At 48.8% G+C, this 70,695-nt stretch overlaps 2 protein-coding genes across 2 annotated transcripts; one reads left to right on the top strand and one right to left on the bottom strand.

The window, feature by feature from the left end:
* Positions 1-14,716: 14,716 nt before the first annotated feature.
* RRP12 (ribosomal RNA processing 12 homolog) lies at positions 14,717-44,542 on the bottom strand. The gene is made up of 34 exons (XM_049645497.1): positions 44,285-44,542; positions 43,492-43,721; positions 41,384-41,467; positions 40,120-40,196; positions 39,265-39,370; positions 38,928-39,044; positions 37,625-37,763; positions 37,403-37,530; positions 36,422-36,520; positions 35,680-35,771; positions 33,922-34,033; positions 33,585-33,682; positions 32,227-32,341; positions 30,127-30,269; positions 29,769-29,890; positions 28,813-28,877; positions 28,561-28,723; positions 27,967-28,121; positions 27,636-27,703; positions 26,979-27,072; positions 26,235-26,393; positions 26,021-26,101; positions 25,697-25,802; positions 25,398-25,505; positions 24,754-24,911; positions 23,073-23,164; positions 22,723-22,884; positions 22,410-22,585; positions 22,043-22,177; positions 19,284-19,333; positions 17,753-17,825; positions 15,945-16,012; positions 15,567-15,649; positions 14,717-15,230 (listed from the first exon to the last, which is right to left on the bottom strand). Exons 1-34 carry the CDS (start codon positions 44,421-44,423, stop codon positions 15,128-15,130), a joined length of 3,900 nt encoding a protein of 1,299 aa, XP_049501454.1. The 5' UTR covers positions 44,424-44,542; the 3' UTR covers positions 14,717-15,127.
* A 17,376-nt stretch (positions 44,543-61,918) lies between these two features.
* PGAM1 (phosphoglycerate mutase 1) lies at positions 61,919-68,639 on the top strand. Its single transcript, XM_049645498.1, has 4 exons — positions 61,919-62,191; positions 65,605-65,879; positions 66,663-66,843; positions 67,588-68,639. The coding sequence occupies exons 1-4, from the start codon at positions 62,053-62,055 to the stop codon at positions 67,755-67,757; spliced, it is 765 nt and encodes a 254-aa protein (XP_049501455.1). The 5' UTR covers positions 61,919-62,052; the 3' UTR covers positions 67,758-68,639.
* Positions 68,640-70,695: the final 2,056 nt, after the last annotated feature.

The following is a 70,695-nucleotide window of genomic DNA, read 5'->3' on the forward strand; positions in this document are numbered from 1 at the left end:
GAGCTCCCTGGAGACATTGCTGGTCTCACCCACAGAACTAGTGACCTCATTTGGAAAAACATAAACTCCACCCACCTAACTGCCCATTGGAAATGGAGGCTTGAGGGTATTATCTAAATTCATTCTTAGCTGCTGCAGACCTACATTCCTAGGCCCAGTGAGCTCTCTGTGGCCTCCAGCTTCCCTGTGTCATCCAGACTACCTTCAGCAGAGGGCACCGGGTTGGGGGTTAGTGACGTGGGCTCTAGTCCCTGGTTCTTCCAGTATCTGGATGCTGGGAACAGCAGTCCCTGCTCTGGGCCTCAGTGTCCCCATTTGCAAAGCAAGGGATTTGAACTCAATTCCTGAAGCCTCCCCTGTCTAGGAGGCTGGGTGAACAGCTTGGCTGTGAGCCAGGCTTGTAATTTCCAGTGCTTCCTCATATTCCTTTTACAAAATTAGGATGGCCAGAGGCTAGTCCCAAAAAAGCTGACGAGAGGACAGGCAGACTTCTTTGTGCTTTTTACCCTTTTTCCTACTCTGTAAAATAGACATAATGAAAACATCTAACTCGGGATCTATTCTTGTTTTTCTTTTTTTGTTTGTTTTTGTTTTTGTTTTTAGTTTATTCATTTTTTGAGAGTAAGCAACTGGGGGAGGGGCAGAGAAAGAGGGAGAGAGAGAATCCCAAGCAGGCTCCAGACTGTCAGCACAGAGCCCAATGCAGGGCTTGAACCCACAAACCATGAGATCATGACCTGAGCTGAAATCAAGAGTCTGACACTTAACTGACTGAGCCACCCAGGCGCCTCTCAGGATCTGTTCTAAGCAGGGAAGGAAGAGTCAGCTGAAACCTGGTGATCACCTTCCCAGCCCCAAGTAAACGATGGCCACTCCCTCATAATCCAGACCCACTGAACACACACCTATAGATACCTGTTAGCCTGGATTTGGGGTTCATTCTTTTCTCTCTTCTACTGTGTGGTTTTAATATTTTCTTCTCTAGCAGTCCTGCTGTATATTTGGCTTTTATTACATAAATTCGTGGACGTAGATGGGCTATACACCTAAATAAATAAAAACTGCTGTCTCCCCAAAAGAACATACAAAACTTGCAAAGTTAGATAGGAGTTTAGCTAATGATACCTAACATTTATTTGTAGTTAATATATGCCATGTGCTGAGCTTAATGCTTTACAGATGTTTTACTTGATCCTTAAAACCAATGTATGAGTTAGATATTATCTCCGAGGATATGACCTCTGGGGAATAGAGAAGTAGGCTAACCAGTCAAGTTAGGATAACCAGCTCACAGGCAGGAGACTGGATTGACTGATTGACTTATATATTTATGTATGTATTTATTTTTAATTAATTTATTTTGAGAGAGAGAGAGAGAGAGTATACGAGCAGGGGAGGGGCAGAGAGAGAGAGAGAGAAAATCCCAAGCAGGCACCGCACTATTCCTGCCCGATGCAGGGATCAAACTCACAAACTGTGAGATCATGACCTGGGCCAAAATCAAGAGTCAGATGCTCAACTGACTGAGCCACCCAAGCACCCCCCCAAACTGGACTTAGATGACCAGTTATCACAATGTGCCTGGACCTTTCCTGGTTTTAGCATCGGAAGTCCCGTGTCCTGGGAAACCCCCCTAGTCCCAGGCAAACCAGGGCAGTCAGTCACCCTGACTCAGGGGTTCTCAGCATATTGCCTCAGGGGACATTCTGCAGTGGTCGTTTTTACAACAATGGCAGTTAGTATTACTAGTATTACGATCACTACCATGTATGACTTTGTAGCCGCTCCCTCCCCTTAGCACCATACTATCCCCAAGAAAGTATTATTTGCTCTGCCAAACCATTTCCCAGGCTCACAGGAGGAGGAAAGGGGTTGATTTAAGAGTACCCAGGGTGAAAGGTGCCTACGTTTCACTTTTAACCAGAACCTACTTTTCTGGCAATGTCGGGTTCCCTGGAAACTCCTGGTTTGAAAATCAGCTGACCCGTTTCTCTGGGTTCCGAGGACGGGGATGGGTGTTTTATTTATTTATTTTTTAAAGCTTATTTATTTATTTATTTAGAGAGAGAGAGCACGCACATGAGCAAAGGACGGGCGAGAGAGAGAGAGAGAGAGAGAGAGAGAGAGAGAGAGAATCCCAAGCAGGCTCTGTGCTATCAGAGCAGATGGGCTGGGTGTTTTAAAATGTTACCTGGGATATTGGTTTTATACAGGTGTAGTGAAACCAACAGATCAGTAATCTACAACCACTGAAATGATAGCTGCTCACAGTTCCCAAGAGGTCAGGGCTTGCTGGACGCCACACAGCCTTTAGCCAGGAGAACGCTGGCTGCACAGGGAGAGTGCAGAGAAGGAACGAATCAATGAGTAGCTCCCCTGAGCTGCTGCTGCTTAGTGTTTAGTGCTGTCCTCTAAACCCGGGTCCTTCAAGGGGATGTTCCCTTTCTCCTTTCTGAATAATGAGAGTACATTGCAAATAAAACCGTTTTAAAACATGGTTGATTAGTGGTTTCCACACAAAGGAAAAATCGTCTAAAAGCTAAACAGTCCAACACAAGTGTCAGGTAGGAACTTCGGGGGCCAAGAGTCCTTACGTGGTGGCCACTGCCCTGTAGAAGTGGCTCCAAGCCTCAGAAAAATTAAACAGAATTACCAGATGATCCAGCAATTCCAATTCTGGGTACATGCCCCAAATCAAAAAAAGCCTAAAGCAGGGACCCAAATAGATATTTGCATACCCGTGTTCACAACAACATTATTCTAATCGCCAAAGGGTGGAGGCAACCCAAATGCCCATCGGCAGATAAATGGATAAGCAGATGTGGTGTGTACGTGCCATGGAATATTAGCCAGCCTTAAAAAGGAAGGCAAGTCTGACACATGCTATAACATGGATGGAATCTGAGGACGGTATGCTAAGTGAAGTAAGCCAGTCATAAAAGAACAAATGTAGCATGATGCCACTTATGTGAGATATGTAGGGCAGGCGAATTCATGGAGACGGAAAGTGGAATGATGGCCTCCAGGGGCTGGAGGGAGCGGGGCATGGGGAGTTATCGTATAATGGGTGTGTGGTTTCAGTTTGGGATGCAAAGGTTCTGGAGGTGGATGGTGGTGACGGGTGCACACCAAAGTGAGTGTACGTCATGCCACTGACCTTGTTAAGACGGTAAATGTTATGTTATGCATATTCTACCACAATGAAAAAAAGGAGTGCCCGTTGCCTGGAGTAATAATAGCAATAAGAACAACAATAATAATAAGTGTTGGCATGGATGCGGAGAGATTAGAGCCCTTATACACTGATGGTGGGAATGCAAAACCGTGGAACTGCTTTGGAAAAGAGTTTGGCCAGTTCCTTAAAAAGTGGAGCATGGGGGTGCCTGGGTGGCTCAGTCGGTTAAGCAGCCGACTTCGGCTCAGGTCATGATCTCGCGGTCCGTGAGTTCGAGCCCCACATCTGGCTCTGTGCTGACAGCTCAGAGCCTGGAGCCTGTTTCAGATTCTGTGTCTCCCTCTCTCTGACCCTCCCCCGTTCATGCTCTGTCTCTCTCTGTCTAAAAAAAAAATAAACGTTTAAAAAAAAAATTAAAAAAAAAAAAAAAAAAAGGTGGAGCATGAAGTTAGCGTATGACCCAGCAAGTCCAGGACCCAAGAGGACTGAAAGCATGCATTCACACAAAAACTTGTACACCAGTGTTCCCAGCAGCATTATCTCTTATAGCCCCAAAGCGGAAACAACCCAAATGCCTACCAGCTGATGAGTGAACAAACAGAATGCGGTATAGGCACACGTGGAATGTCATCCAGCCATAAAAGGGAATGAAGCACTGACACATGGTACAACATGGATGAACCTTGAGAATAGGACGCTCAGTGAAAGAAGCCAGACAAAAAGGCCACATCTGTGGTTCAATTTATAGGAAATGCCCAGAATTAGGCAAATCCATAAAGACAGAAAGTAGATTGCAGGGGATGGGGGGGAGGGGAAGCAGGGCATGGGGAATGACTGCTTAACGGGTACAGGTTTCCTATTTAAGGTGATGGAAATTTGTGGAATTAGATAGTGGGGATGGTTGTGCAACATTGTGAATATACTAAAAAAACACTAGATTGTATACTTTATAAAGGCGAGTTTTATGGTATGTGAATTATACCTCAATAAAGCTGTTATAAAAAAAGATATCACTAAGAAAATAAAATACCAAAAAATTAATTAATTAAAACTTGGGCAAAAGATCTGAGTGGACCTTTCACTAAAGATACACAAATGGCCAATAAGTACACAAAAAGATGCTTGATGTCATTAGTCACTAGGAAAATGCAACCTAAAACCACAGTGAGATTCCAGTATACACCCACTAGAAGGCTATTAAAAAAAGACAGACAATGCCAACTGTTGGCAAGGATATGGAAAGACAGGAGTCCTCAGACACGCTGGTGGGAATGTAAAATAGCTACTCTGCAAAACAGTTCGAATAGTTAGGCAGTTCCTTCCTTCCTTCCTTCCTTTTTTCCTTCCTTCCTTCCTTCCTTCCTTCCTTCCTTCCTTCCTTCCTCCCTTCCTCCCTCCCTCCCTCCCTCTCTCTCTCTCTTTCTTTCTTAAAGTGAACTGTACACCCAACATGGGGCTTGAACTCACGACCTAGAGATCAAGCGACACATGTTCTTCCGAATGAGCCAGCCAGGTGCCCCTGTTTGTCAGTTCCTTAAAAGATTAAACATAAACCTAGCATATGACCAAGGAATTCCACTCCTAAAACTCTACTCAAGACATAGAGGGACATATGTGCACACAAATACTTGGGTGTTAATGCTCTTTGCAGCATTAGTCATAACTCCAAACTGGAAACAATCCATATGACTATCAACTGGTGGGGAAAGAAACAAAATGTGTGTATAGTCATACTAGGAATACTTGGCAGTAATAAACAGAAATGGAATACTGACGCATGCCACACATGAACAAATCTCAAAAATGCTGTGAAAGACGTCGGAAGCAAAAGGCTACCTATTATAGAATTTCATTTACGTGAAATATCCAGAAAAGGACAATTTACAGAGACAGAAAAAAGACCAGTGATCGCGCGGGGCTGTGCAAGGGAACAGAGAGTAACACCAAAGGGGCATGAGAGAACTTTTTGGGGTGATGGCAACGTTCCCAAATTAGAGGTGGGTAATGGTGGCACAATCTATAAATTTACTAAAAACCATAGAACTGTACACTTAAAATGGGTAAATTTTATGGCGTATAAATCATATATCAATAAAGCTGTTGAAATTACCCTAAGGGAATTTAGTGGTTCAATAAAAGAGAATTCCAGAGCTGTGGTATCAGTTTGGTAGTCCCTAGCCACACCGGGCAATTGAATACTCGAAATATAGGTCGTCCAAATTGAGATGGGTTGAGTGTACACACAGGACTTCATACTTAGCATAAATAACAGGATGTAAGATATTTTATTAATAGTATATTAGTATATGTTAAAATGATACTCTTTTGGGTGTTAGGTTAAATAAAAGATATTATTAAAATTAATTTCACTTTTTTTTTAACTTTTTTTGTAATGTTTATTTTTGAGAGAGAGAGTGTGAGCAGGGGAGGGGCAGAGAGAGAGGGAGACAGAATCTGAAACAGGCTCCAGGCTCTGAGCTGTCAGCACAGAGCCCGACGCAGGGTTCAAACTCATTAACCATGAGATCGTGACCTGAGCCGAAGTCAGACGCTTAACCGCTTAACCGACTGAGCCACTCAGGAGCCATCCACTTCTTACTTTTTAACATGGTCACTACATAAGTTACATAAATGACTTGCATTATATTTCTGTCGGACACTGCTGCCCTAGAGGCAGGTCTAACTTCAGATGAATTTTGATTTAGCAGCTTACCAATGTTACCGAAGACCTGATTTCTTTCCATTTCTCTGTTTGGTCTTGTGTGGGGCGGGTTTCATCCTGTAGCCAGCAGCTCCCAGAGGGACATGCTTCCTCATCCAAGAGTATGGTTCTGTGTATCAGCATTTTTCAAAAGGGCTGGAATTCACCCATTGGACTGCCTTACATTCTCACCCCTGAATCAATCCTGGGGACAAGAAGAGAGACTAGGTGGCTAATTCACGTGCCCCACTCTTAGAGCTGGTCAGCCTCTCCAGTACCCCTTTATTACCAGAACTGAAATCAAGAGTGTTGGGAAGCGAAAAGTATGGAATGGATGCTGGAGAAGCAACCAAGAGATGTTCCCCATCAAAAAGGGGTCACAACTAATAACAACAGAGTGTGACGAGTGAGATCATAGAGGTGTAAACAGATTGCCTGTGGTATGTTCTTGTTGTTTATTGTTTCGACATTTTCTCTCATACTTTACTATCTCCTAGTATGCCCGGTTATTTTTAATTGAATACCGGATATTGTATTTGAAAACTTAGTGGTAGAAATCATTTGGAACTAGGATGATGTTGCCATGTTTGTTTCTGCAAAATTCCCGGGGACACTAGCAATCCAGAAACACCTAAATCCAAGTCCTGGCCTCAAGATTCCCTGGACCACCCAGACGACCTGACAGTAGTTTGCAAGCACGTGTGACATGCTTTAGATGTACACCTACACCTAGGTTGTCGCCCATTAGGGTCCCAGACGAAGGTGTGCATGTGTAATTTATTTGGGTTTCCACTCTTGGTGGTTCCCAAACTCCAACTTCTGTTTCCTTAATCCCATGAAACCACCAAAAGACCATTTCAGCCTTAAAACAGACTCTTCCTACTTTGCACCACTGCCCACCCACCCCAGCCTAAGTTCCCCTTTTGCTGGGCTTTCCTCTCAAGGTCCTGTCTACTCTTAGGGCGTGGTTGACTAAGTCTTCACTCTCCAGCTAGCTCTTTGTTGCTTTTGAGTTTGTCTCTTTAAATGTTTCATCCTTTTTTTTTTTTTAACGTTTTTATTTTTTGAGAGACAGAGAAAGAAAGAGTGTGAGTGGGGGAGGGACAGAGAGAGAGGGAGACAGAATCCAAAGCAGGCTCCAGGCTCTGAGCTGTCAGCACAGAGCCTGACATGGGGCTCGAACTCACCAACTGTGAGATCATGATCTGAGCCGAAGTCGGATGCTTGCCGACTGAGCCACCCAGGTGCCCCCATCCTACTTTTTTAGGTCAGTGTCAGAGAGCAGTTTGGGCTGAGCTGCCGATTCCCAGAACTCACCAATGACCTTCATGTTACCAAATCCAGTACTTGTCATCTTACCTGACCTCTCAGTAGATCTGATAAAGCTGATAACTCTCTTTTCTTGAAACGTTATCTTTACTTAGTTCTCCAGAAGGCCATTTTTTTGTTTTGTCTTGTTGGTTTGTTTTTTCTGCCTCACTGGCTGTTCTTCCTTATCTATCTGCTTTTAATGTTGGGGTATCCCAAGCTCAGGCGTTGGAAATGTTCTCTTCTCTTTCTGCACTCACCCACTTGTTGATATCCCAGTCTATTTGCTTGAAACACACACACGTGCACACATAACTCTCAAGTGTATACACCCATGCAGGAACCCTCCTGAGTTCCAGATTCCTATCACCAGCTGGTCCATCTCCATTTGGATGTCTAAGAGCCATCTCAAACTCAGGATGTCTAAAACTGAACTCCTGCCTTTCCTGCCCCCAAATGCTCCATTTGCAGTTTTCCCCATCTCAGATGATGGCCTCTCCAGGTCATGTAACCCCCTACATTCACAATCATCCAATGGCTCCCCTTTCCATTGGGAGGAAAAGTTAAAGTCTTCACAGTAGTCTATAAGGGACCACCTGGCTCAGTCAGAAGAGCATACGACTCTTGATCTCAGGGTCATTAATTTGAGTCCCACGTTGAGTGTAGAGATTGCTTAAAAGAAATAAAATCCTTAAAAAAAAAAAAAAAAGTCCTCACAGGGATGCCTGGGTGGCTCAGTCGGTTAAGCATCTGACTCTTGGTTTTGGCTCAGGTCATGATCTCATGGTTTGTGAGTTCAAGCCCCATGTCAGGCTCTGAGCTGACAGCACATGCCTACCTCAGGGCCTTTGTACTTGCTGTTTCCTCCATCTTGAGGAGTTATATAAAGTCTCAATTCCTCAAGTCTTTAAACACCGTCTCTGATTGCCCAATTGAAAGTTGAAACCATCCTCTCTTCCATCCAGTACTCCCTATCCCCTTTTCTGCTTTATAATTCTCTAGAACCCTTATCACTAACATGCTAAAATTCCATATTTATTTTGTTTGATCCTCCCACGAAAACTGGAGTTCTGTTGTTTTGTTCTTTCGTGTATCTGAAGTGCCTTGGACAGTGCAATGCCTGACATGATGGGCACTGAATGAAAGGGGACCAATGACTGAACTTTGTCCAGCCTTTGTGGTCCAGTAAACAAGAGGCCCGGCTTCTTTCTCCCAAAGCTGAAGACCCCTCCACTAACAGCACTGAACTTCAGGTTGCAGTTTTCATACCATGTACAGCCACTTCCCACCATCTCCGCCACGGCCCCACCACCCACCACCCCACCACATGCACCATCCCTTGTTGGATTGTAGCAGCAGCTTCCCAGTGGGCCTCCTGTGTCCTCTTGCCCTGTTCCAATCTATGACTCATGTGGCAGCCAGTGATCTTAAAAAAAAAAAAAAAAAAAAAAGCAAGTCAGTTCAGGCATTACCCCTCCCTCCCCTCCAACACCCGTTTGAGTTGGGCTAATTCAAGACCCTGTGAAACACCACCAGCAGCCGCTTCTCTAGCCTTTAGCTGTCCCACTCTCCACCTTGCTCCTCTGGTCCAGCAACCCTGGCTTCCTGCCAATTCTTTGGTTTTTGTTTGTTTTGTTTTTAAAGATTTTATTTATTATTTATTTATTTTAAATATCCTTTTCATGTTTATTTATTTTTGAGAAAGAGAGTGCTAGCAGTGGGGGGGGGGGGCGGGGGCAGAGAGGGCGACACAGAATCTGAAGCAGGCTCCAGGCTCTGAGCTGTCAGCACAGAGCCCGACACAGGGCTCGAACTCACGTACCGTGAGATCATGACCTGAGCCGAAGTCAGATGCTTAACCGACTGAGCCACCCAGTGCCCCTTTAAAGATTTTGTTCTTAAGTACTCTCTCCACCCAACGTAGGGCTCCAACTCACAGCCCCGGAGATCAAGATTTGCACGCTCTACCGACTGACCCAGCCAGGCGCCCCTCCTGCTAGTTCTTTGAAGGGGCCAAACTCTTCTTGGCTCCAGGGCCTCTGCATGTGCTATTCGTTTGTCTGGAGCAGGAGCCAAAAGTAGGTGAGAGATTTAGCCACACCACCACCCATCCACACACACAATCTAAGTGAAACAGTAAGCCTGGTAGGCAGCAGAACTTCCAGACAGGTCCTGGCCTAAACCCACCTTCCAACCATATTGTTGCCCTTAGGTCCGGGACCTAGAAATTTCGGAGCCTGGATCATTGAGGCAAATGAGTTAACCTAAAGCCTGCTCACGCTTCAGGTCTTAGACGAACATCATTTACTCCAAGAGTGCCCCCCCACCATGTCCTCCTCATCCAAATTAGGTCCATTCAAGGCATCCACAAAGCACTATTCCAATCACATGTTTTATTTATTCTTTATTTTACCCGTTCCCTCCTCATAAACTTTATGAAGGCAAAGATCCTGTCTGCCTGGCTTATTACTGTATCCCATCTCACAAAATGCCTTTCTGAAGGAAGTCCTTTGCTCAGAACAAAGGCACAATGCAAGTGTGTGTGTGTGTTTGTGTGTGTGTGTAGAGAAGCAGAGACAGGGAGGGAGGGAGAGCTGAGGAAGTGGACAAGGAATAGGGTAGAAGAAAACGGCAGAAAGGAAGAAAGGCAAGACGTACAGAGCAGCTCCACAGTCTGCTGAAAGGGGAAGAGGAAGGAGAGGAAAGAGAGGAAGGAATATCCAGCAAGCAGCCCTGCCCTGCCTTGCCCTGCCCCTGGTGGCTGTCAAGAAAGTCAGTCCTGGTACAACTCCACCCTCCTCTTGCCAAGTACAAAGAAGCCTGTTCTGTAATTGGTTTTAATCCCAGAGCGGCAGAGCTTTGGGGAGTAAAGAGCCCACAAGGTGATGAAGGGAAAGGAAACAGACTCCGGTGTCCCAACTGCAGGCGGTGTTTTGAAATGCACAGCTAAGCCTGCTTGCAACACTGTTCTCCCCGGGGGCTAAGCTATGAAGGTGCAGCAGCATGGGCTTGAACTCTGGAGGCCTAATAACTACCTTTTCTGCTGACTTAACGCTGCCTTTGGGTTCTCAGCTGTGACGGATCATGAAAATGACAGCGGTTAATCATCACGCCACCGTTGTGGGGATGGAGAGATAGTACACGTGGTTGCATTTGGTGGTAATCTGGACCTGCGGAGATTTAAACCTGGCGGGTGTGGATCAGGTATGCTTGTGCCCCGTGTGTGAAGTCCTGAGGGAGAGGATCCACGTGGCCCCTGTGATAGTCCTCGTGTGGGCAGGGAAGGACTTTCTTCAGAATAAATACTAGATGTCAGTTTTGCTGGCTGATTATTTGTGTTCTGGAGGTATACCCCACCTGCTGGAAAGGTTAAGGAAGGCAATTTTCGATAAGTGTTATCACACAGGGACCCAATCATTATGCACAGCCGTGTAAAATCTCAGGTAACACTGCACCTCGTCATTTTTATGAGCTTATTTACAACTGAGGGCTGGTCCCAAGCAATCAGCTGTGTATGTATTTCAGGCTCAGAGGCCTCAAGTCCAAGATCTATGGCACAGCAACAGTTCTGGTTCAAAGCAAGACTCTTGAAGAGCTTGTAAAAACAGGAGGGGCCAGAAGGAGGTCCAGGCTATTCCTGGCACCATCCCGCAAACCCATCTATCTGTCATCAATGCCTCAGGTCTTCTGTGAAACTCTGCCCTAAAATCCTATCAGCTCTGTAATAGCTACCTTTGGGTCTACAGGGTAACATCCCTGGAATCTGGAAATCAAGCTGCCCTCTAGAAGTTAAACCCTTCAAGTCTACACACGACAGACAGACAGGATTAGTTATCTACACAAGGCCCCAGAGAGAACAGGATGTCTCCCTGGTGACAGCCAGAAGAGTTGGGTTTGGAAATTCAATCCAGGCATGCCTGCATGTGAAGGAACCCGGAGCTGAAGGAAATCTCAGAAAAGCTTCTGAACAGCAGGCAAGTGGCTCTGAAGAGTCTAGAGGACACGACAGAGGATCTGGCACTAACCTGAATAGAGGGGGACCCGACGGGCAGGTCTATCCTACAGGCAAAACAGAACACTGTCCTACGTCAGAGACGTTGCCAATTACCACTCCCATGATTCCCTGTGCCCTGTCCCATGCTCACTAAAGCCTCTGATTCTGACTTCCTGTGCAGGGGACTGTGTGCTGAGCAGTCACCACGCGCCAGTCTCAAGCCCCTTTAGCAGTTACATTTCTCATTACACGTTAATAAATCACAATTTCGCCTAGGCCTGTTGTGAGTCACTTTCTTCCTCTCTGAACACAACGAACTCTGATTTTAGACTTGCACAGCTGATATCCAGACCTCAGCCCAGGAAGGAGTATGCAGCCTGAGCTTGCCACCATACCCACCCCACCCCCCAGCATTCTCAATCAATATTTACCGATTATTGACCTCAAAATCCTGTTCTAGGCACTTCCACGACCGATCAATGGGACTTGGAATGGGAGAACACCTTCTGCCACTGTAGCCCTGGCCCCGGATGACGTGGCCAGCCTCTCTAACAGCTTGATAAATGTTTCTGACAGCAGAAGCTATAGTAAGCATGATTTCAGGAAATGGCAAGCCAGCTTATGGTGCCCCAAATCAGGGTTATTTTCTGGAGTACAGTCATCTGTCTATTTACACTAATGTATAGCAAAAATAGAACAAAGAACAGTCATCATGTCACTTTCTAAATATTGCTCTGCACATGATCCAGCATCTAGTGATGGCATTAAGTCCCTGTGTACGTCAAAGAACAACATACTTAGTGACTCACAGATTCTTTGTAAATAAACTGACCTACGTTCACTGGTGGATGTTTAAACCGGGCATTTGAAAACGTTTATGAAGTGTTTATATTGGTAGGGTAAAAAGTTTGTGATAGTCAAGTGCAAATTTAGAATGTATACTTGTATTTAAAAACTCTGGTTTTTTGGGGCACCTGGGTGGCTCAGTCGGTTAAGTGTCCGACTTCGGCTCAGGTCATGATCTCACGGTCCGTGGGTTAGAGCCCCGCGTGGGACTCTGTGCTGACAGCTCAGAGCCTGGAGCCTGCTTTGGATTCTGTTCCTCCCTCTCTCTCTGACCCTCCCCCGTTCATGCTCTCTGTCTCAAAAATAAACACTTAAAAAAAAAAAAAGAAAAACACTGTTTTTGTATTTAAAAAAGCCTTGCACATAAAAAAACAGGAATGAAATGTACAGTTGATATAGCTGACCCTTGAACAATGTGGGGATTGGGGCACTGACCCCCCTTCAGTTCAAAATCCACATATAACTTTTGACTCCCTCAAAACTCAACTACTAATAGCCTACTGTTGACCAGAAGCCTTACCGATAACACATATTTGGTATATATATTATATACTGTGTTCTTACAATAAGGCTAGAGGAAATACCATTCATAACATCATGAGGAAGAGAAAATACATTTATAGTACTGTGCTGTAGTTATCAAAAACAACCCATGTGTAAGTGGACCCATGCAATTCAAATCTGTGTTGTTTCAGAGTCAGATGTACAAAGATTAACAGTGAGAATTTGGTGGAAGGAGTCTAGCTCTTGCTTTTATTTGTCTGTTTTTTTTTTTTCCCAAATGCTCTGTGATTCTTTAGTACTTTTATAGTGAAGTAGAGAATACCTTCTAATTTCCTAAGTTACCCTGTGATGGAACGTAAGCAACAATGAAGAGAGAAAACAGAGACTACTTGGACACCGGAGGTAATTTTCTCACATGTTGCAAACGACGCCGGAAAACAGGATGAAGCATGTGGACTGAGGTGGGCTTGCAAATGAGACAGTGGAGGTAAGATGACAGCCACCATCAGGCCAGCTGCCTCGATCCCAGGAAGCTGCACTTCCCAGGAAGGGGTGAGGTTGGTGTGATCGGACCCACCTGTGTGCAGAGGCGTCAGGATGGGGGCCATGAATGGACCGCCTTTGTAGATCCCCAACACTGCCCACGTCCTCAGCCAACACCAGGGTGGCTGTTTCAGTGCGGCCAGGCAGGGCATGCTCTGTCTCCCATTTCTGAGAAGGAATCGAAGGTGGACCCCAGAAAAGAAAGCTGGAATAAGTCTGATTCTGACCTGCCAAAAGCGTAATAAAATTAAAGTAGTGCATCTGGACCTTGGTGGAGACCCTCAGATTTTCTAGTGGTCCTGAAATTGAATGAGCCTTGCATTGATAAATACTCCTGATTCTCCTTCATCACCCCCACTGTGGGGACAAAAGCAGCACTGACTTTCACAACAAATGTTTCCAGCACCTTAGGTCTCTGGGACAGATCAATTCTTGCCTCTGCTTCGAGGTAATGTGCATCCGAATTCTACTTCCAAAAGAGTATGGAATTCACCACATCACCAAGACCAGTCTTTCTGGGTCACCTGCCCTAGCTCTACCTTTGGAAGAAAACAAAAGTCCTTGGAAAGCATACTATAGTAAGCACAACCGGCTCCTCCTACTTCATGGAGTGTCCTACTGCATGTGGCTAATTTCCTGAGAAAGGAAATAGGAAAGGGCTAGGATAGGCCTGATTTGTCCATAAGAGTAACCATGGGGATTAAGGTTAGACCACCTTCCTGGCTCTCCAGGCCCAGACTTTGTGAACAAGGCATGTAAAGAGTGCCACCTCTGGGTGAAGTGTGGTTCCTCTCCACTTCTTCGTTCCAGATTCAGTGGGAGGAAATGCTCGAATTTGGGGGTCAATGGATCAAGTCAAGACTAGAGCTCCCTTGGAGGATGAACGGAACTGTACACAGGGCCTCCTGGGAGCATTATCAGAGCCAAGGGCATGAAACTAGAATGGAAACTATTGAGCATGTGTGCTGGAGGGGGTGGGGTGTCTCATGTCAAATGGGGAGAATTTGAGATGAGAAAAACTATGGATCAAATGCCAGGGGACAATTCTTCCTACTGGGGATGGGGGACTAGCCCTGGGGTTCCTTGCTTCTTGATGCCTGTTGGGAAAGCACACACAGGGGTACCATGGCCGATAAAGTGACCTCAGGAGCAATGCTCCAGACCAACAAAGCTGGATGGTGAGAATCATGCTGCTCTTTCCACAGCTTGTCTATTTGTCTGGGAAAAACAGGATGTGATGATCAGGGAGGTGGGTGACCAGGCTGCACTCGGCACTCAGAGGGGCTCAGTGAACCAATGAACTTCAGTGAATCAACGAACAAAGCTGCCGAGGAAACCTGTGCCTAGGGGCAACCTGGGGCAGCCTCTGCTTCCTTCCTATTCTGTCTCTACAGACCAGCCCCAGAGCATTCACTGCCCCTCCTGCCCCTCCAAATGTCACTTTCTGACTGAGACAGTAAGTGAAGTCAGGGAAACCTCCTGACATAGGTGGGCAAGTTCTAAGGCCTGACCTAGGGCTACCTGCTATGCCTTAGACTGGATGCTGGGACTGGAAAAGAAGAGGTCAAGCCACTGCTGCCAGTAACTGGACACAGTTCTTGTCCATGGAGGGGCAGGTGATAAAACACAGTGTTTCTAGGGAAAATGCATGGCAGTCCATGTTTATTCTACATCTGATCACAGCAAATCTTCCACACCCAGACCACAGCCAGGCTAAGTGCCATGTGGCTATAAGCGGTTAGAAGAAACAGGAAACCGTCTGCTCTGGTGCGCATGGCTGCTCTGGGCAGAAAGCACAGCTGCCTCATTGGCCGATTCACAAGCAGCGAGGCCACATTCCCATCTCCAGGCCTTAGGGACATCTCTAAAGGGCGGCTCCTATTTGGAGCTTCCAAAATCCTGGGTGCCTCTCTGGAAGCCAAGCCCTGTCCAGCAAGTCATTCCGAGTCCAGGCTCTGCCAGAACCTTCAGTATCTGGAACTGATGTCAAAGCAGCTTGGAAGCTGCAGAGAGACCTTACACTGGGTCCCAGGGCAGCTCTGGGGGCCTCGAGGCTTTAGGGCCGATGATCCTTTCTGCGGAGTTTGTGTCCCACCTGGGACCCTCGCTGGGCAGCTTTCACCAGGCCTTTGAACTGGCCCTGCAGCTTCACCTTCTTCCTGCAGGAACAAGGAACAGAGGGTCACATCTCCCTGAAGACAGGTGGTCTCTCTTCCCATAATGCTGACCAATGGCTCCCCCAGCATTAGCGGGAACTGGGGAGAAAGGGTGCTGCCTGGGCACAGGTGCTGTCCTACTTACGAGAGCAGTTCAAGTCAATAACGCATGTGGGCACCAACTACATGAAGGTGCACATTAGAAAGCAAAAATTAAAAAAACCTGGAAGACACTGGAGCAATTAAGTTGAGAGTTTACTGAGAATAAGGCCCTCCCCTCTTTGGAGCACTGAGCTCCCCACCCCCACTGCCCCAGCCAGACCCAGCACAATACTGTACCTTCGGTTGAGCTTGGTTCTGTTGAGGGGGATGTAGGCGTAGGGGTCGAGCCGACCTTTCTTCTTCACGTCACCCTTTGCTTTCTGCTCAGCCAGAGAGAGAGAGTCAACTAGGAGTACAGGGTTCCCCTTCCTCCCTGCCCCTGACTTAACAGACCCCATGTCCTCCCCTTCACTCTGTGCCCTGGTGGCACCAAAGGGCTCCTGTAGTTCAGGAATGCCAACCAACAAAGGCATGGACTTTAAATGCTAACAAGACCTCAGTGTGCCCCTCGGTGTGGCCTGAGTCTGGCTCCACAAAGGTGGCTCTCCAGAAGGGTGATGGGCACAGCTACCCTCATCCTTTCCCAGAGGCTCTGTCCCTACCCATGGCTCTTACCTTGGCCTTGTATTCGGCCCCAGGTATAGCCTTCTTGGCCACAGGGCGATGGATACCAGAGCCTCCGGCTAGAGGGGGAACACAGAGACCATGAATCAGGCAAAGCCAGGGCAGCTTCCTCCTGGGAGAAGGCAGTGGGTACCTTGTCTTTACAGAGCCTCCAGGGAGCAGAGAAATCAAGGCTAGCAATGGCTCTGTCCCCTATCAACCAAGGACAAAGACCTTCCCCAAGAAGGGACTGTCTAGTGGCTTAACAGTTAAGACCAGTGGGCTCCTCAGGCTGACTTGAAGCCACACAGACCTACGAATGACCTCTGAGGACATACACCTTCTCCACTAACATGAACCACCCCAGTCTCCAAAGCTAAATCTGTTCCGTTTGTCCTAGGAGAAAAGAACACAGGCTTTGAAGTCAGACAGACCCAGGTTCGACTCCCTGATTTACCACTACCAGCTCTAACCTCAGCAAGTCTCTTAATTTCTGGATCTTTTAAGTTTGTCTATAAAATGAGGTACTTCGGGCTTGATCTCATTCAGGCTTCACAACAACACTGGGAAAGAAAGGCAGCTCCTGTCCCATTGTACAGACACGAAAACTGTGGTTACAGAAATCCAGGTGCTTCCAAGGTCACTTGTTATTTCCAGTCCGGATTTCAATACACTCACGGATGACTCAAGAGGACTCTTTTTAGATGAGCCAGATGAATCCCACTTTTTTTTTTTTTTTTTTTACAGATGAGAAACTAGAACCTCAGAGAAGCAGCAGGACTGGGCCAAGTTAGCCACAGAGCTAAGAGCCGGCAGTCTTGAACCCAGGCCTCCTCCACATCATCTGGTTTTGCACCACACCACCTCAAAGCAGAGCAGGTAAACTAGGCCCTGGCCCATGGGGCCACAGAGTGGGGAGCCGTGAAGCTCTCCAGTTGGGTTAGGATGCCTTAAGGCTCTGAGAACATACCTGCTGCTGGGAATGGAGACCGTGCTTCTTTTTTTTTTAATTTTTGAGAGCACGCGTGCATACGACGTGTGAGCAGGGGAGAGGGGCAGAGGGGCAGAGGGAGAGAGAATCTCAAGCAGGCTCCACACTCAGCACGGAGCCTGATACAGGGCTCGATCCCACGACCCTGGGATCACGACCTGAGCTGAAATCAAGAGTCGGATGTTTAACCGACTGAGCTGCCCAGGAGCCCCTGGGATTGGGGACTTTCTACAGGAGCCCCTGTACCTCCAGATATATAGCAGGGGTTCTGCTACAGGGGCTGCCCTCAGGGGAAGGAGGCAGAGGTGAGTAACAGAGGCCTCCCCTGGCATTTGGCAGCCACACTGGTGTCTTTAGCAGCTGCCGCAGGAAAAGGAACAGCTTAGGGGACCAGAGACAAATGTATAGGGGAATCCCCCGGGCAGACCCATCACTGACCCTCCCAGCTGCCACCCTCAACACAGGCTGAAGTGATCTCCCAAACCTTGCCTGACTCAGGGCTGGATAAGAGAGACAGACACCTCCCAGGAAAACAAGGGGTGGGCTGCAAGCCTCACGGAAGGCCTAAGTGGGTGGGACAGAGATGGGGCTCAGGGGCTCCCTAGAAGGGCTGGGGGTTCCATGCACAGATCCCCCCAGACTCTTCTTCATCCCAAACATTCTCAGCCCCCAGACCAGTCTTGGGAGACAGATCAGCCAATCTTTGTTGGTGCTGACTTGACTACAATCGGGCCATGCCATGCAAACTTGTGGTTCTGCCTGCCACTGCCCTGTCTAATGCAGGGGACAGGGAACACAGTGTCCCAAGAGGGAAGAGTGGAAGTCTCACCTTGGTACTGAGGGGGCATCTCCAGCTCCTCATCGTCAGCCTCTTTCTGATGCTTGAGCTTCTGATGTTTCTTCTATAACGTGGTGCACAAAATTCATTAACAAGGGTACACGATCATCGTTAATGTTCATAGTAAAAGCAACTGCAAACTATGCTAGCAGGAAAGGTCCTCTGCCAAGCACTCAATCCCCCACTTTCAGATGGGAACACCAAGGCTGAGAGAGGGTAAAGAACTATCCAAGATCACACAACTAGGCTGTGCAGAAGTAAGTTCCAGCCCAGGCTGTGACCACGATCTCATCTGCCTGCTTCACACAGAACTCCTGTCCCAGGGCAACAAGTACCTGTCTGGGAACCCCGACCTCAGCTTAGCTGGTGCAACGCTCCTACTCAGAGGAGGCTTCCTGCATCAGAGGCCTCTCAGACCCCCGGCTACCCTCTGACCCCATAACTATCTGATCTTTTATGTCTGATTTTCACCCAGGAATTCTACGTGGGTGCAATGCTCTGATAACCGGGTACCTCTTTGGCCCTGGTGGGAAGATGGGCATTTGGCCAGGGATAGGGCTTTGTGAATAGGACATTCACGAAAGCAGTAACTGGGGGAAAGATCATCAGGAACTATACTTGTGCACTTGCCGTGTCCAATCTCATCAAGCCAACCCAGTAATTCCACAAGATTCACAGGTGAGGAGCTGAGTTTGAAAGGTTAGGCTGACGCCGAAATGGGACCCCAGTACCTGCACCTGCACTGCTAATTTTGTATCCCCGCCTATGCAGCTGTCCCCCAATGGGGACACCCAGGAAGGCTGGATGGGCTGGCCAGGCCCCGAGAGGACACAGAGGAAAGACGTTGCTCCTAGACGCCCTCAGAAGTGCTGTTCACTAGGCTCGGGAAGGACGGTGAGGGGTCGGGCCCACATCACCCTGCTGGTTCAGGTGGGGCAGGTGAGAAGCTGCACTCCACCCTGGGAGATACCAAGGTTAAATTCTTGGGCTCAGGAGGCTGGAAGGCCATGGTTTAAATCCCATCTGCATGTAACAACCCCTGTGAACTTGGGCAGGATAAGCCTCCTCTGGAAACGGGGATAGAGTTCCCTCTCTTGTGAGGATTAGGTGAGATGATGCACGGGCCCCTTGGCACTCCTCAACGGCTCCCTGCAGGAACCTGCCCTTGGAACACATAGGCCAGCTGTTGCCTTTGCAGCCTGCCCAGCACATGCCCTCGGTAGAGACACACAGGGCTCGGTCTCTCTTCCTTCAGCTGGACAACTCCACCAACACGGAAGCATCAGGTGCCTTGGGCCCCCTCCCACGCCCCACAGAGCAGTCGGCCATTACATTGTGCCCTGTACATGCACACCACATCCTCTGGACCATCTGTTATGCACAGCTTCAAGGCGCTCCTGTGCATTCAGGAAGCAGGGCAGGTGGGGGTGGGTGGGAGGTGGGCGGGGGAGAGATGGCTGAGAGCTGTCAGCCCAAGGCTTTGCCCTGAGGGCCCAGCACCCCCATCAGAGGAAGTACTCACACTCCTGACACCCGTGTCTTCCATCAGGTCAGCCATCTCTTCATCCTCCCCTGGAACCAAAAGAAAGTCCTGTGAGCACATAGGGAGCACCCCTGACTTCCCAAAGCCCACGCAAATTTCACCTTGCCTCCCCCTGGCTCAGCAGGCTGACGGAGCTGACAACTCCAGAAAACTTGCATCTTTCTGTGGGAGACAAGACCCCTGAACACTGACTGCAACTTTATCTTTCCCATCCCAGGCCCCAGGGACAACAGCCCCTCAAGGAAGTCGTATTCCTACTCCTGAGACAAATACAGCTTTTTTTAAGACCCTAAGAAAGCCCTGGTTTTCCTGGGGAGTCATGCGCGCCCCAGCCCCACATACATTCTGCTTGGCCAAGAGGACAGCCTCATTTTCCTACTTGAGAATCCTTTTTGTTTTTTCGCTATACATGCTGAGCTCTGTGTGGGGATGAGCCAAAGAAGTACGAATCAAGAAAATGCACAGGCAACCAAAATAAAAATAGATCAAAAAGACTATCTCAAAATTTTAAAACTTCTGTGCATCAGGGGACACATCAACGGACTGAAAATGTACTCTACAGAATGCATGAGAGAATGGTTTTTCAAACCATACAGATAAAGGATTACACAGACTAGCAGACTACGTAAAGACCACCCACAAACTCAACAACACAAAAGAAACATCTCAATAAAAAAATGGGCAAAGTGCTTGCGTAGACAAAGGGAATTCTGAGACACGCTACAACATGGGTGAATCTTGCAGATATTATGCTGAGTAAAACACGCTAGTCACAGACAAATACTGAAATCATTTCATTTACGTGAGGTACCTAGATGCATATTCAAATTCAAATTATTACAGACAGATTCTGGAATGATGGTTGTCAGGGTCTGGGGTGGGGGCAATAGTTGTCTTTTAACAGGTAGAGACTTTCAGTTTAAGAGGCGAAAAGAGTTCCGGAGGTTGGCTGTACAACAATGTAAACGTACTTACCACTAGTCCACTGCAGGCTTAAAGGTGGTTAATGTGGTAAGTTTTACATTATGTGTACTTTGCACCACAATTTATTTTTTTATTTTTTTAAATTTTTTTTAATCTTTATTTATTTTTGAGAGAGAGAGACAGTGTGTGAGCAGGGAGGAGCAGAGAGAGAGGGAGACACTGAATCAGAAACAGGCTCCAGGCTCTGAGCTGTCAGGACAGAGCCCAAAGCGGGGCTCGAACTCATGAACTGTGAGATCACGACCTGAGCCGAAGTCGGACGCTTAACCAACTGAGCCACCTAGGCGCCCCCACCACAATTTCTTTAAAAAGCTATCGGTATACGTATTTTTAAAAGTACGAAACAAACCAGTTGGAGGGAAGACAAACTCAAGCGAAGTCAATCAACTAGTAAATAATGCCACGAGACAACATGGGACTAAGAGCCACAGCCTGGGCAGTGGCCAAGCTTGCTGGGAGCGCTGGGGGACAGGGCCGGAAAGCTGGGGGCCAAGGAAAGGCCACATAAAAACACTTGGGCTGGATCCTTAAGAGCAGAGAGGCAGATGGGGTGCCTGGGTGGCTTAGTTGGTTAAGTATCCGACTTCGGCTCAGATTGTGATCTCACAGTTCATGAGTTCAAGCCCCACGATGAGCTCTGTGCTGACAGCTCAGAGCCTGGAGTCTTTCGGATTCTGTGTCTCCCTCTCTCTCTGCCCCTCCCCCACTTGTGCTCTTTCAAAAATAAATAAACGTTAAGGAAAAAAAAAAAAAGTGGAGAGGCAGAAAGAGGGGGAGAGGTGTTCTCAGCACCAAGGACATACGGGCCAAGAAGGGAGCAAGAGCCTGGAAAGTACAAAGTGGCGAGAGGGGACAGTGGTGTGACCAGATCAGGAAACAGTGTAGTCACCGTTACACCAAGCATGTACTTGACTGTTCTGGCTACCCATTTCATCTACAACCATCTGAAGTAGGTATTGGTATTAAGCCCATTTGGCGTGAGGAAATTAAGGCACAGAGAGGTTAATAATTGTCCACAGTCACACAGCCGGTAAGCTGGGTGCAGGGGATGCAGTGAGAATATTGGTTAGGAGGTTGTAGTGAGTCAAGAGCCCAAGGATCATGGCAGTGGGAACAAAAAAAAAAAAAAAAAAAAAGAGGAAGGCAGATCAATTTTAAAGACTGAAGCTTTTTGATCTAACAGATGACACGGGGGAGAGGAAGCAGGAAAAATTAAACAGGACTCGGAGACTTCACACCAGAGTGGCTCCTGGACAACAGGAGATCATGCAGTCAGGAAGGGGGCTGCCACCCCTAAACCTCTTAAGTCTGGCTCTACCTCTAAATGAGCTTCATGGTCTCAGTGAAGTTTATATTGCAAAAAAAAAAAAAAAAAAGAAAGAAAGAAAAAAAAAAGAAAAGGAGAAGAGGGAGAAGGAAAGATACAGAACAGTGGCCAAAAAAGTGCATCACACACAGTCAAGAGGAAGTATAGCGTTTTGAAAGTTCTGTTTGAATTATGTATGTATCGTATAGGTGGCTAGATTGCAATGTAAAGCTTTCTCAATGTGGTCAAAAAAGTTTGAGAAATTCAAAATGTTTGAGGAAGTTGTCTTAGATACAAGCCCCTCGTTATCTGTATTTATCTACACTTCCCCAACCAGTGGTCACGGAATGAATGAGCAAATAAACAAATGAGTGAATGAACGACCGAGTGAGTGCAACACTGCCCACTCCAGAAGCAGCTGTGCCCCTAGAATGGATGGTGGTCCCACCTTTAGTGCCTTCCTCTTCCTCCATCTTGGTTGTGGCAGCATCGTCCTCCTCCTCCCGGATGATCAGGCGGCCATCGGCACTCACCTTGAAGCCGTGGTCCTTCTTCTTGCCCCGGCCGGGCCCAGGCTGGGTAGCTGGTGTGGCAGAGTCGAGCAGTGAGGAGGCGGAAGGCCAGACTAACCCACCCACAGCCCCATCCAAACCAACAAGCCCAGGTCTGTGCCCCAGATGGGTGTCTGCAGCGCACTGATGTGCACACATGGCAGTGAGAGGTGCCCAGTGGGCTCTGTGGAAATCACCCTAACCCCTGACCTTGGCAAGGCAAGCGTATTTTCTCGACTCATGTGCCAGCCACTTTTTGCCTACCTAGGACTCGCTGGGCCACCTTAGGGTCCAGGAAGTTGAGGGGCTCATCCCCGCCACCCTCCTTCAGCCACGCCTGGCTTCTCTGTCGGGCCAGCTTCCGGTGCTCCTTGGCCTGGCCCCTTTCCTCCTCCTCCTCAGCATCCTCATCCTCCGAGTCGGCCAAAATCTCCTCGATACTAAGTGCAGAGAAGTCCCAAGTCAGGGTGTTCCCAGGAGAGGCAGGCGTATCTGGGCATGATCCGGGCAGGCTGCAGGTCGAGGGAGACCAGGTCCCCAGGACCTGGGACCCCCAGGACCCCACCACAGGCCTCACCTGTCACCCTTGCCCTGGGCAGGTTCCTCTCCTTCCTCCTCCTCCTCTTCCACAGCAGCCTGGTTCAGAGCACGGTGCCTCTTGGCTCGGGCCTCGGCTTTCCGAATGTTTACCAGGACTTTGTGGTACTCCTCGGGCAGCAGCCCCTTTACCAGCTCAAACCTGAGGGATGAGGGGCTGGTGAGGCGCACTGGCCAGGGAGTGCTACCCAGAGGAGGGTTCAGCCACAGCCCTTCCAGCCACAGGAAAGGGACTCAGTCCCCCAGCCCAGCTCCTTCTCTGCAGGCTCTCTGCTAGGATGGGAAGCCCCTCAACTCCTCCCCTGCTCCCCCTCAATCCAGAGCACAGACCCAAACTTGCGGATGAACTTGGTGAACAGGTTCCGAAGCTTCATGCGGAAGTGCCGCCGCATGTCGTCCGAGAGCTTCCCAATGGCTTCCATCTGGCGGGCAGAGCACCAAGGTTTCGGGGGTGCCCTCCACCCTGTCTGCCCTCTCACTACGGTACAGACCAAGTACACAGGACCCACAAGGCCCAGCTAAGGGGTGAGGGTCAGAGCAGCCCAGCCACCCCTTGGTCCAATCATGTTTCCACAACCTGGGCAGCTCTCCACCTTTCCCCTAAACCCTCCTTCATGACAATCCACGACCATCCTACCAAGGTTACAGCTTTAGAGACTTCTGAAAGTGGCAGGCACCTAACCTGCATTACCTCACTTAACCCTTAGAACCCCATGAGGCAGACACTATCATCATTTCTTACAGATGAAGAAACTGAGGCACAGAGAGTTAAGTGGCTGCTACATGGTCAGAGGCAGCAGTCGGCCCAGCTCCAGGTCCAGGTCTATCTAATTCCATGGCCCATACTTTGTCCTAACACCACCAGGTTTCTCTTGAGCCCTGCATTGGTCTCGGGCCAGACTATTCTCACACCTTCATCAGGCCTGGCTGGGGCCTATGTGTGGGTGGCAGATCTCACTATCTGCAGTGTCTCTAGATGGGGCTGGAGGCGCAGGGCCCCATCGATCCTTTAAAAGGCCTTTATAAAGGTGTCTGGGAGGCTCAGTCTAAGGTTAAGCCTCTGACTCTTGATTTCAGCTCAGGTCTTGTCTTGTGGTTCGTGGGATCAAGCCCTTCTTTGGCCTCTGCCCTGACAGCACAGAACCTGGTTGGGATTCTCTCTCTCCCTCTCTCCCAAAATAAATAAATATTAAAAAAAAAAAAAAAAAAAAGGAAAGGAAAGGAAAGGAAAGGAAAGGAAGGCTCTTATCAATTCTTGGAACCCTAGGACAGACTACTCCTCTATCACTTCTCATCTTTGGATCTTTGGTCCCCAGCTGGGCTGCAGGCAGGGGAGGGCACAGGCAAGCGACCTTGACCCAAGCCCAGATACGAAGACAAAAGGCAAGAGGAACCCAGAGGTCTGATGTGACCCAACCCAGCTGAAGTGAAAAACCAATACGGTGGAGGTAGCGGGCAGACAGTCTGGAGGACAGACCCAGCAGGCGACACACCCTGTGCCCAGCTGAGGGCTCTTCAGGCCCTTCTGCAGCCCAGCAGGGGTGTCCAGAGGAGCTTCCTCAAACCCAGAAGGTCAAAATGCAAGAGGTGAAAAAGAAAGCAAGATGTGGCCCTGCTGGGGGAGAGCCCCGAGGGTCAGTCCTGAGCTTTGGGTTCTGGTCCCAGGACCACTCTCACCAACACTGTGACCTGGGGAAATCTCTGGCCTCAGTTTCTCCATCTGTAAAACAAAGGGTGGCCCTGCCCACAGACCCTTGCCCCGCAGAGCCCTTGCTTCTGTGGAGGGGAAGAGGGGTCACAAGAGGCAGCCTGGGCACCATGCACCTTCTTCACCCCCACCGGGTGGGCATCACCCTACCGGTCCTTTCCAGAGCTCCTGCATGACCTTCTGTGAGACAAGACAGCGTACAGCTAGACAAATGTTTGGAACCTGCTGGCCTCAGTGCTCATGGGTCCATGCTGGCAGGCCAGAGGCCATGTTGCCACCCGCCGGGGCCAGGGGGCCACTTACCACCAGCTGCACATGCTTGGCCAGGTGTGCCACATCCATGACAACTACCGCCACCTTGATGAAGCCCAGCGCCGATTTGACCACATCACGGGTACGGGAAGCCAGGAGCAGGCACACATTCTCCAGCAGCTGCTCTACTGTGTTGGTTCCCATGAGACCTGGGGTCACCAAAGGGCCACCGTCAGAGACACCAAAACCCCATCCAGACGCAACACCCCTGCCCGGTCACATGCAGAGGAGCTAACATCTGTGGGACTTCTGTGTGTCCAGCACGGTCCTAGTCACTCTCCCTAGAGTATAGCCATCCTGTGAGAAGGTAGTTTTTTCCCCCCACTTTAGAGATAAGAAATGGAAGTTCTAAAAGGTTCATAAACTTGCTCAAGGTCTGGCACGGTTGGTAAGAGGCGGAACCAGGACTGACACCTGGGCATGAGACTCGAGCTCCTCCGATCCACCCTGACAGTGGCATGCAGGTGGGCAGGGAAGATGACACGGGCAGCGGAGGAGACAAGAGGCAGCCAGGCTTGCTTTTGGTTCTTCTTCCCTCCCCCGAGGAAGGAAGGTGGTAGCTCTCCCATTCTGGTAGTGACCCTGTCCTGACCTTCTGGGCATCCTCCTACCCCAAGGGTTCCCCAGGCATTCACCTTTAAACTCAAACAGGAGGTGGGTCAGGGCCAGGATGCTGCAACTGACCATGGTCACAGCGCCCACGAGGCCAGGGTACACCAGGACCAGGTAGCGTTGCAGGGCCTCTGGAAGGCGAGATAAGGATAATCACATCCGGGCAGAGCACTCTGCATGCTGCATGCCGGGCCCCTCAGGGAAGGGATTCTGGCCAGAGAGGAGCAGCCTGCCCAGGTCCGCAGCCAGTGGTTTGGAGGGGTGCCTCCCAGAGGCCCGTGAGCCAAGCACCCATCCCGGCCCTGGGTCATCCACGCCTTACCTTCTTTGTTTGGGCCAAATCGGAGGAAAGCATGGCCCATCTCCACCAGCAGAGCAAAAGCATTCTTCCGAGCACCCACCGACACCTCCTTGGTACACAGGATCACCTGCCCAGACAACCCCTTGAGCATGCGCTCTGGAGCCGGCCACCATGGGCTTGGTTGGTGGCCTGAAGCAGAAAGGGGCGGGGGGGGCACCCAAGCTCACAGGCGGAGAACTGAGGCCACCCCAACCCCAATACTGTTCTCCCCTGATCTTGACAGGTCTTCAGAAGCCAACTCCAAGGAACTCCTCAAAACACACACACCCCTCCTGCACCCCTCACCTCCGGGACAAGGGTAGCGATGAACTCCTCATGCTCAGCTGAGAGTTTCTTCACGATATGTATGAGGCACTTTAAACGGGGCTGCGGGGCAGGGGGGAACAAAAGTCAGGACCCCTCAATCCCACCTGTGCCCCCAAAGGCCCCTCTAAGGTGGTCCTCTCCTGGCGTCGCCCGTCGTCCTGTGGGCAGAGCGCGGCTGCCCTGGAGGCCTCACCCTCTTGGCAGGCGAGGTAGTGCTCCGCAGCGAGTCCAGCAGGGTCTTCTTCAGATCGTCCAGGTGGCTCTCCACGAAGTGGGCCCCAGGGCCCTGGGGGCTCGCACACACCTCCTCCAGCACTCGGTAGGCCTTCTTCTGTATCCCATGGGCCTTGCTCTGGGAGGGTGTATGGTGGTCAGGGATGGGTGAGCAAGGGAGGTTGGGGGTCCCGACCCACCCCGTCCACACACACACATATACACGCCACTGTGCAACTACAGTCACAGAGCAGCCACCATTAACTGTGACCAGCACTGGGGAAATTCAGAACCCGAGCCCACCTCTGGAGCTCAAGAGGTCTGAGGAGAGGGCTGGCTGAGCATGGACGGTGAGAGGCTGTGGGTCAGGCAGAGGACGCTGCAAGGACGGAAGCCACCCCAGCCCTCTAATCCGTTCCACTCACTGGCCTCAAGTAATGCTCATCCAGCAGGGAGAACTTGCAGTGCCCAGAATGTACCAAGGCCCGTGTGCCCACTCGCCTTTCCAGCTGCAGCGCTCTCTTCTCCCCTTCTTGCCCTAACTCCTTGCTATTGCAAAGGAGCTGTTATTCCCCCTAGGACACCTCTCCTGAGCTGAGGTGGCCCTGCCCTGGACTTCTGTATCTGCCTGCATGGTCCAGACGAGAAGACGGGTCCTGCCTTTCCAAAGAGCCCCCGCTTCCCCCAAGTGTGGTCATGTGCAACTCCAGCCTGCACGTCTCACCTCTAGGTAGGGCCGGATGGTAGAGTACAGCTTGCTGATGGCAGCTTCCTCCGCGTGAGGAGCCAAGGCCACAACCAGGTCCAAGACAGACAATCTGCTCAGGGCAAGAGACGAAGGATGGGTTTAGAAGGGCTGGAGAAGGGCACAGACTATCAGTGTCTTACACCTACTGGGAGCAGAGGCGGTGGGAGAAGTCAGAGTGAGGACGAAAAGGGGTCCTGAAGGAGCCCGTGAGCAATCACCACAGCTCGCACCGAATCAGCACCCGTAAGGTACCAGATGCTGTTCCAGGTGCTTTATGTGTCTTAAAGTCTTCAGTCCTCACGGCAACCCTGTTGGAGATACTATTATCATGGTCAATTCGCAGATGAGGACACAGAGGGCACGGAGTAGGTAAGTAACCTGTCCAAGGTCACTTAGCTTCTAAGCAGTGGAGCTGGGATTTGAACCTGGGCAATGTGTCACCAGGGTCCTTATCCTTCCCTAGAAGGCTATACTGCTCCTTCAGGTAGGAGGAGCCAGATAGGTCTCACGGCAGAGCTGGGACATTCAATAACTCAAGACTTTCCTAAATAATTCCAGAGAGAATCTACAGGGCTTCTGCTAGACATACTCTCTGGCTCCCTGGGCTGCCTCAACTCAAGTGGGGCATTTTACCTGGTGAAGTCAGAGCTAGCAGAGTCCAGCACCTTCTCACTGGCTTTTTCCAGGAAGCTGTTCACCAACTGGCACCCCCAAGGGGATGAAGAGGAGGCAGGGGGTGAAGAGAGAAATAAAGAGCAGGAGCAGGTCACAGAACTGCATTCTCTTCTCTTCTCCAACCCTGCCCCCCTCCACTCAGAAGCCTTGACCCAGCCACCGCTGGTATCTGGTGGCCTGTCTCGCAGGTGGCAGAGGCCCAAGCGAGCCCTGTGGGTGAGGCCCTTTCACCACCCCCATCCCAGCCCTCACTCACCCGACAGCTCCTCCCTCTCCTCCACCAGCTCACCTGAGGGTCTGTAATGGTGAGGTACGTTTTCACAGTTTCCAACACGGCCCGGCGAGGGGCTGGGGTGTCCCCGGCTGCCACAGGCTGCCCATACAGGTTGAAGAGGATTGGCAGAAAGTTCTTGGCAAAACGGCTCACCTCCGCACGGTCAGCCTCTGGCAGGAGGACCAAAGTTTGCATGCAAGTAGCAGGAGTCAAGTCTGCCCCAAAGGGGCTGCTGAGGCTACAGCCTAGAGGCATCCTTTTGGAGGACCCGTGACAGGACCTACGGATTTGGGGATTCTCCAGGACAAAAGGTCCCACCATGCTCTATGTTCCTCCATAGCTCCTCTGTCCTGTGCGTCAGCCAAGAGCCAGCTACCCACTAAAGCCCTTAACGCCAACTGGACAACACCCAGCAGATGTCAGCACAGTGGCAGTAGAAGGAAAAGGGACAGCTTTCAGCGTGTTACTAACTCTTTGGGTCCCCAGCAGAAGCCCCAGGTCCTTGCAGAGGATTCGCTATGGCTCAGGCAGTGGGGTAGAGGAGGCCAGGGGACCCGGGCCATTGCAACCATTCCCCTACTAGCCCCAAACCCCAGAGCCCATACATACCCCCCTCACAGCCCTTGGTGATGAGGGTGCGCAGGGCCTGGCACACAGTGACCCTCAGGTCTGGGCGCTCACTGATGGCCGTGCCCAATGTCCGCGCCAGCCCTTTGAAGGAGGCGGCCACGTCCGTAGGCCTTGTGCAGAACCCAGGCAAGAGGGTCCAGATCTGGGGAGGGGGGATGGTAAAGGACAGTGACGCCCAGCAACTCAGGCCCCTGCACCATCCAACCCTCATCCCCCTGGCTGACCCCTCACCTGCCACTGGAGCGTATCATAGATCTTGGACTCCACCGTCCTGCCTGCCTGGGCCAGGTCCATTGCTGCAGTGTGACACAAGGACACAGTGGGACCTTGGGCACCCTTTGGGCCAGCAGGCCTCATTTTTATCAAAAGCAAAAGTCCAATAATGAAAACACGAATCTGGGTGATTCCTCCCTCCCCACAAATTGAAATACCATAAAATAGGAAATGGATGTCTCCTGATAATCTTACTCCCCCAGGGATAGTCATCACTTCTTCTGACTTTTTTATATTTCTTTAAACACATACATGCTTTTAAAAGCATAATAAACAGGACTGTACTACATATATATATATGTTCTGAAACCCGGTTTACCTTGACAAGGTTTCTAAGCGGTAGGCTGTAGAATAGGTATGTATGTGACTTTTTTATTTAATCTGCATGTGGCAATTATCGCCCTGATTTTACTCATGAGGAGCAAACCCAGAAGAATTAAATCAACTTGCCCAAAGTCACCCAGCCATAGCGTGGCTAAGCGGAGATCTGAATCTAATCTGTTCAACTCACCATCTACTAAACATGCCCGTTCCCACACAAGGTTTCCCTTTTCTCACAAAGACCGTGCCATGGCCCATAGTGGGACTAAATTCACCAGAACCCTGCTGAGGGACACATACGTTGTGTCAGATTTCTACTAGGAACAGCCCTGCATATATATAAATCGGCGTGCACTTCTCTAATTATTTCCTTAGCAAGAGAAGGAGCCATTGTGAGCCTGTCACAGGGAACATGCCTGGCCAGGCCTCAAAGCAAAGCGAGGGACAGCCTCCTTAGGCAGGCCCTCAAGCACTGGCTGGCCACCTGCTTGGCAGAGGGATGCTGCCCAGTGTCCCAGGGCTGGGGGTGCTGGACAAGGAGCCCTTCCTGGCTCCTTCCAGCCAAGGCTCTAGGACTGAGGTGGGGCCCACACCTTTGCTCTTCAGGGTGGTAGCCAGGGGCAGGAAATAGGTGGTGAAGAAACCAAGTCGTGTTTCCTGGATGTGGTCCCGGATGACAGGCAGCAGCCAGCTCCTCGGGAAATCTAGATTCTCTCTGGGAGGACATAGAAAAGGGCCAGTGAGGAGAAGGTGACATCCTAGAGGGCAGCATGCCCAGCAGCATGTCACCTGCTGAGCCAAGGAGCAGCCCAAGCCCTGCCGTGGCCTCTCTGGCTGACCCTCAAGTGATACACACAGACTTCACCCACGAGAGTGAACACCCTGCTAGAGAAGAATGAGCTGGCTGAATACCCCAGGGCCCCACAGAAAGCCAGACAGGATCACACTTACTCAGAGCCATCAATTTCCAAAGGCACAGCCTCTAAAACCACCTCGGGTCCCATGCTGGCCACTGCAGCCCCCACTGCCTGATCCAGAGCTGCCGTGTGAGGGAAGTGGGGGGAGAGGCGCAGGTCACACAGGGACTGGAGGCACTGGAGCCAAAAGATGAGAGAATATACATCAAGGCATGCTGACAGAACAGACACCCATAGTTCAGTCTGGGCCAAAGTCTCTAAGAGGATGAGGTCGGGAGCATGGGCCCAGGTTAAGCTCTAGGTCAGAGATCACAAACCAACAACCAAATTTAACCTGTTGAGAAGTCTGACCTCTCCCCAAACCCCAAGATTTTAAAATATTCTGTATTCTTGGGGCGCCTGGGTGGCTCTGTTAGTTAAGCATCCGGCTCTTAATTTCGGCTCAGGTCATGATCCCAGGTTCGTGGTATCGAGCCCCATGTTGTGCTCTGAACTGAGCACAGAGGTGCTTAAGACTCTCTGTCTCTCGCCCCCTGCTCCTCTCCCCCACTGGCTCTCTCTCTAAAATTAAAATAAAATAAAAAAAAATTCTGGGGTGCCTGGGTGGCTCAGTTGGTTAAGTGTCTGACTCTTGGTTTCAGCTCAGGTCAGGATCTCACAGTTCATGAGTCTGACCTCTGCATCAGGCTCTACACTGACAGTTTGGGGCCTGCTTGGGATTCTCATTCTCATTCTCATTCTCTCTCTCTCTCTCTCTCTCTCTCTCTGCCATTCCCCTGTTTGCACATGCTCTTTCAAAAAAAAAAAATTCTGTATTTGTTAGTAACATATAAAAATCAGATTTCATGTACAAATGTAGACTTCCAGTTTATCTTGAAAAATGGTAAACATCAAAAAAAAATTTTTTTTAAGTGGGGGCGGGGGGGCGCCTGGGTGGCTCAGTTGGTTAAGTGTCTGACTTCAGCTCAGGTCATATGGTCCGTGGGTTCAAGCTCCATGTCAGGCTCTGCTGTCAGCTCAGAGCCTGGAGCCTACTTCAGACTCTGTGTCTCCTCTCTTTGCTCTACCCCATTCATGCTCTGTCTCTCTCTTTCTTACTCTCAAAAAATAAAATAAAATAGGGGTGCCTGGGTGGCTCAGTTGGTTAAGCGTCCGACTTTGGCTCAGGTCACGATCTCATGGTTCATGAGTTCAAGCCCTGCGACAGGCTCTGTGCAGACAGCTTGGAGACTGGAACCTGCTTCAGACTCTGTGTCTCCCTCTCTCTCTGCCTCTACCCTGCTCGTACTCTGCCTCTCTCTCTCTGTCTAAAATAAACATTAAAAAAAATTAAAAATAAAATAAACATTAAAAAAAATTTTTAAAAGAATAAAAAAGAAAGAAAAATGGAAACTCTGGCAAAGGCAAAAAGAACGACCCACATGTGACAATTGTGCAAATTAGCAGACGCTGAGGGGTGGTTGCTCTTCAAGACAGAGCTGTGCCCTCTGGCCCCCCAGAGCCCCCCAGGGCCTCACTTGTAGAAAGTCATGTTTGCCAACCTGATCTATCAGGAGCCAGGCTTCTTGAGGAAGCCCCTGCCATCCCAGGGTGGCTCCTTTCTTCCAACCAGCAATGGTGGGAGTCAGTGCAGACCCCATGAGGCTGGAAGATGCTGCTAAGGAGCCTGGGGCCTGACCTGAGGCCCCTACCCTCTCCTGGAGCTGGAGAGGATCCCTGGGGAAATCCCTTATCCTTAAGTGGTTTACTCTGGGCTGTAATAACCTCTCTGGGACCTAAGGCTGCTTAAAACACTATAATCCTTGTAATAGAAAATTTAGAGAATTAAAAACAAAAAGATAGTGGGTAGGGGTGAGAGAGTCATACTGGTTCCCTCCTCAAAGCCATCCACTCAAACCAGCACTAGTGAGCAGCTCCTGACAGGAGGCTGGGGGAGGTCCTACCCCTCTGTTTCCCCCATGTTGGCTCGGTCACCTTCCTGAAGACACAGTACTAGGCACCTGCTGTGGGCGCCATCGGGAGTGTAAAGTGGGGTAAAGTGCAGAGGTACTAGACACAGGACCTCTCTGGGAGCCCACAGTCCGACAGCCCAGTCACCACCTCGTGTCCTGGTCCCAGCGGCTCCCCAGCTCACCTTCTTCATCACAGGATGGGCCTGCCTCCCACACGCCTGGAAGAAGACACACAGCAGCTGCAAGACAGAGCTCCATGCCGCGTGGAATTTGTACGTCAGGCCTTCCTCCACAGCCCTGCCAAGGGAGCAGGCAGTCAGGGCCAAGTCTGTGCTCACTTGGGCCCCAACCAAGAAGTCAATGGCTGACACCAGGAGCTACAGACCACCGGCTGGCCAGTAAGGGTGGAGCTCCAGGAAAGGCCAAGGGGGAAAACTAGCATCTATGAAGCAGTCCCCGTGCTGAGTTTCATTCATGTAATCCTATTGCTTAAAGAAACTCTGTGAGGTATATTCGTTCTTCCATCTTCATGTGGGGAAACTGAGGCTCAGAGAGATGAAATAAGCTGCCAGGGTTACTCTGCCAGTGGCCATACTGGGCCTCCAAAGCCCATGCTCCATCACCGTCTCATGCTTTCCCAGTCTGACCCAAGGTGGGATGCCAGGGGAGGAACAGATGGTCTGGGCACACTGGGGAGAGCTGCACCAGGCTGGCTCTATCTCCCAGTCTAGGGTCCTGGAGATTTTAGGAAAGAATGGCCAATGGAGGGGGGGGGGGGGTGGGTGAGCTAGAGGTTGGGGTGGTTCTATTTCTGAGTTTTCCTGGAACCTCATCACAGATGCATCCACAGGCAACAGGCCTATTTCCTCACAAGTGGCAGGACCCAAAGCATCACACCCTAGAGCTGAGCAGACAGACTCAGAGGAGACACCCAGGACTCTAGCCGCTTTCCCAGGACCACGTGGTGCTCTGAGGCTCCTCACTGCCCACAGGGAGGGTGAGGACGGTCAGTGGCCATGTCTCTGAATGGCTCCTCTCGCAGGTGTGGAGGGCAGCAGGGCGTGTGAATAGGAGTGGGCTCTGTGTCAGGCTGCCACTGCCTAGTTGGGTGACCTCAGCTGGCCCACCTGTAAACTGAGGGTCAGTACATATCTCCCAGTACCACAGGGACTACCGGTAGTTTTTATTAACTGAGCGCTTAACTATGTGCCAGATACAGTTCCGAGAACTTTCCACACACTTCCTCATTTAATCCTCACCTCCATTAGTAAGCTTTGATGAGGATCCTGAGGTATCTAGACACGGAGGATCCTGAGATATCTACACATTGCCCTGGATGACTGGCCCAGAGTCCACACTCATGAGCACCACATCACGGTCCCTAGAACCGTGGTCCCTGTGGCCAGGGCTCGAATCCACAGCAGCCGCTTTGGCACTGCACGCATGCCCACAGCAAGGGACAAGTGGAACACCTGTCATTACACAGAACTTTCTACAAGGAACACCTTATTCCCTCCTAACGCGGATGCTACGTTCTCACCTGAACATCTTGGCGACATACTGGGCAGGGCCTGAGGCCGAAGAAGTCACAGAGCCAATGCTGGCCATGTGGGGAGCAACACATTCCTTCAGGATCTCCTGCAAAAAGAGGCCACAGCTGTTTGACCCAAAGGAGGCTCCAGTACCCCTGAGCCCTCCCAGGTGACTGCTTTTGGACACTTCTAGGCCGATATCCTGCCCACCCCCCCCACCCCCTGCCGAGAACCTCCCCTCCAGGACACAGCTGGAGGTCTAGGGTGAGCTCTGGGAGAGACAGGGCAGCCAGCAGAATCTTCTGCACTCCCTGCTTCCCCCACTAAAGCTGGGGCTGGGGGTACCTGAAGGCTCTGAGAAGCAGCCGTCACCACCTGTGAGTGTGGGGAGAGGAGGCAGGTGGTCGCAGTTCCAAAAAAGCGAGGGAGGTGGCCCAGCCCCAGGTCCCGCTGCAGTCTGTCAACACAAAAGGCTTCTGTGGAGCCTGGCCCTGGGACTCAAGGCCCAGAAGCCCAGGTCCAGTGACAGTCACTGATCTGCAGGGTTCTACAGGGTCCTTTTAGTGGGCAATTTTAAAAAGTGCTGTCATTCAAGTAATAGCCGCATGTGGTGAAAAACTCAAATAGGTCTTCAGAGTATAAATAAAGAGCATGCTTCCATTATCACAACTTTCTTTTGGACTGACCTTCAGATGCACTTCCCAGAGGAATATCAAGGTTAGGTTTCTCAAATACTCTTCCAGAAGTTGTTATACGCATACAAACATATAAAGTAATGACATGTGCTAACATCTACCTACCACTTTTCATATGCCAAGCACGGATATAACACACATTCGTTCACTTAATCTTTGCAACCACTGAGATTAATTCCCATTACCATTCCCGTTTTATAAGTAAGGAAACTAAGGCACAGAAAAGTCAAGTAACTTGCCCAAGGCCACTCCGCTAGTGAGAGAGGGGCGTCAGGATTCACATCCTGCTAAGTCTTGCTCCAGAGTGTGCAGAGTCCTACCATCCACGCTGTTCTTGATGTGTCTTAGGGGTCTTTCTATGTCAGCATGGGCATATCTACTTTGGTAATTTCTAACGGCTGCATAGTATTTCACTGTATAGTGAACAGTCCCCTCTGGGGGCACATTTAGGTTATTTCTTGGTTTCTAGGGTTGTCATTACCTATAGCATTATAACAAATAGCCTGGGAAGTATATCGTGGCACAACTGTGGGAGGCCTCCTGGTAAGATTAATATGGAGAAGTGGACTGTAAGGCTATTTTGCTACTTTCCAGAATTTCCAGGTAAAAGATGGATGGTGTGGGAAAAGGACGTGGGCTGGAGACCTGCCTTTGCTCCTCAGGAGCGGCGTGACTAGCTACCTCACAGTGCTTCTGGGTCAGCCTCATGAGACAGGCTAAGCCCTTCCTCCCAGGGTGGCTGTGATGGGTGACAGGAAGCAAGGATGCCAAGCACTCAGCACGGTGCCTGAGAGAGAGCAGGAGATGGGAACCCCTCAGTGGACAGGGGACAGACATAGCATGGTGGAGACACTCCACCGGGACTCAGAGACCCTTGTTCCAGGTAAAACACAAGTCACCAACTGATACACTTATTTTCTCTCCTTATTCTGGAACAGTGGAGTGTCGAGTAGCTACTATGAAGTGGCCAAGCTCAAATATATCATAACAGACACACAGCAGAAACTGGGTCTGCAGGACCTTGAACCCCAGAGGAGGGGACCATTAACCCAGGTGGGGACAGGGGTGAAGCCACAGAAAGTGGACAAGATCGTGTGAGAAGGAAACCAGCTACACAGGACTCAGGGGCTGACAAGAACCAGGATGGAACTCGGGCACTCCCGGCACCCTAGTGTGGTGCTCTCAGCCATCTTGTTGCCCCTCAGAGCTCGCTCGTAACTGCTCGGGGAGGAAAGCACTGACTCTAGCTGACACAGGCCACACCATCCTGCCCTGTGCCTCACAACCACAAGAGCTGGTCTGCAGCACACTCAAAAAGGAGATGCCGCCATCCCTCTCCAGCTCCTGGCTCACGTCCCTCCCATCTGTACTGCAGAGCAGGTAGGACACCCCTCCACTGCACCCCTACCTGACCAGGTTGATGTGGGCTTTTTCCATGACCGTAAGCCAGGCCAGCAAGGGTTGTAAGTCATTCTCGCTGGGAACATAGTCATATAAGGCCTAGAGATGGGACAGGGAATAAGCAGATGACTGAGTAAGTGTGTTAACAGCAGTCTAATGACAATGACCCCTTCCCATCCCCACACACTAGCACGTCCCAGTGACAGGCCTGCACACGTGGCCCTAGAACTCACAGCCCCCTTAGCCTTCCCAGGTCCTGCCTTTCTGGACTCCATGAAGCCCTTCCAGTTCTGCTCCTATGAGATCAAAGTCTCTAGAAGCAGTTGAGTAAAACTTGGGTCACACAACCTTATGGATCTCACAAAAGCCACAAAGCCCTTCTCTGGAAAAGTGCATGGGCAAATAATGCACATTTTGCAAATAATTTGGGGGGTGTTTATGCCCTCCTTCCTCAAATCCATACAGGGATCCCTAAGTTCAAGAGCTTCTGTTCAAGGTGTGGGTTATACCATGACACAATACTGAAATAGTTTATTAAGTAAGTGAAGAGTCAGGGCCCACAGCTCCTGTGGACACTGATGTGGCTTTGGTGGCCAGTCTCCTGGATGCCTGCCTCCTGTCTGCTCATCTACTGGCCTCCTCCTCTGGGGCAGCCCATCCAGCCCACTCAACCTCACTCTGTAGACAAGTAACGTCTCCCCATTCCCCACGCCCCAGCATTGCAATGCCCCTCCACCATCAGGCCTCACCGTGATGATCTGGGCGTTGAGCTCTGCTGACAGGGTGCCCAGGCCGGGCTTGGCGTGGAAGAGGCTATGAAAGGCTTGCATGGCACAGGCTGTCACCAGCTGGAGAGGACATATAGGCTTAGTGGGGAACCGCAAAGCCCATGGCTGCCCTGGGCTCCTCAACCTCCTACTCTAGAAGCTGGGCTGGAGGGAGACCCAGGGCCCTGACCTCGAGCATGCCCCCCACACCTGCAAACTCAGAGGACTGTCACTTCAGGAAGGCGTGGCAACCACTGAAAATTTTGAAATAATTTAAACAAAGTTAACAGAGAAACATAAAATATTTTTAACATAATAGGCTACAAAAGCAGACTATAAGTGGTGTGCACACCTTAATTTATGCCTGTATTTTCATGTTTTTATCTGTGTTGGTTTATCCAAAAAAAAAGTCTGAAAGGATACACAGCAAATTGTTCTGAATGAGTTTTTCCTTTTAAACAATGATCGTGTGATTTATGTGACCCAAACTTTAAAACACACATGCGAACAAATGCTACAAGAGGATACGTAAAGATTAACAGAATTCTGCCAGCATGACAGAAATGCAGAGGATCGTTTTCTGCATCTTTAAAGCCACTATACGGATCTGTTAGTAAATAAGCAAAAGAAAGAAAGAAAAAAGAACCGCGATTGTGACTGAAACAGAGCTCAAGCCGGGAGAGGGCTGGCGCCTTACCAGCCTTACCACAGCTCTCCCTTCCCCTGACCTGCTCCCTGAGGCCAGCTCCCAACAGGACCAGGACCGTGAAGAGAGCCTGGTCTATCCGACACCAGCGATGGCTGGGGTCCTTGGTTGTAGGTAAGAGCAGGGTTGGGATGGGGAGACCCTAGGCCCTGCTTCTGGCCTGAGAAGCAAGTTCCCATGCATCAGCACCAGGGGCCCAGGTCTGAAGCTAAGCCCCCCACCCCGGCATGCTCCTCTGGCTCCTGGGCTGAGCTCACCACATGGCTCAAGGTCATGACCCTGAGGAGAGTCTCGCTGCAGCTCTTCACCAGGCCTTCTGGGAAGCAGGGGAGCAGGTCCCTCAGCAGCGTCAGCAGGTGCAGCATGGTGGTGGCCTCCTTGGAGCCTGGCACACAAGAGGGGGCTGAGCCTCCAACCCACTCTCTGCGGCGAGCCCCGTCCTCCACCCCCATCCACCCTGCTGTCAACCTGGTTCCCACCTCCAGACTTCTCAATCTCCTGGACGCAGAACTTGGCGGTGGAAATGGCAGCAGGATGATGGGCAGGGGCTTTTTCACCAAACATGAACTCGCTACCCTTGAGGATCGAGCACACTCCATGCTGGGCAGCTTTCCGGATCTGAGGGGCAAGGAAAGGGGGCTGGGGCTGGGGCTGGAGCCGGGTCAGCACTCAACCAGCAGCTTCGGTGCTTGTCACAACCAACCGACAAGCATTGATGGCATGCCTCCTACATGGCCGATGCTGTGCCCAGGCCTTCCTGTGCGCAGACTCCTGAGCTGGGGAATGAGACAAACCTCGGCTCCAATCCCTGATCTCCCACTAACTCAGCAAACGGCCTTGAGCAAGCCAAACGCTTCATCTCTGAGCTTCAGTGTTCTCATCTTTACTACAGGGATTCGCTTACTCAGCCAGTCACCCGGCAATACCAAGTGCGCATCAAGCCAGGCACTGTGCTCGGAGCTGGCAGTCTGGCTGTGACCGGAACAAACGACTCGCACTGTACTTGGGAGACAGAAAACAAACATACACCAGAAGGTAAAAGTACTTTGCAGACCATACAGCAAGGGTTGTTACTTTTTATACAGTGGTCAGGGAAGTGTCACTGCAGTGAACTGACATTTCAGCAGAGACCTGAGGAAAGTGAGGGAAAGACCACCATGTACACACAGGGAAAGAGGCGTTAGCCTACCTGGGATGGTGTGCTGAGCACTGAGTGATCACGGACTGTTGCTACTATTATGTACTCCCTGCCCTAAATTTCAGGAGGGAACGGAGTGGCTGACCACCACTTACTGAGTGCCTGCTATATGCCAGGAACTGTGCCAGCCTGAGAGGGACACTGGAGTCTCCACACGCCCTTGCAGCAAGGATGGTATTACTATCCCTACTCTACAGCTGGGAAACTGAGGCTGGGACGGGTTAAGTAACTTGCCAAAGACCACAGCACAAGTAGTAAATCCAGTGTCCAACTGAGGTTGTGGGACTCCAAAGCCCCACTCTGCCCCTTCCTGCCACTGCAGCTAAACTGGTCACTGACCAACGAGGCAGCAGAGACTCAGGAGGGCCGGACACTGAGCATCCCTCCTGTAGGACAAGGAACTGCCCCTCACATTCTAGAGCTAAGCAAATAAGGCGTCAGAGGCAAAAAGTAGAACATCCAGGCAAGAAACCGGTCCTCAGGGCAACCTCCCCAATCCCATTCAGACAGACCAGCCCCAGTGCAGTTACCAGAGTGGCCACCGCCCCCCCCCCTCCCATGTTCTGGGGGCCCAGCAGCCTCACCTTGGGCTTAGAGTGCTCTGTGAAGCTCAGCAGCCCATGGTACACCTGCAGGGTCACAGGGTAGCTCCAGGCCTCCAGGTCCTGCTTCCTCAGAAGGGTGGCCAGGCAGGAGAGGACCTTGAAAGGAGAGTCAGAGTCTGTCAGCTTCACCCGCTTCAGCCAGGTGGGGAAAGAGCCCAGGTTTTCATCAATTCCAGAAAATTGCATGGGGATCCATCTGAGGTCCACATAGTGCCTACATCCTCCCCCCGCCGCCCCACCCAGGGAGTATCCAAGCTTCAGCCAAACCCGTGGGGCTCTGGAAGATGGCAGAGGGGAAACAGACCCAGACACTAACCCATCGGAGGGCAGAGGTGGAGCCAGTGCTGGCCTGAGCTGACATGATGTTCATGAAGGCTTTGGAGGTATCAGAAAACTTCTTAATGAGCACGGGGCTGGGCACACTGTGGGGACAGAAGAGAAACGGTCGGAACCCCAAGGGGCCTCCTAAAGCAGCTGGTGCAGGCCCAGCCCGGGTCTGAAGGAGGAAGCTAGACAGGAGGCAGTGCCGGCCCAATAATTCAGCAAGTGAGCAGTTCAGTGTGCTTTCCATGGCACCTGAACTCCGCGCCTCCGCACCTTCTTCACTACCCATTCTCTCTACCCACAAGGTGGGCCCTTACTAGCTCACCTCAATCCTCTCCTCACCTCCTCCCCTAACTGCAAGCCTCCAGGTATCCTGGTGCCAACATCCCAGCCCGTGCCTCCGGCCCCACTCACTGAGCAGGGCCACCCCCTTCCCAGGCACCAGCGCTCACACTCTGTGTACAACATCCTGAGCCACCCTGGGAGCCTCATCAGAATGCCACCTGATACTTAAGGGTCCTGGTCTTTTTTTTTTTGCTGAAAGAGAGAGAGAGAGAGAGAGCGAGAGCGAGAGTGAGAGAGAGAGCATGCCCATGTGCACAAGCAGGAGAGGGACAGAGAGAGAGGGAGAGAGAACCTTAAGCAGGCTCCATGGCCTAGCACAGAGCCTGATGTGGGGCTCGATCCCATGAACCGTGAGATCACAACCTGAACCAAAATCAAGAGTCAGATGCTGAGCCCCCAGGCACCCCTCTTGTTCTTTTTAACAATTCCCTCATCCTGTTCCTCCTGCCTGCACTCCTTTCTCCGTAAGCGACTTGGGATTCAAACCAGAGCCAAAACTCACCGCTTTAGGACAAGGTTCAGCAGGTAAGCAACAGCAGCCAGAGACTCAGGGGACTCCACTGCCTCCATTGTTGTCATCTGAGGGCCAGACCACAGGGGATGAATGGGAAATGTGTAAGCTGGGGCAAATGGGGTGCTGAGGACACCGTATGCCCAGCAGAATGGTTCTGACCAAGAACACTGGTGTCAGAGGTTCAAATCCCAGCTTTGCCAGTGTGTGATTTAGGCTAGCAATTGAACCTTTCCGTGATTCAGGACCCTTATTTATAAAATAGAGATAGTATGTTGTGAGGTTTCACCGAATTAATATAAGTAAATCACAACATGCCTGGCACGTGATAGAAACCATACATTGCTATCTAATTTATTCCATTACTCTAGAGCAGGGGCTGGAAGGCTTTTTCTGTAAAGGGCCAGGTAATAAATATTTTAGGCTTTGCAGGCCATATACGGTCTCTGTTGTATATTCTTCTGTATTTGAACAATCCTTTAAAAATGTAAAGACCATTCTTAGCTCTAAGGCTGTACAGAAACAGGCCATGGCTCAGGTTATTCCCATGGGCCGTAGTCTGTCAACTCCTATTCCAGCAGGGGTTCTCAAACTTTTACACCCTTAACATTTTTGGAGAATTCCCCAAAGAGGTTTCGTTTACATAGGTTATATTACTGATACTTACCATATTAAAAATTAAAACTCAGAACATTTTAAAATACAAGCATACGCAAGCACAATTAGCTGTCAGAATAATATCATCAGGCAGGCTGTAACTTCCAGAAAACTCCACATTACACTCATGAAAGAATGAGATGAAAAGGCAAATCATGTTCTAGTATTAGTACAGAAATAATTTTGATAGCCTAGCCCCACAAAAAGGTCTTGGCCCCCTAACCCTGCCCCACCCCTGGCCACATTTCACCAACAACCACCACCAGAGTAGTGGATTCTTGTTCTAGAATGACAGTGTAGCAAATAGCATCAGCCTTATCAAACCGCCTGAGAATGACAGCACTTTTGATGTGGTTTTTTTTGTTATTTGTTTTTTGTTTGTTTGGTTAATCTCTCGGTCCAACATAGGGCTGAAACTCACGACCCGAGATCAAGAGTCGCATGCTCTTCTGGCTGAGCCAGCCAGATGCTCCTGAAGCACTTTCCCCTATTCAAGGATGTCCTGCTCTATCTCCACACACCAGGAGCACCCTTCTTCTCCCTACGGCTCGAGTCACCTGTTGTTGTGAACACCCATTCCCAAGTCACACCCACTCACCAGTGCTGCAAAGTACTCAGTCTCTGTCTCCTTCCCTCCCTGGGAGCGAATCACCTCAGTGACAGCGGCCAGAACAGCACAGATCTGCATGGGAGGGAGAAGGCACTTATCTATTTAGATAGATCTATTTAGATCAAAGCCTGTCCTGGGACTGGCCTCTTTTCCTTGCTCCCTCACAAACTGTTCTCCTGACAAAGCCTACAGGTAGACAAGACAAGAGGAGCTACAATCAGAGCCAGGTGTACACACCATGAGGCCTAGCAAACAGGCAGACTCAGACATGTTTGCAAAATTCCACCTCTAGGACTCGGGTCTCTTACAGGAACACCTGCAGAAAATTGCAAATGTTTATGTACAAGCGTGTTCACTGCAGCAACCAACTAGAACGATACAGCAGCCATCAACAGAGGATTAATAAAGTACTATCACTACATGGTAAATAATGATAGACTCAAATACTACACAACTACTGAAAAGAGTGAGGAAAACACTACATTAATTTAGAAATACTATTCAGTGGGGAAAAAACTGCAGAACACGACATATAAAGTATAATCAGGGGGCGGGGGCGCCTGGGTGGCTCAGCTGGTTGAGCATCCGACTTCAGCTCAGGTCATGATCTTGCGGTTCGTGAGTTCAAGCCCCGCATCAGGCTCTCTGCTGTCAGTGCGGAGCCTGCTTCTGATCCTCTATCCCCCTCTCCCTCTGCACCTCCCCCACTTGTGTGCTTACTCACTCTCTCTCTCTCTCAAAAATAAATAAAGCTTTCAAAAAATAACAATAAAAATAAAATATGATCTGTAAACCTAACAAAATGTGGGTAAAAAATATACAAAAAAGTCTAGGACAGTAATGTTCACAAGAGGCTACTGAGCACTTGAAACATGGCTAGTGTGACTGAAGAACTGAATCTTTAATCTTAATATTTTAATAAATTAAATTTCAAAATAAATATTTTAGTTACCGGAAAACACAGATTTAAAACAACTTAGATACATGGATCTACTTTTGCGTCTATAAGTTTTATGAAAATATAGATTTAGAACTTGGAAATATGAACCTACGTTTGTGATTGTAAATTTTAGGACCAAATCAAGTACTTCCAAAGAAGGTTTAGCATCCAAATGGAGATGTAAGGGTAATATATACTCTAGATTTTGAAGACTTAATATGATAAAAATAATGCAAATCATCTCATTTTATTCTATTTTGTTTAATGTTTATTTATTTTTAAGAGAGAGGTGTGTGTGTGAGCAGTGAAGGGGCGTCGGGGGGGGGGGGGGGGGGGGGGGGGAGAGAGAGAGAACCCCAAGTTCTATGTGCGGTTCAAACCACAGGAGCATGACCCAAGCCAAAATCAAGAGTCAGATGCTTAACCGATTGAGCTACCCAGGACCCCAAATCATCTCATTTTATATTGATTATATGGTGAAATGATAATACTTTACATATATTAACTGTATTATTAAGGTTAATTTCATTTGCTTCTTTTTACTTTCTTTTAACGTGGCTACTAAAAAATTTACAATTAAGTGTTGTTGGACAGTGCTGGGCCAGGTAGATACATGATGACCATCAACAGTAACTACCACGAAGGAATTAAGTGGGGAGAACAACTTTCACATTTTATTCTACTCACTTCACTTTGGTAACATTTATAATTTTGACATCTTTCAACTTAAAGTGAATATAAATATGTATAATTTAAAAGTATTAACTAAAAACGACAAATAAAATGTAGCTCTTGTTAGATAAAACATTTCCTATCCATTGTTATTCAGCATTAATTTACTCAACAAATGTTTCTTGAAACTATTCCATGTAAAAAGTCCTGTGTTAGGTATAGTTGACAAGGTAAGTATTTGGAAAATATTTCTACCCTGAAGGACTTTACACTTAAGTAGGGGAGATGTTGTTGGACAAAAGCAGAAAGTGGAACCTGCCCTAGGAGAGCTAGTAAGTAGGGAACACACAGGGCAGGAGAGATGACACATCATCCCAAAATACCAGCTGTCACCAGCAGCAGCCAGCCAGCACTGAAAGAAAATAAAGAGACTGAGTCTGACTCCTCCTCACCATCCCGAGTTCTCCTGAACCCTCCCCCCTACCTCCTTGTGGGCAGCCGAGTTGGACTCCCAGAAGCGTTGCACTTTGCTGAAGGTGACATTTGTGCAGTCGGAGAGGCCGCTCAGGAAGGTGGCCGAGGACTTCTCCGTGAGAGCGGGGGCCACCTCTTCTTCCATGGCCGTCTCAGGGGCTTCGCTTTTGCCCAGACGCAGGAACCCTGACTGCAGCTCATTATGCAACTTCACCGCATCAACTGTCAGGTCGCTTTTTCCTGAAAACCGGAGGCACGGGTGAGGCCCCCACTTCTAGCCGAACCTCCTTTTGGCTAGGATCCACCCATACGACAAAAACTACCAGAGTCCAGTCCCCCAACTCGAGAGACTCATTCTGAACATGGCCTGCCTCATCAGCCCACCCTCCGCCCGTAACTTAGCATACCCAGATACGGAACCCTTCAGGTAAGTTTCTGCTCCTGCGTCCCGACGTTATAATATGCCGATGGGAGTCGACCGGGGTGGGGGACAACACGCAGGGGCTTGGGAAGTAAATGCACTTTGTGAAAGCACTTTGTAAACAGACACTCAAAGTTAATTATAGCCGAGTCCCAACTCTCGACACTCGTGGAACTCTGGGCTAGTCATTTCCCTATTAAAGACTCAGTTTCCGCATCTGTCTAATGGGGAGAGTGGGCCTTTACTTCAGGCTACACATCCGACGTTCTAGGAGAAGAAAGGTTCAATGCCTGGACCCCGGAGCCTCCTGAGAGGCCCAGACCATCAGACCCAGGCCCGCTAAAATCCCGCCGCCAGCGCGCCGGGGTCCCGACCCCGCTACCTGAGGGCCGGCTGAAGAAGCGGCTACGGGCGGCCTGGCGGTGGCGGCAGATGGCAGGGTTGCTGTCGCTACTATGGCCTTTCTTCCAGCGTTTCAACTTGGCCGAGACACCGGAAGGCAACTTCCCAGAACGACCCATGTCTTCTAAACCCGGACCGGGATTAAAGCACCGGCTACCGGGACCCTGGAAACACGCGCAGGACCCACGTGGACCCGTAGACGGCTTCACTTCCTCTTTCTCTGACGTAACTTCCGGAGTTGCGTCTGTTACTATGGCAAGACAGTCAACATCCGGTTTTACAGTGCCTCCAGGCTCAGAATCCCTGAGCTGCTCAGAGAAGGTTGGTAGCTAGGGAGTCCCTGGGGCTTCTACTCCAGGGCCACGGTTCTCGGCCACCGGAGTGGGCCTTATAAAACTAGAATTCTTTTGCAGGTTAAAAAACAAACGTATATTTATATAATTTTTTTGTAATATCTAATTTCGAAAGTAACGCGCGGAAACAAATTTCTTTGAAAGAGTCAAAACCTGGCCAAACCAGAATGAGTGAAATCTTTTGTCCCCAAACGAGAAAAAAAGCAGCCGGTGATGCTCTAAACCCAGTTAGTTATTTTCGTTTAGTACTGGGGATACCCAGTTGCTAAAACCACCTTCCCTCATGGCAGCACTCAGTCCCCTCTCGTTATTCTCTTCTAATCCAATGTCAGAACCAGCAACCAATCCTGCATTGATTTCCACTTCCCTGCGACCCTCTCCAAAATCTTTTAGCTGGAACTCAAACCTTAAAAAGATACTTTCCTCCCTTGTCTTGGGGTGCAGCATTTCAAGATTCCTCCGGAATTCCCTCCCCCACTTCAAATCAACAAACCTGATTTTGTGAAACTATGACTGGATCCCGGTGAGTTTATTTTGTTGTTGTTTTTAAGTAGTCTCACACCCAACGTGGGGCTTAAACTCACTACTCAGGACCCTGAGATTAAGGGTCGCACACTCTACCAACTGAGCCAGGCTGGTGCCTCCCAGGTGAGTTTTTTTTTGCTGATTAGGCTTTATGCATTCATTTTACAAACATTTTTTAGCTCCCACTGAAAAAGACACTTCAATAAGTCAATCTTCCGAATGAAGCACAAGTTGACAAAATTTTTGTATACAGCTTCTTTTGCCTGGTACAGTGTGAATTTTTCCCCTGGTTTTGGTCTAAATGTTTGTATCCCTGCAAACTCCATCTGTTGAAATCCTATCTCCCAAAGGCAGTGGTGTTAGGGGAAATAACACCCCAAAGGTTGGACTTTGGGAAATATTTAAGTCATGATAGTGAAACCCTCTTAAATGGAATTTGGTGTCTTATTTTTTTTTTAATTTATTTTGAGAGAGAGTGTGTATACACACAAGTGAGAGAGAGGCAGAGAAAGAGACAGAGAGAATCCCAAGGAGGCCCCATGCTTAGCACAGGGCAGGAGACCCAGGCACCCCTAGAATTGGTGTCTTACAAAAAGATTCAAGAGTGATCCCTAGTCCTTCCATCATGTGAAGACATAGCAAGAAGGAACTGGCTATGAACCAAGAAATGCACCCTCACCCAACCATGCTGGCACTCTGACCTTGGACTTCCAGCCTCCAGAACTGTGAGAAATAAATTTCTGTTGCTTATAAGCTATCAACCCTATGCTATTTTGGTATAGGAGCCTGAACAGACTAAAGACATCCTTTGTTCTTAAATATCCTTTTGCAAAATGGTTCTCACAGCTGGGGCGCCTGGGTGGCGCAGTCGGTTAAGCGTCCGACTTCAGCCAGGTCACGATCTCGCGGTCCGTGAGTTCGAGCCCCGCGTCAGGCTCTGGACTGATGGCTCGGAGCCTGGAGCCTGTTTCCGATTCTGTGTCTCCCTCTCTCTCTGCCCCTCCCCCGTTCATGCTCTGTCTCTCTCTGTCCCAAAAAAAAAAAAAAATGGTTCTCACAGCTGATTGCAGCTGATCTGTAGCTTGTGAGAAACATAGATCCACCATATAAATTCCATGAAGACAAAAGTTTTGTCTTTGTCACTTCCTCTCCTAGGACCTGGAAGAGCGCCTGGAAAATAGTGTAGGCACTCAACAAATTACTGTTGAATGAACAAATGTATGTGTTGTGGAGGAAAGAGGGAGGACTAAAATGGGCACAAGGTCAATAGGGTCTCAGGTCTTTCTTTTTAATGTTTATTTTATTTTGAGAAAGAGAGAGAGAGAGAGCAGGGGAGGGGCAGAGAGAGAGGGAGAGAGAGATTCCCAAGCAGGATCTGTGTTGATTAGCGGGGAGCCAGATCTCAGAAACCATGAGTTCATGACGTGAGCTAAAATCAAGAGTCTGATGCTTAACCGACTGAGCCACCCAGGTGCCCCTCAGCTCAGGTCTTGACCTCAGGGTCATGAGTTCAAGCCCCACATTGTGTTCCATGCTGGGCATTGATTCAAGGATAAATGTAAATACCGATAACTGTAATTAGTCTTTACTTAGCCAAACTGAGATGGTCTTTGACCCCATAGATAGAAACACAAAGCTCAAAACATACATTTCTGGGGGAGTTAAGAAGTACCAAAAGTTGAGCTTTGGCTCAAGAACCAAAGAGCTAAGAATGGAGAGTAAAGGGAAGGCCAGGATGAAATTCATGAAACTGCAGTGTTGGAGCTAGAAGCAGACATCTGAGGGGTCATCAAGATCACAGGTCATAGGTCACATGCCAGGCAGGGTCAATACTTTTACTGCTCTGCAGTAAAGCAAGTACAATCCAGTGATGTTGATGTTCAAATGCCCTTTCTTTTACAAAGCAATAGTGAGACTAAATGGAAGGGTTTTTTTTCTTTTTTCTTTTTTTTGCCCCAAACACTATGATTTTCCAAAATGAAGAGTCGACAAACTTTTGTCAGGTCTTCTTTTAAAAACAAGTTTATTGGGTGCCTGGATGGCTCAGTTATTAAGCATCTGGCTTCTGCTCAGGTCATGATCTCATGGTTCATGAGTTCGAGTCCCACATCATGTAAGCACGAGCCCCAATTTGGGTAATCTCATGCCCTGCCTCCAGTGAGCCCTGCTTCTCTTTCCCTCTCCCTCTCTCTCTGCCCTTCGTGGGATTTTGCTCTCCCTGCCCCAGCTCACTTGCACTCTCTCTAGAAAAAAAAAAAAAAGTTTACTGATGTGTAAAATTCAAAATATCTGTAAGCCAATTTTCATTGGAATATCTGAGCCAACTCTTCATTTTTCCAAGTACAGAAAAGGTGAAGTGATTTGCACAAGTTTCCATGGCATGGTAGCTTATTTGATGAGACACAGAAGTAACCGTAAAGGAAAAGATTGATAAACTAGAGTACACTAAACATAAGAAATTCTGCTCACAAAAAAGACACCACAATGAGCACTAAGAGGCAAGCAGGAGTGAGAGAAGATATTTGCAATACATAAAACTAACAAAGTATGGCAGAGTATGTAAAGAAATCCTACACATCTAGGAACAAGGCAGACAATCCAATAAGAATGGGCAAGACACCTGAACAGGCACTTCACCAAAGTGAATATTCAAATGGCCAATTAACATATGGATGCTAATAACTGATGCTTAATCTCATTAATCAACAGAGAAATGCAAATTAAACCCACAGTGAAGTGCTACTATGCACCTACCAGAATGGCTGAAATTAGAAAGACTAGCAATACTCAACATTGGTCAGGATGTGGAGCCATTGGCCACATATGCGACTGGAGGGAGGAGCAACTGATATGCTCACTTTTGTGTGGTGGTTTCTAGTAAAACTGAATGTGTGCCTTTTCTGTAGTCCAATCCACTTCTGGGTATATACTCTACAGAGATGTATACTTATATGCATAAAAGACATATATGGTAATGTTCATAATAGCCAAATATTGGAAATGATGTCATATACATCAACAGCAGAGTGGATAAATAAATTGTGCTATATTGGTATCATGAAATAATACAATATCCAACTGTATACAGTAATGAAAACAAGCAAACTACTGCTACATGCAACAGCATGTATGGTCTAAATTGAGAGAAAGACTCCAGACACACACAGAGGAACATTTTGCATGATCCCATTTAGAAGTTCAAAACCAGGCTTTGCTAATATACAGTATTAGAACTTGGGATAACAGTTACCATGGTGGGGGTAACTGAGAGTGGGCATACGGGGTTTGGTAATATTCTGATTTTTTTTTAAATTTGTTAAATGTTTTTATTTATTTTTGAGACAGAGAGACACAGAGCATGAGCAGGGGAGGGGCAGAGAGAGAGGGAGACACAGAATCGGAAGCAGGTTCCAGGCTCCGAGCTGTCAGCACAGAGCCTGACACGGGGCTCAAACTCATGGACTGTGAGATCATGACCTGAGCCAAAGTCGGATGCTTAACTGACTGAGCCACCCAGGCACCCCTGATTTTTTTGTATCAGAAGAGAATTTACATGAATGTCTTCACTGTGTCATAATTCATTATCTGTGCACTTATAATTTGTGTGCTCTTCTGTATGTATGTTATTCTTTTTTTCTTCTTTTTTTTTAAATTTTATTTTTTTAAATTTACATCCAAATTAGTTAGCATATATATATGTATGTTATTCTTGATTGGTTTACTAAAAAATAGAAACTGCTCCTGGAATGCAGAGCAAAGAGAGCACAAAGACTGAGAAGGTGTCACTGCAGAGAAAATAACTCAGTGCTGACTCTGGGCCTGCACTTCCAGTCACGGGAGTTAATACATCACCTGCCCACAGAGGCCACTCCTGGGACACAGGCTGAGACCCGGTGGTAAGGCTGCGAAAAGGGAACTGGTGGCCTGAGGAGGAAAAGGAAACCGAGTTTGGAAACTGTTGTAAGCAACCTGGTGCTCATTACCAGGGGTCTAGATGTGGGGACAGTCACTGAGAGAAGACAGAAAATGTTGGTTAAAGTCTGGTCTTACTTTACCTATGACACTTTACCTATGACACTGAGCAGGGATTTAACCTCTCTGAGTGACCATTTCATATTCTGTAAAGTGGTGATAATACTGAACCCATCGGGCTACCCTGAGGATTCAATATAAAAGTGTGTGTTTATGTCAAAATATGTACAACTCCAAAAATGTTAGTGGTACCTTGCGAAGGGTGTGGTGGTGCACCTTTGTCACCAGAGGGGGCTCTGCAAACAGCCAGTTAAAACTGAAACCCTAGAGAGAGGCAGCGATACCAGCTGAGCGGGCTAGGATTTTGCAGATCAGATTGGGAGATGAAGAGGCCCAGGCGGGCGGCAGTCTTCCCATCCTTTTCCCTTACAGCAGATACCTGCTGGCCTCCAAACTGAGTCTGCTACATTAATGTTTATTTTTGAGAGAGACAGAGACAGAGAGAGACAGAGCTCCAGTGGGGCAGAGAGAGAGGGAGACACAGAATCCAAAGCAGGCTCCGGGCCCTGAGCTGTCAGCACAAAACTTGAACTCACACATTGCAAGATCATGACCTGAGCCGAAGTCGGACGCTTAACCGACCGAGCCACCCAGGCGCCCCCGAGTCTGCTGAATTATAACTGGGTACGGCCTCTGGACGAACGAACTGTCTGGAATGGGCCGGGCCTCCATCCAGAAGCATGCGCTCAGAGCCTCCCCTGGAAGATGGTGTCAGGAGAAGGGACGCGAGGCATCCAGAGGGCCTGAGCGTACTTTCTCACATTCTGCACAACAACCTTTCACCCTTCTTATGAAGGACTAACTTTGCTGTCCATGAATTCCAACACCATCCTCCACCCAGAGGAATTAATTAGCCTTCTCCGTGATAATCCATACAATTTGTGGCTCATAAGGACCACACGCATTTGTAGAATGGGCCCTGTGCTTAGACCCTCTGGGTTAGAATCCAAGTACTACCACTTGCTGTCTGACCTTGAGCAAGTCACCTTACTCTCTACGCCTCAGTTTCCCTGAGCTATGAAATGCCAACGCATAGGGTTTATGAGAACTAAGTAAGATGATATGTGTAAAGTGCTTATTAGCACACTGCCTGGCACTTGGTGAGAAAGCAATAAATGTGAGCTCGCTATTATCCCAAAGCTCTTCTCGAGTTCCCAAACGCCTTCTAACCTATTATGTAACTGGGGAGGACAGAGCGGTATCCTCATTTAACAGATGGGGAAACGTGATTCCAACGGGTTCAACGACACCCCCGGTGTCCTACAGTTGGTCGATGGGCAAAAGCCAAGAGATCCAACCCTTAGCTGAGGAGCTCCCTCCTAACCACCGCTCTCAAAATTGTCTGGGAAGTTCGTGTGGAGGGCCAGGGGCTGCCGCACCCAAAGCACTCAGCCAAGGCCAACAGGAAAGCCATTTTTAGTCAATCGGGCTGTTATCTGTTATGACACTGGACAGGAGGAAAGGGAAGTTGAGGCTTAGCCTCTTGCCCCAAACCAAGAGGAAGCAGATGGATGATTTGGGTGTTTAACTTGGGGCTCGAGTTCTGGGGGAGGAGGAAGGCTTTGTTGCCCTGGGGAGCCCATGGTGAGCAAGGCAGTGAGTGGGCTTACAGCCGCTCTGGAGGATTGTCCTAACTGCCGGAGCTGTGTCAAAGCCCAGACTTCGGATGTAGGCGAGTCTGTGTTCGGAGCCACATCCCAGGTGTGACTGGGAGCAGGTGACTGAACTTTCCGAGCCACAGTTTCCTCATCTGACAATGGGGCTGCTGTTCTGAGGCTAAAATGAGATAATACATGCAGAAAGCTTAGCCCCGGGCCCAGCACATTGCCACGACAGTAGGCTGAGCGTCCCTCAGCTTCTGGCGCATTAACACTCCATTTGGCCAAAGACGAGCTTTTAAGAAGAGCTTGCTTTTTCTAGACTAAGTCTGGGGGGATGGGCAGATGGCCTGGTGCACAAAAGGGGACCCAGACTATGAAAAGGACTGAAGTCTGGGCATGGTGGATGTGCTCTTACTCAAAGTGGGGCCTGCCCCCGGGGTGGAGTCCACCCTTGTTTGCCACGTGACAGTAGGTGTCCACGATAGGCAGAAGGGAAGATGGGTGAGCAGAGACCATGTGATTGCCACTCTAACCTGGCTTCCTGATGCCCCCAGATTCATTCTTACTCCAGAATTAGGCATTTCCCCGCTTACTACTTCCAACCCCCCATTCGTGTCAGGGCCTCTGTATCAGGAATGAATTATGCACAGCTGCTGTGACAGAGACCCCAAGAGACTGGCTTCATTAAACACACAGGATTAATTCTCCACATGCAGCAAATCAGGAGGTAGGTGGGCAAATCCAGGCTAATATGGTGGCTCCGCAGAGTCTTCAGGGTCCTGGGCTTCCTTTCTCTTTTTGCTTCACCCTCCGTGGTGTGTGACTTCCATCCTCAGTGTCACCTCATACTCCAAAGATGGACTGCAGGAGCTCCGACCATCACATTTACAACCCAGGCCTAGATTGAGTAAGATGAAAGCAAGGAAGAGCCAAGAGGGCACTCCCAGTCAAGTCAGCTCCCTTTAAGCCAGTTCGGCTCACATCTGATTGGCCAGAATTTAGTAATTTGGCCAAACTTCACTGCAGAGGAGCTGAGAAATGAAGCCTTTTAGTGGGGAACATTGCAGCCCCCCCCCCCCACCCAGGGGGCATTCTATTGCTAAAGTAGAAGGGAAGAACTCATGGAGTAAGCAATGAGCAGCCTCTGGAGCTCAGCTAGTTGTTGGGGAGACTGGGTCTAAACAATTTTTTTCAGTTTATTTATTTTTGAGAGAGAGAAAGGGCCGGGGGCGGGGGGATGAGTTGGGAAGGAGCAGAGAGAGGAGACAGAGAATCCCAAGCAGGCTCTGCACTGTCAGCGCAGAGCCCAATGTGGGATTCGAACTCAAGGAACCTTGAGATCATGACCAGAGCCAAAGACAAGATTCAGACACTCAACCGACTGAGCCACTCAGGCGCCCCTGGTTCTAAACAATTTAACTCATTTACATGCCCACAAATTACTCCTTGAGCACTAATTACTTGCAAGACACTGTGCTAAGCAAGCACACAGAGGTACATAAAGATGCTTAAAGACTCTTGTTCTGCTCTTAAGAAACTTACAGCTTAGCAGTGCAGACACAAGCACAAAGCCAACAATTCGGTCTCCTCCCTTGTAGATCGAGGATGTTGTACCTGGTTCTCTCCAGGACCTTGGAACTTTCATGCTCACTGAAGCTCAAGTCATAGAACTGCAGTTTGCTTCTCTGCCTCCTCCCTGACTGTGGACCCCCTGAGGACAGGGGGCATGTCTGGTCCACTCTTGTGTCATTGGAGCCTACCTCAGTGTCTGGCATATAGCACAATACATCTACTTGCCAAATGAATACATGACATAATCAGAGGTCAGCTGGAGGCACAAGAGAGGTTCAAGTAAAGCTTTGGGGGACCAAGAAGACACCCTTACCTTGGGTGGCTGTCAGAGGGACACCTTTGATTGGGAGGCGACTTTCCAAAAGTGAAACTGGCAGAGTAGATTGGGAGCAGATCCTAAGGACATTGAGGGTCTGGAAGAAGAGTCTGGATCTTAATAGAGAGCTTTTGAACGTTGCAATCTGGGAAAATACTTTATGCGGCTTGTACTTTGGGAGTACTGGTCCTCCATTTATTCAGCCGGCACACATTACCATTGAGTGTATTGGGCATTGCGGTGGGGACGAGGAGAGGGAATTAACATTTAATGGATGTCTCTGTGTCAGGGACTCTTGGTAGTAATAATAGCAACAACTACCATTTATTACTCCTTGCAGAGCTGGGCACTATGCCAGCAACTTGGGTGCACGATTCTGCTGAGTCCTCACACCCACTCTGTGCAGTAGGTGCTGCCAGTTTTTGGAAACTGTAAGATTACTTCTTTATTGCTAAGGAATCCAATTCTATGACTGTCGTGAAGCCCGGGCCAGGTTAACAGTGACTCGTCCTGGAGGTAATTCCACCCCATTCTGGACTTTGTGGATAGAACCACTGTCTCCTCCCTCTCCTTCAACTGAAAACCAGACTCGTGAGGTCTCCATCCCTGCCCTTCTGTTCCTGGAAGGTGCCAAGTACGGTTACCCACGTTTTACAAGAGGGGAAACCAAGGCTGGGAAATGTCAAGTAACTGGCTTAAGTTCTCAACAGCATTAAGTGGTAGAGTTGGAAGTGTAACTTACTTTGGTTCCTAGGTCCTGTCACACCCATCCGGTCACAAGGAGATAAAAGCAGGCCTAGTCCTGTGCAGCGCTCACAGGCCAGCTGGAGCGGCAGCAAAGGCACCTGGCGGTGACGATCAGTGCAGTCGTCCAGGTACCCCCAGGAGCCGTGGGAGCCCCAAGCGTGGCAGGGTGTGGTCAGGCCTAGGAGGAGAGTCGGGGACAACTTTCGGGTAAGGTGACTGTCTTAGTCTGTTTGGGCTGCTTATAAACAGAGATTTGTTTTTCACCATCCTGGAGACTAGGATGCCCAAGATCAAGGTGCAGGCAGAGGTGCCTGGGTGGCTCAGTCAGTTAAGTCTCCGACTCTTGCTTTTGGCTTGGGTGATGATCTCACTATCCAAGGGTTTGAGCCCCGCATTGGGCTCCACGCCGACAATGTGGAGTCTGCTTGGGATTCTCTCTCTCTCTCTCTCTCTCTCTCTCTGTCTCTCTCCCTCTCTCCCCCTCCCCCCCCAAAATAAATAAATTAACATTTAAAAAAATCAGGGGGCAGGCAGATTCAGCATCAAGTAAGGGTCATTTCCTGATTCATAGACTCTCTCTTCTTGCTGTGTCCTCACACGGCAGAAGGTCCTAGGGAGTTCTGTGGTGTCTCTTGTGTGTGTGTGTGTGTGTGTGTGTGTGTGTGTGTGTTGTCCCCTTTATAAGGCACCAATCCCAGTCATGAGGGCTCTATCCTCATGACCTAATCACCTCCCATAGGCCCCACCTTGCAATGTCATACATTGGGGGTTTGGATTTAAACATGAACTTGGGGAAGAGGGACCTAAACATTCAGCCCATTGCAGTGATGTTGGAGCTGAATCATGCAGGACGAGTCGGAATGGACCAGAAAGGTGTTGGCGGAGGCACAGCCACAGGGGAAGAGCAACTGCAAAGGCACAGGGGCCAGCAAGAGCGTGAGATGTTCGCTCTAGAGTCAGGCAAGACTGGAGTCACCGGGCCCAGTGAGAGACCACTGCACCGGCGCAGGCAAGAACGGAGGGGCTCTGACACAGAGGCTGTGGCGGTGGGGCAGAGAGGAGGTGATGGATTGGAAAATGTATTTAGGAGGTAGAATGGGCAGCACTCACTGGTTGACCAGTTATGAGGGGTGAGCAGGGTTGCTGTACACAGTTGTGCAAATTGTGGACTGTTTCATTTCCCAGCTGAGGGATTGGAAATCCAGTCCTCGTTGGGCCCTGTCTAGAAGAGCTGGCTTTTTTCTAATTCACCAATGACACTGGAGCAATGGCCCCAGAAGTGAGGCTAAATTACTGCCAGGAAGGGGATATTTCAGAACATGTGTCTATGGAAGAGGCCACTTCTTAATGTCTGAAACAAAAAGCTGAATCTATTACTCACTTAAGCCGAGCAGAGCAATGCCTGAAAGGTGCGATCTCTTCGAGGGGAACTAGGACCTTCTATAAGGTGCTTGGAGGGGTGAAGGTCAGTGATGGACAAAGAGGAGGCAAAGTGTGGCCGTTGCTGATTGGCTGGCTCACAGAAGTGTGGTCACTGAGGCAAATTGTCATTGTTCAGTAAAACAGAGATGAACTGTCATCCATTAAATGGTTTAAAACCCTGCGCGATGGATACTCGTTGCCATGGCAACAGGACAATCGTTGGAAAATGAGAACATCTTTCCCCCCCTCAAGTGACTGCTAGCTCAAACCATTCCCCTTCCCAAGGGCGTTTCACTTTAACAGTGGGCCATGTTTGCTCAAGAGGATATATCTTCAGAGGATCTAGAGGCTGTTAGGGTGAGACACCTGCCTGGTCCAGGCTGTGGCAGGAAGGTCTGGTGTCCATCACCTCCCTCCAAGGTCCTGGGGCTGGGGGTTCCCAGACGGGGATCAGGGAGAAAAATTGGTTGCCAGCCCAGGAAGGCCCTGGCCTCGGGGTCACATGTGAAGCCAGAAATGGGACCTAGGAGCCTGACTCCCAGTCACTTGCCTGGAAGGAGATGTGAGGTGCCTGTGGACAGAGTTTGGGGCCTGAGGCCAGACCTCAAAGTTTTTGTCCCTGCTGCCACCGAGGCCTCGCCTTCACCCCACCTTTAAGTCTCTCAGTTGCCTCAGTAAGAACCACTGCGCTGGCCCAACCACACCCTGAGGGGCATCCCTGGAGCAGCCTGAGGAGATTCGGAGCCACCCCAGAACTGCTTCCTGGCTTCAGCTTCCCGAGCTCTCCACCCACACCCCCTTCCCTGCCCTTGAGCGATGACTCTTGTGGGGGAGGTAGGCTCTCACGGATTTTTTTAAGCAGCCTTATTGAGATATAATTCACATACCATCCACTTCACCCATTTAAATTACATAATTGAATGTTTTTAGTTCACTTCACAGATACGTGCAACCATCACCACAGCTAATTTTAGAACATTTGGCCACCTCACAGAGAAACTCCATACACCTTATTTCTCAGCTCCCAAGCCCCCAGCACTAGGCAAGCACTAATCGACTTCCAGTCTCTATAGATTTACCTGTTCTGGACATTTCACAGAAATGGAATCCTACATCGTGTCACCTTTTGTGTCTGCATATTGTTTCCAAGGTTCATCTAGGTTGGCATGCACCAGTGTTTCATTCTTTTTATGGCCGCAGTATGGACATACTACACATTTATCCACTCAGCACTTGATGGACATTGGGTTGTTTCCACCTTTGGGCTTTTGTGAATAAGGCTTTTATACACATTTGTGTATGAATTTTTGTGTGGACATTTGCTTTTGTTTCTCTTGCGTAAACACCTGGCAGTGGAATCCTGCCTCATGTGGTAACTCTGAGTTTAACCACTTGAACTCATGTGGGTTTCTGATTGTTGTTCTTTTTTGTCCACATTGTTTAGGCTGGACACCCCCGAGCTGGCTCCTATTGTCACCTCTGGGAGACAGGCATTTCTTCCACTGCACTCAGAAGTAATGGCAGCCACCGGCTCCCCTGCTCTACCCCCATCAAAATCCTTAGCAGGCATATTAGAAACCTGGTCACCTTGCCCTTGGCTGACAGGTACCTCTAATAGCTTTCCTCGGTCGGTCAGTAAGGAGACACTAGTGCACCCATAAAAACATTTCTGACAAATTTATAGAATGTCCTTGCATGGTCCTTAGAATACATCCCTCAGATCTCATACGGCTGGTTGACCCAGGGCCCCTGCTGTCACTCTGAAATCCCTCATGGCATTCAGACAGAAGCCACGCTGCCCACGGGCTGTCCAGCTGTGACTTAGTATCCCGGCGTCAGCGACGCAAAGGCAAGGACTGCTCTGACGAGTGATCTTGGCTCCAGAATTCCTCAACAGCCTTACTGAATTTCCTCAGAAATGTACTGCAGTCCAGATGCTTCCACCCACACAACCTTCCTTTCCTCCTTCCTTCAAGAGGGTCACGCCTATTCTGTCAGCCTGTCAGAACCTCCCCATCCTCTGTCTCAGGCATTTCCCCTAATACATTTTATGCAAATCCTGTCTCACAACTGCTTCTCAGAGATCCTGTATTAACTAATACCGCTGATCTCTGAGTCATTCACTAAACTTAATGTGAACTATTCCAAATAGTAAAATGTCTGCCTGTTTTGTACTTAGAATTTAATCCAAAGAAATAGACTAGGAAAATAGTTCTATGGAAGTGAGGTAGAGGGTCAAAAAAGTTTGCTCATTGAGCAGTTTTGTTATCATAGTTCCCACCTGCAGGGCCTAGAGGCAGAGGGCACCTCTCATGGTTTTAGAGACCAGAGGAGTTCCAGAATCCAGAGAGAAGGGCTTGTGCCATCGCTGGGCCAGACACTCAGGTCTGAGGCCGGGTTTTGTTTTGTTTTTTAATGTCTATTTTCATTTATTTGGGGGGGGGGAGGGGCAGAGAGAGAGAGGACTCCAGGCAGGCTCCGCGCTGCCAGCACAGAGCCTGACATGGAGCTCGAACTCACGAATGGTGAGATCATGACCTGAGCTGATATCAAGAATCAGACGCTTCACCGACTAAGCCACCCAGGCGCCCCTGAGGCTAGGTTTTGAGGACAGAGAAGGAAGGGTGTAAGAAGTCACAAGTCCACAGTAATGGTGTCCTCTCTCTTTTCCAGCCACGCTAATTCCTGCTGTAGGTTGTCAGATGGTGACCGCAGGGGGCCGGAGCATGTGCTTCCACTTCCGCCTCCGCCCTCCTTGAAGCACTTCTTTCCTTACAGGCTCAGTCGCTCAGTTGCTCAGTCTTGAGGCGTTAGCTGCGGTCACCTGGACTCACTCTCTGAGGCAGAAATCCTCTCTTTTTCAGATAGCAGCCAGCCGAGCTGGCGAGCGGGGGACATCTGAACATCAGGGGATGAATTTGCAAGGTGTGCAACAAGTAAGGACATGGGGTGTCCTGCCAGGGAGCCTTGTGGGCTGAATGGGGAGCCTACTTCCAGCCAGCAGAAAACTTGGCTTGCCGCACTGCAATTCTAAATTGGGTCCTTCACCGAAAGAGCGGGGCTTGATAAGGAAGTTATGCTACTGTGGAAAAAATAAATAGGGAGGGAAGACTGAGAGAGTCCTTTATTGTTTTAAGGGACAGTGCAGGATAATAGGGCTGTGCCCGTCGATTATCCTTATCTGAGTTTTTGTAACCGCTTAACCAACAAGCTGATTGGGTGACAGCTGTTACAGTCTTGGGAGTTTCCCCAGGCCTGGGGAATTAAAGGACTGTGCTGGAAGGGAAGCTATTTTTTTCGTAAGAGTTTCAGGGTTTCCAGGCTGACTGGAGGCCTCAGGAGGAGATGAGGGCTCATCATTGATGAGGGCCCCTGGCCCAGGCGATGACAGATGAGAAGAGTCTGGAGTGCAGATCCCTAGCCCCACACTCCGCCCAGGAAAAGGGTCTTACTTGGCCACAGTTGCTCCCCTCAGGGCAGAAAGTGAGGGCAGTGGCCTGGTTAGGAGTTGTGCTCCTGGTTAGGTCCCTGAGGTTCCTCCTGGAGCTGGACCCCAGCTGCAATCAGCCCCTCACTCCTGCTTTGTTGTCGGGGTGTACCAATTCTCTCCTGCCTCCACCCAGTTCTTTAGAAGGGTCCAGGAGTCAGCCCTGACAAACGTCTGTGCGTTAGTGTTCAGTAGAGATAACAATTAAGATTAAAAAAAAATAGTAAGTAGTCAAGGCCCAAACCCACTGGTTTATCCTTACCTTTTACTGACATTCGAGAGATCTCCTTGGTTTGACAGACACTAAGCTTCTTCCCAGATTTGTGGTGCTGTGATTAAAGCCGAGTGAATCCCCATTTCTGCCTAGGAATTCTGGCTTCCAGCTGCAAAGCTTTCAAGGTCTTCCCACAATGCCCCCCATCTGCCTCGCTCTCCAGATCTCTCCAGGCTCCCGCCTCTCTTCCTGACACTGCAAGCTCCAACTTTGGGGCCCTTCCCTGTGGATCACCTCTAATTTCTCACTGACAAGTCTGGTCCCCTGCTCATCTCCTGCTCTTTTGGAATGTCTCACCTCACTTTTCTCCACTGTCACATGTGAATTAGGGGTAGCAGGAGGTAGGGAGTTGTAGTGGAGGATTTTCGAGGTCTCTCTCAGCCCTGACATTCAGGGGGTCTACCAAGGGCAAAGGCATCACATAAGTGTGTGTGTGTGTGTGTGTGTGTGTGTGTGTGGTGTGTGTGGGGTTTTGTAAAATATAGTTAAGGCGTGGCTCCTGTCCTCAAGGAGTTTCTAGTTGAGTTGATCTGATGCGTACATAAAAAGCTTCTGATGATTTAAGGAAGGTATCCTATAAGTGAGGTGCATAAAGTTATCAGAGTTCCCCAGAATTTCAAGGAAATGAGAGATTCCCTCTGGAGGCAGAGGAGGGTGTTGGTGAAGGAATAAAATAGGATTCCCCAGGCTCTTTCCCAAGGCTGGCGGTACAGATGGCTTTGGCCTCCTGCCCAAAGTAGCCTAGTTATCTGCCTAGTCCCCATCCCGTGGGTAAGCCATCTCCTACTAGATATCCTGCTGGAAGGGAAATCTGTCCATGGATCCCCAGACTCATACCCTTTGAATTGGTGCCCTTTATTAAAATCTTTTTTGCCTTCTTTATAAATGTATTACTTATTTTAGAGAGAGAGTGCAAGTGGGGGAGTGACAGAGGGGGACATAAGATCTGAAGCAGGCTCTGCACTGACAGCAGCAAGCCCAATGCAGGGCTGGAACCCATGAACCTGGAGATATAGCCTGAGTCAAAGTCAGATGTTCAACCGACTGAGCCACCCAGACACCCCAGATCTTTTTTGCCTTCTATTTTTTTTTAAATTTTGTTTTTGAGAGAGACAGACAGACAGACAGACAGAGACAGAGTGTGAGTGGGGGAGGGGCAGAGAGCGAGGGAGACACAGAATTGGAAGCAGGCTCCAGGCTCTGAGCTGTCAGCACAGAGACTGATGTGGGGCTCGAACTCACGAACCTTGAGATCATGACCTGAGCCGAAGTTGGACACTTAACCAACTGAGCCACCCAGGCGCCCCGGTCTTTTTTGCCTTCTTGATCATCCTGCCAATAACATTTATTATTAATGTTAATAATATATTTATTGTTATTAGTATGACTATTTGTTAGACACAGTGCTAAGCGCTTCCCATGCATCATTTCACTTATTCCTTACAACAGTGTTTTAGGTGGCTATGAATATGATTATTATCCCAGTTTACAGATGGGGAAAATGAGGATGAGAAGTTGAGTGACCCATCTTACATCCCATGGGTAATCAGAAACAGAGACATTTTAACTCAGGTTTCTTCCTATTTATCTCCTACTCATTGCATAAATATGAGACCTCAACTACACAAAAGCACAGAAATCTTGAAGCAGAGAACAGGGGGAAGAGAAAGGGACATGGCAGGAGCCATGACTGGGAGTATGGATTAGGGCCAAGGCAGAGGGACAAAAAGTACAGTCTGAAAAGCCAAAGTTAAGGCTGGAAAAGCTCTCCCTGAGAGGGGCTGGGTGTCAGGATTGGGATGACCAAGAAGTAGGATCAGGCAGAGGGAGAACCTCCAAAGAGGGAGTCTTTCAAGGATCCCCATGTGGGCCATGCTGGGAGCTTGAACAGGAGGCCTTCAAAGGCAGTTCTCACTTTGCAGCCCTGAGATTCTGTGAACTCTGGGTGCAGCTTTTAGAGCTGGATCTCACCCCAGTCATCTCTCTGGTCACTGAATTCCATCTTCTCCCTGCTACAGAGGAGGGAGGCAAGAGCATTGTGATTAGAGTGCACCCAAGGCCATTGGACTGCTTGGGTTTGAATCTTGGTTTCTCCTCTACTTCCGAGCTGTGATTTTGGACAATTTATTTTTCTGGGTCTGAGCACACATTGATTTGGGAGCAAGCCTCAGCTTGAATCTTAAGTCCTGTAACCTTGGGCAATTTACCTCATGGCTTATTTCCTCATCAGTAAATAAAAAAATATAATACTTGCCTCATAGGATCATTATAAGGATAGGAGGATTAAATGTTTATGTTTGTAAAGCATTTATAACACTGTCTGGCATGTTTTTGTTTTTTTATTTTTATTTTTGACTGCATGTTAAAAACTTGTCTAGAATCCGTTAAATGTAGCACACAGCACAATTTCATTGTTAGCTGTTTACATGTGGGTCTTCTTTGCGCTCCACTTGCTGCGAAGGGCAGAAAACAGATTCAATCCATCTTTGGCCGTAGCCCACTGACTGATTCCTGTTTGGTGCTCAATAAAGTGACCAGTTTGAAGTAAACCAGGAGACAGTAGCATGGGCAGCAGAGAGCTGCCCAGATAAGTAGATCTTAAACTACTGATTGAGTGTAGGGGAGGAACAAGCAGTGATTCTCCTCTTTCTGGAATATTTGAAGGGGCTCAGATACTGACTAGAGAGAGGCTATGAGACCCTCGAAGAGGTGGGACAAACAGCCCAGTGTTTATGTAAAGAGCAGGGATTTGGAACCAGTGATCAGAGCCAGTTCTCTTACGTGTAAAACAGATCAGTATCCAATAAAATAAGGTAACAATAGTAACGACTATTTACTGAGCACATTCCAAGTGGACAGGCACCAGCTAAGTATTTGTCATGTCCATTCACAAATGAGGCTGGGTGAGGTTAAGCGACCTGCCCAAAGACACAAAGCAATAAAATGGAAGAGTGAAGACTCGAACCGAGGTGTGACCTGGCGCACCTAAGCGCGATCCAAACAATAAGAGCCACTTTAAGACAATCGGCTTATGAATAGCGGCAACACAAGGAAAGCAGGGCTGCTCTTCAACGCCACCACCGGCACGCACGCCCCGGCGCTAGGCGAAAGTTCCGCCGCCTTTCGGAGCTTACGTGCGCTCCGTGACTGCCGCGGCTGACGAGGGGGCCGGCGGACGAGACCGCATGCGCTCTGGCGCCCTCGAGCGCGCCCCTCCCCCACGGCGGCTGCAGCGCTGGCACGGGGCGCATGCGCACACCCGGCGGGCGGAGGACGGCCCAGAGCGAGTGGAAAGATTTGGAAGAGCAAGTGCGCGGGAGCTGGGCGGTGGAGTGCGAGCGCGCAGGCGCGGCTGGGGCCGGACAGCGACTCCGGAATCTCAGCGAGTCCCACTCTGCGTCGCGCCCCGAGCCGCCACCATGGCCGCCTATAAGCTGGTGCTGATCAGGCACGGCGAGAGCGCTTGGAACCTGGAGAACCGCTTCAGCGGCTGGTACGACGCCGACTTGAGCCCTGCCGGGCACGAGGAGGCGAAGCGCGGCGGGCAGGCGCTGCGAGGTGAGGAACGGACCGGGGCGGGCTGTGGGTGGGGGCTGCGGAGGCTCGGGCGGGCGCCCCTGGTTGAGGGCCGCCTGGCTCGCCCCCGTACCCTCGCGGAGAGAGCTGACCTTGGGCTTCAGCTCTCCTGCAGTTTATTTTGCGGTTGGCAAAATGGTTTCAGGGTGTGTGTGCGGGGGGGGGGGGGGCTGTCGACTTGCTCAAGGTCACCCAGTGGTGTGATGGGCCACGCCGGGAAGAGGACTGGGGGCGGTCGCCCCGCAACCCACTGCATTCTCCACGACACCGCCTTGGCGAAATTCTCCTATTTACTAATCTGAGCATTCAGTAACTCGGGGACGGGTTATTAAATTGGATGGCCGGTGTCTTCCGGGAGCTGTAACCAAGCCTTTTCAAGAGGCTGCTGCGGATCCTCGTGAAGCGTCAGACCACACGCTTGTCCCCGGCTGTGGGGGAGTAACGCGGCGCTGGGCGGACAACAGGCCTCACGATACCCACGTGCTTACGTAGGCCTTTGCTGTTCAGCAGCATCCCACGAATCTTGTGCCCCAGATGCATCCACAAATGTAATTGAGTGAATGAATGAGTGAATGAATGAATAATTTGAGTTGTCCTCTGCACGATTCCATGAAGCAGATTATTATCCCCTTCCTTTCTTTCCCTCGCTGGCCCTCTTCTATAGCTGGGAAAAGTGAGGATTGCATAGATGACTTGTTCAAGGTCGTATCTCCTTATTCCTAGTCCATCCCGCTCGCTCCAATTCTGGGTTGAGTAACAGGTAGACGCCGGGCAAAGGTGGAAGTGGCAGTGAGATAAACTCGCCTACCCAGGCTTGCCCCCTGCGGCGAACAGCTCTTTGTGGTTTTGGAATGCTTTTTATAAGGAAGCATTCTCAGCTGCCAGCAACTCAGAGAATCCCTCTGTACTGAGGAGGTGCTTCCACTGATGTAATTAGGGCAGATCTTGCCCTGCGCTCTTCTAACCTCTGGACATTGAAGCAGCCATTTGAAAGGGTCATTGATGCCTGATGTGGAACAGGTATTTGGCCTCAGGTTACTCTTTCTAGCTTCTTGCCTTCACCGTAGATCCTTTTGAATTGAAGCAAAGGTTTGGAAAGTGTAGGAAATGTAATCCTGCTGGCTGTGTGTCTGCTTTGAGATGGCTTGGTGTGACTTACATTTAGGAGAGGCTGGGAAAGGGAAAGAGCTGGGAAAGGAGGCCATTTTCTCTGTTTGGCAGGAAGAACTGTATGGGTCTGTGGTGGTTTGCTGATGACTAGCCCAGGACAAAGATAATTGCAGCTGTACCCTAAAAGAGTGATCAAATGGTTAAACTTGTAATCTCTTTAAAGTAGCAGACCCTATTTCAAGATTTTGTTGTTGTTGACTTATTTTTAGTAATCTCTACATCCAACGTGGGGCTGCAAGTCAAGGACCCCGAGATCAAGAGTTGCATGCTCCACCGACTGATCAGCCAGGCACCCCCTATGTCACTTTCTAAGTAAATGTTGGTAGCGTTAGTTAAAAAAAAAAAAAATCCTATTTAAAAGATTAGTATCTGTTATGGGCATCACAAATGATTATATTAAACAAGACTAAAAACAGAAATCTGAATCGTGAAGACCATTGTGAATAATATAAAAAACCTAAATATATTAAATTTTTCAGAGCTTTAAATGATAGTAGGGTTTATAAACTCTTGAATCGTTTCAGGAGGGAGCTAGTGAGAACTGAGTTTCTCCATGCAGTCTTACTCCTGGGAGAGGATGAAGTCCACACCACATATCACACCATCCACCCCACACTTGGGAATATCCTAGGCTATGCTTTTATTTAATGGGGAAGTTCTCCTGAGTGGAACTGCTTTTCTTCTTGGGGATCTATTTGTGTATCCAACAGGAGGCACTCCATCACAAGGGGAAATAATAATTGCAGTGAAACAGCCAGTAGCTTTTCAGCATGGGAGATGAGGCTTGCACTTGCCAGTGACTCAGCCTTTTATTGGGGAGCCATTCCTCCCCTTATAGTTAGGGAGGAGATGGTAATGGAGTCTACTAGGACTTATCCTGAGGTTCAGTGAGGAGATTTGATGAGATTTGTCATCTTTTCCCCTGTGGGTAGTGATGGGTTTCCTGGTGATTAATCCTCCCCTCCCCCATCAGCGTAGTTCTTATTGGCCTCATTCTCAGTTGAATGACTGGCAGAATTCACTTCACATTGCATTAATTACTGTTGGCAACCTCAGTATGAGGCAATACCCAGGAAAGTTTGTGCTGAATTTCAAAGAGGGCCTTGTAGCCTCATGGAGGAAAACACTACATAAAGGGCCATCTCCCTTTTAAAGTGGGAAGGGGGGATAATCTTCCACGAACTAAGAAGATTAATTGTTGGGGTGGTTGGGGCAACATAACTTGATTACTACACCTTAATAACTACTGTGGACGAGGAGAGATTCGTGTCTAAATGAGTCAGACTGCACAGCATTTGCTCTTTCTGCTTTCCCCAGGGAGTGGCTTCTCCTGAACTTGGTCTAACAGTTGACCTAAGTGTGTACAGGTTGGCACTTGACTATAGCAGAAAGGCACTGTGGATTAAGAGACTGATGTGATTTCCGCTACATAGTGAAAATACAATTTCATGCAATGTACTGAAGTTTTAATCAGCATCCTCTAAGAGCTCTTGCTGTGTCCTGATTGTTGGGTTTCAAACTGTTTTCCCGTAGACAAGAGGTTAGGTCTGAAATAGATTTACTAGTATTGGGCAGAAGTGACTGTTTTAGCTAAAATACAAACAGATCCTTAGGGTTTAGAATAATATGGAGGTAGCTAGAGATGGAGGTTATGAGTTGGATTTTGGAGTCACACAGCTTGGGTTTTAATCTCTCATTTAAAGCTGTGACCTTGGATGATTTGCTTAATCCCTCTAGTCTTTATTTTCCTCATCTGGTAAAATGGGTTGTAAGGATTATAATCTCAGGATTGTCATGAAGACTAAATAAAACGTATACAAAATAATTTGTATAGTGCTTGACAGATGGTAAGCCCTCCATAAATATTGGTGATTATTTAGTAAGAGATTCCAAGTTTTTAAGGATCCTTTTCTTGAAAGAATTGAAGCAGAAATAAATTCTTAAAATGGGTTTAACACAGCATTCTGGGGTTTAGGATAAGCAGCACAGATGGCATAGGTTAGCTCCCTGACAATACATTTAGGTCTTGGGTTAGATGAATTATTGGGGAACCACTGGAAAGTCCATTGTCAACTATAACATAAATCAACATATTTTGTCTTCTGTAAAGGTGGAATATTGTCTTTTTTTTCTGGGGTATACAAACTAGTTAAATTCAGATGTGAGAAAACTCTGGTTCCATAGTGGACCCGATTGGCTTATCACTTTGAATTTATGATTCCCAGATGCTGGCTATGAGTTTGACATCTGCTTCACCTCCGTGCAGAAGAGAGCAATTCGGACTCTCTGGACAGTGCTGGATGCCATTGACCAAATGTGGCTGCCTGTAGTGAGGACTTGGCGCCTCAATGAGCGGCACTATGGGGGTCTGACTGGCCTTAATAAAGCAGAAACTGCTGCCAAGCATGGTGAGGCCCAAGTAAAGATCTGGAGGCGCTCCTATGATGTCCCGCCACCTCCAATGGAACCCGACCATCCCTTCTACAGCAACATCAGTAAGGTATGGACAAATGGGGGTTTGGCTCATTCTGCCTAGGACCAGGGTGTTAGAACCTGGGCCTCACTCTTTTTTAGCTTTTAGTAGTGTCTGCTTGGTCCTATTGAGTTGTTTAATTTATGCTAGTTAATTGTTATTCTCCTTCTCCAAGGAATGGCCTTCACTTGTTAAAAAGATTTAGTTGATACTTGTTTACCTAAAAAGAAAGTATATCTTCTTTTTTGTATCTCCATTGCGATACCTTATAAAACCCATCCATAGTCGTAGGGCATTTAAAAAAAAATTTTTTTTAATGTTTATTTACTTTTGAGAGAGGGTAGGAGGGAGAGGGGGAGGGGCAGAGAGAGGGAGACAGAGAAATCAAGAGCACGCTCCAGGCTCTGGTCTGACAGCACAGAGCCCACATGGGGCTCGAACCCCACAAATTGTGAGATCGTGGCCTGAGCTGAAGTTGGACACTTAACTGACTGAGCCACCCAGGCGCCCCTTAGAGTTGTAGGGCCTTCTTATGCCAACTATTAAGATTAAGTGAATTGGGAAGAGCTTTATACCTACCTTTTTTCTTCTAAGTTCTGTTTCATTTGAACTGTTCATTTTCCCAGTAGCGGGTAATGGTGGTAGGACGAGCAGCAAAATAATTCTTCTCCCTGTGACCAAACTCAGCTCCGTTCTGTGTCCTGGTGAAAGACCTTCACCTGTCACTTTGATTCATACCTTAGGGGATGAGGAATGGGCAGAACAGATACAACTACTACTAATTGGTGAGCATGGATTTGTATTGTTTAGGATCGCAGGTATGCAGACCTCACTGAAGATCAGCTACCCTCCTGTGAGAGTCTGAAGGACACAATTGCCAGAGCTCTGCCCTTTTGGAATGAAGAAATAGTTCCCCAGATCAAGGAGGGGAAACGGGTCCTGATTGCAGCCCACGGCAACAGCCTTCGGGGCATTGTCAAGCATCTGGAGGGTATGTACATTTTTCAGGGGAGCCCTCCAGGAGGGACACAGCAAAACTGCCACAAATCGGATTTATTTCATGCAAAAGAGATCTTCAGGGAAAGGCTGGACACATTGATAGTCCCTCCGTTTGCATCTTAAATTGGTTCACCTGAGGGCCTAGAGGCCTAGATGTGCTGATTTTTGTCAGACTGGATGGACTACACAGGACATTTGAGATGTGTATAGTCCTGCTTCACTGTGGGTTTCCAAACCCCACTTTGGGAGAGATATCTGCAGTATACCACCTTACATACTTTTTTTCTTTTCAGTGGCTGAGAACTAAGTATTGGAGGCATTCTTTGGGTGATTGATCTATAATACAGATTGTTACTGTTACTATAAATATCAGAAGGGGTGTCTTGTTTTTTTTTCTTTTTTTTTTTTTCTTTAAAAAAAATTTTTTTTTCAACGTTTCTTATTTATTTTTGCGACAGAGAGAGACAGAGCATGAACGGGGGAGGGGCAGAGAGAGAGGGAGACACAGAATCGGAAACAGGCTCCAGGCTCCGAGCCATCAGCCCAGAGCCTGACGCGGGGCTCGAACTCACGGACCGTGAGATCGTGACCTGGCTGAAGTCGGACGCTTAACCGACTGCGCCACCCAGGCGCCCCGGGGTGTCTTGTTTTAATTCCTACCAAAGTCCTTTGTCACCTGCAGGGGGGACATGGATTCGTGTCTAGCTTGGCTTATCATGCTGTGTATTTCCTTCAGGTCTTTCTGAAGAGGCTATCATGGAGCTGAACCTGCCAACAGGTATTCCCATGGTCTATGAATTGGACAAGAACTTGAAGCCCATCAAGCCCATGCAGTTCCTGGGGGATGAAGAGACCGTGCGTAAAGCCATGGAAGCTGTGGCTGCCCAGGGCAAGGCCAAAAAGTGAAGGCGAGCAGGCAGACTACTTTTCCAAGGACACCCTCCCTACCCATCCCGTTCCTCCACATTTCTTCCCTGCACATGTCACACTGACCACATCTGTAGGCATCTTAAGTTTTAGCTGCAGATGGGGACCAGTGGCTCCTAATTTTGTTTAGCCATTTGTCTCTTGCACCCACTCTCTTCATATAGTCTAGTCAGAATGGCACTTCTGGGGCATGAGTCTTCAGTCCCAAGCTGAGGGAAGACTTTTACCCAAAAGTAGAGAGTTAGTAACTCTGGTGTTTTTGCTACTGTTTATTGAGTTGGGGATAGGAAGGAACCATGCTAAGATGTGACCAATGAGAAGTAAGAGAGCCTATTTGTGTTCCCAGGAGCCAGTCCTGTACTATTCTGTAGTCAGGTGACTGTCTGGGGGGGCTCCAGTCATTCCAGTGAAAGAATCATTTCCCCTCTGACCCCAGAAGAGTTGGCTCCAGAAGACTGGGATCAATTTAAATGTTTTGTGTTGCATCTACTTTTACAAAAAGAAAAAAAAAAAAGTATATATATATATACATATATAAAATAATACAAACCAAAAACCCTTCTGGGGTTTCTAGTTGCGGTTGAAATATTCCCACATGCAGTCATCCCAAAATAAGCCATTCCTCACACCAACGTGGGAGAAGCCCCTTCCTTGACTTCTGAGGCCTAGGAGTTTATCCTGCTGTGTGTTTTAGAATCCCTCCCCTGCCTTAATGTTTTATGGCAGTGAAATGCCTCTTGATCACGTCCAAGCGTGTCTTTTACTGTATACGTTTCTGATCATGTTCCAGTTGCTTGGTCCTGCCACCTGGGCCCAGTACTCATTTTGAGCGTAACTATACTAAATCTTTTTTCCAGATCAGTATAATAAAGGAGTGATGTGCAATATCTTCTGTGTGATGTAGTAATCTCTCATTTGAGAAGATCAGCTTGAACATTAAACTGGGTGTATCTTACTAGGGTTTTCCACCTTAGGTTGGGGAGCTGAAGTATGGGGGTGGGCAGGTCTTCCTGGCTGAGCCCTCCATTCCTATTGCCTCTATAGCACTTGCTCAGTGTGCTGGCTGAATACTCCTTGAGTGGTCAAATTCTCAAACTCCATTATGCCTTCTTTTGAGTAAGGTAAAGGCTTGTTTACCTTACAAAAGCTAGCCTTTTTCTATTAGAAATCTGTAAACTTGGTGCCTGGGTGGCTCAGTTAAGCATCTGACTTCAGCTCAGGTCATGATTTTGAGGTTTGTGAGTTTGAGCCCCACATCAGGCTCACTGCTGTCAGCCTGATTCAGATCCTTTGTCCTCCTCTCTTTGCCCCTTCCCCTGCTTGTGCTCTCTCTCAAAAATTAAAATCTGTAAACTTGATTCACACTTCATCCTCAAAAACGGCACATAACTGTATAATAAAATGATGCAGAAGAAAAGGACTATTGTATACGTAATCGGGAAGGGACATTGCTTACATTTTCCTTCTCTTTAAAGCTTTTCAAAAGATAATGAACATGAAAGCCTACAAGGCAAGAGAAAGCCCATAATACCTTTCTTCTAGTAGGAGCAAGTAACACCCTCTGTCTGTTAAGCTCTCATGAAGCTCCTCTATGCCAGCTACATAACCTCTAATCTTGACAACCTCTGAAACGGCTGTTATTCCGAATTTACAGAAGAAATAGACTGAAAGAGATGTAGAAACTTGCCAAATATATACTACTAAGTACTGGAACCCAGATGAAAGATGTTGAACAGAAGTCCTTATCCTAAAATGTAAATACTAATCATCTTGCTTTTCAGGTTTAGTTTTTCACTTGATCTATAACCCTAGGATGACCTTTAGTAATTTAAGTCTCCAGCAGTCTGGTGGAATGTTAAGTTTACTTGCCCTATAATGAATCTTAAACCAAAAGTTGATAATTTTCTTTGATCGAGGCTCTTCGCCCAAGTCAGACTGGAGCAGCTTAGATCAGAGTCCCTCTATATCCTGACATAGCAGTCTTCAGTCATTGACTAGAACTCTTGTGGCAGGAAAGTAACAGAAAACCAGCATTATTTATCATTACTACCAGAAGGCCAGCAACCACTGTACCTCTAAGACTGCTTACCCAGGGTAGCACATCATAATCACCCATGGAGCTGAAAGAAAAACCCAAACATCTGTTGTGGGTTCACCTCATGAGATTCCAAAGCAGAGCTAGGGCTCTGTTGTTTTTTAAAGCTTTATAGGCAATTAAAAATTTTTAATTTTTTTTTAATGTATGTCTATTTTTGAGAGCGAGAGAGCGAGCGAATGGGCAAGGGGCAGAGGGACAGGGAGACACAAAATCCAAAGCAGACTCCAAGCTCTGAGCTGTCAGCACGGAGCCTGATGCGGGGCTCAAACTCATAAACCATGAGATCATGGCCTGACCTAACCGACAGAGCCACCCAGGTGCCTGCCCCACTTCATAGACAATTCTGAGGTTCATCTAACCCAGGCTGAGAACCACTATTCCAACACAGAGAAATTCTTGTCTCTAGAACCAATTTTAGATTAGTGAATATCACTAAACATCACTATTTGGGCATAGCTGTCAGCTATGAGAACACTCAAATTTTTTATGGTGCTTTTGCTATGTGTTAGTCACAATACCAGGTACTGAAGACTCAAAGACAGAATCCTGCCCTAAAACCTCAGGCTAGAAGGGAAGACAGGCTCATAAACTTAGCTGTGATACAATACAGTGGTCAACAGTGAGAAAACCTAACCTGCTCTGCAGCAGGTCAGAGGAGGCTATTACCCAACTGTTTCAAATGCTCTTCTTTAGGACACTATTACAGCATTTCTTTGTTTACTTATCACCTGTCTTCCCCCATTAGAATTTTTTTTTTTTTTAATGTTTACGTATTTTTGAGAGGGAGAAAGAGAAAGCATAAGCAGGGGAGGGGCAGAG

This window comes from Panthera uncia, chromosome D2, assembly GCF_023721935.1.
Source record: "Panthera uncia isolate 11264 chromosome D2, Puncia_PCG_1.0, whole genome shotgun sequence".
Taxonomy (NCBI): Eukaryota; Metazoa; Chordata; class Mammalia; order Carnivora; family Felidae; genus Panthera; species Panthera uncia.

Coding starts and splice junctions, on each gene's coding strand:
- RRP12 (XM_049645497.1), bottom strand. CDS start 44,423: ATGGGTCGTTCTGGGAAGTTGCCTTCCGGTGTCTCGGCCAAGTTGAAA. Junction 39,045..39,264: donor CCACCTCTGCCCTCCGATGG/GTTAGTGTCTGG, acceptor TCTCCTTTCAAG/GTCCTCTCCTGCCTGGCCAC. Junction 36,521..37,402: donor TCATGACCTTGAGCCATGTG/GTGAGCTCAGCC, acceptor TGTCCTCTCCAG/CTGGTGACAGCCTGTGCCAT.
- PGAM1 (XM_049645498.1), top strand. CDS start 62,053: ATGGCCGCCTATAAGCTGGTGCTGATCAGGCACGGCGAGAGCGCTTGG. Junction 62,192..65,604: donor CGGCGGGCAGGCGCTGCGAG/GTGAGGAACGGA, acceptor TATGATTCCCAG/ATGCTGGCTATGAGTTTGAC. Junction 66,844..67,587: donor CATTGTCAAGCATCTGGAGG/GTATGTACATTT, acceptor TATTTCCTTCAG/GTCTTTCTGAAGAGGCTATC.